At 38.6% G+C, this 72,089-nt stretch overlaps 2 protein-coding genes across 9 annotated transcripts; one reads left to right on the top strand and one right to left on the bottom strand.

The window, feature by feature from the left end:
- Window positions 1-30,613: 30,613 nt before the first annotated feature.
- On the top strand, window positions 30,614-55,955 carry CIBAR1 (CBY1 interacting BAR domain containing 1). Of its 7 annotated transcripts, none has more exons than XM_069601195.1 (9): window positions 30,614-31,269; window positions 31,727-31,961; window positions 34,528-34,596; window positions 37,721-37,863; window positions 38,242-38,326; window positions 41,533-41,637; window positions 50,204-50,317; window positions 53,896-54,015; window positions 55,705-55,955. In XM_069601195.1, exons 1-9 carry the CDS (start codon window positions 31,244-31,246, stop codon window positions 55,792-55,794), a joined length of 987 nt encoding a protein of 328 aa, XP_069457296.1. In that variant the 5' UTR covers window positions 30,614-31,243; the 3' UTR covers window positions 55,795-55,955. The 7 variants fall into 7 exon arrangements, with proteins under 7 accessions (XP_069457296.1, XP_069457298.1, XP_069457299.1 ...); XM_069601198.1 differs by lacking the exon at window positions 38,242-38,326 and adding an exon at window positions 39,941-39,946 and having other exon boundaries at window positions 30,966-31,269; window positions 37,721-37,822; XM_069601196.1 differs by lacking the exon at window positions 38,242-38,326 and adding an exon at window positions 39,914-39,946 and having other exon boundaries at window positions 30,966-31,269; window positions 37,721-37,822.
- Window positions 55,956-59,034: 3,079 nt separating this feature from the next.
- On the bottom strand, window positions 59,035-68,307 carry RBM12B (RNA binding motif protein 12B). 2 transcript variants are annotated; one of them, XM_069601193.1, is made up of 3 exons: window positions 68,090-68,307; window positions 64,658-64,702; window positions 59,035-64,105 (listed from the first exon to the last, which is right to left on the bottom strand). In XM_069601193.1, exon 3 carries the CDS (start codon window positions 64,075-64,077, stop codon window positions 61,123-61,125), a length of 2,955 nt encoding a protein of 984 aa, XP_069457294.1. In that variant the 5' UTR covers window positions 64,078-64,105; window positions 64,658-64,702; window positions 68,090-68,307; the 3' UTR covers window positions 59,035-61,122. The 2 variants fall into 2 exon arrangements, with proteins under 2 accessions (XP_069457294.1, XP_069457293.1); XM_069601192.1 differs by having other exon boundaries at window positions 67,844-68,259.
- Window positions 68,308-72,089: the final 3,782 nt, after the last annotated feature.

Genomic DNA, 72,089 nt, shown 5'->3' with positions numbered 1-72,089 from the left:
AGAAGTTTCTATATTTTTTAATATAAAAACTGAATTTGAGGGGTCAGAAATTATATTAATAGGGTAAGGATGTAGGTGAATAACTTGAATAAGAGCATATAATTCATTTTGTTGGGCAGAATGGAATTTAGTATTAAAGACTTTATTTTCTTTGAGAGACCAAAATGAGGCTTTAGAGTTTTTTGGTCCCATCTATATAGAAAACATCAGTGTGAGGTATAGGCTGTGTTGTAACAATGCGAGAGATAATAAATTTAGTATTTTTGAAGAAATTTCAAAGTTTATTATAAGGATAATAAAATGAAATCTCTCCAAAATAGTCTAAGAAGGCTATCTGAAAATTGGTAGAAGTTTCTAATGCATTTTCAAATTAAGCTTTATTAATAGGTAGTATAATTTTGTGAGGATCGGAGCCAATTAAAGTCTTAGTTCTATTTCTCCCATTGATAATTATTAGAGCAATCAAATCAAGATAGGGTGTAAGTGACTTGGTCCCTCTAAAATGGGTATAGATCCATTCTATTGAGTGTTCTTGTTGGGCAAGAAGTCCTATGGGGGAATGGAGAGAAGGGAGTACAAACAACTTCAGAGGTAATTCAAGTCTAATATGAGTAAGAAACTGTTTTTGTAATTTATTTTGTACTAAACAGAGCTCCTCTTGTACCTCTTGTGAAAGTGAACGAGGGATATTTAAATCAGGATCTCCTTTCAAAGTATTAAATAAATTAGTCAGTTGATCATTTGCAATGCCTAAAGAGGGTCTAATCCAGTTTATAGCACCTAAAAGTTTTTGAAAATCATTCAAGGTTGATAATTTATCAACACAAATTTGTGTTAGTTGGGGAGTAATATGTTGTCTATTAACAATAGATCCTAAGTAATGGTAAGGTGTAGAGGTTTGAATTTTTTCAGGGGCAATAATTAATCCAGAGTCTTCTAAACATCGTTGAGCTATGTCAAACATATGTTGAGTTTCTAAAACAGATGGAGCTGAAAACAATATATCATCCATATAATGAATAACAAGAAAGTCAGGAAATTGTTTTCACACAGGTTCAAGGGCTTTGGCTACATAATATTAACACATGGTGGGAGAATTCATTATTCCTTGAGGCAATACAGTTCATTGATATCATTTATGAGGCCCAATATGATTAGGAAAAGGAAGAGAGAAGGCAAATCTTTCTCAGTCTAGAGGGTGTAAAGGTATAGTAAAAAAGCAATCCTGTAAATCTATAATAATATGCCAGTTTTGAGGAACAGTGGTAGGTGATGGAATGCCTGGTTGCAGCGTACCCATAGGTTTCATAGATGCATTAACTTTTTGAAGGTCTGTTAAGAGATGCCATTTGTCAGATTTTTTTAATTACAAAAATGGGAAAATTCCAAGGGGAATAAGATTCCTCAATGTGTTTTAATTTCAATTGTGTATTGACAAGTTCCTTAGTAGCCTCTAGTTTCTCTTTTGCAAGGGGCCATTGCTCTCTCCAAATAGGCTTGTCACTTTTCCGAGTTATTTTAATAACTGCACCATTTGTTAAGTGAGCAGTGGCCCCTAGGAAAAACGTGGAATACATATTTCAGCTTGCCATTGCATAAGTAAATCTCTTCCTATTAAATTAAGGCGTGCATCTATCACATAAGGTCATAATGTTGCAGGCTGGCTTTATGGTCCCTCACATGGATATATTTGGACACTTTGATAAACCTCTTGTACTTTGGTTTGAGAAACTCCTGCAATTTGGCAAGAACTTCTCTGTATAGGCCAAGATTTGGGCCATAAATGTTTGCAGATAATAGTGATATCAGATCCAGTATCAAGAAGATCAAAAAATTTTTTGCCATTAATTTTGATATTTATATTTGGTCATACATATTCAGATACTACTGATGTCCGTAAGGATTGTTTTTGATCTGTATTGTCAAATCCACCTGTCTGTATGTTATCAGAGGAGTTAATAGAAATTTAAGGTAAAAGAAGTATTTGAGCAGTTTTGTCCCCCTTTTTGAATTGCCATAGTATCTGAGATGACATCATAATTTGAATTTTTTCCCTTATAATCTGAATCAATTACTTCAGGGTGAACAGTAACTCCTTTAGAAGTCCAACTAGATCAGCCAAGTAAAAGACTAAAGGTTTGTGGGGGTAGGGGTCCAAAAAGTCTGGTAGGTATTCTAGAAGGGAATACTTGAGGAAAAAGGTGAAAATCATTTAAGGCTGGTATATTGACAGCAGCACTGCCGGATGTTGAGGGTTTGAAGGAAAAGATGCAGTTTGCCCCTGGTTTTTGTTGATGGGGACCTGGGGAGTCCCCAGCTTGGAGTTTCCCAAAATAGGCTTCCCTTCAATATCATATTTAGATTGACATTCTCTGGCCCAATGTATCCCCTTACGGCAACGAGGGCAAATTCCTGGAGGCTTTTTAATAGTTTTAATTTTTTCTGTGTATTTTTTAGGACAATCTCTTTTTTAAATGGGTCTTATCCCCATATGCAAAACATCCTTCATTTCCCTTTTTAAAGGCATCAACCATTGTCTCAGCTAACATTTTCATTTTTTGAAGTTCTGATCCTAAATTGCTACAAGCCTTCAAATAATCAATAATAGTCTCAGTCTCATGAATTGGAGTGATAGCTCTTTAACATTTTTAGTTTGCATTTTTATAAGCAAGCAGTTTTTCTAGCTGCATTTTGGCTTCTTCTCCTATAACATTACAGGAAATAGCAACTTCCAATCTAGCTTAAAAAATCAGCATGGGCTTCATTATGTCCTTGAAATATTTTTGTGTAGTTGTCTTCAGGTTTTATTGACTTCTAACTTTCCAGGGGGAAATACAGTGTTGGGGTTTATCCACATCCATAGGTTGGGCTCAAAATATGGACCATCTTTGTCAGAGTTGGGTGGCTCAATTATTCGGAGTTTATATTTGGCAAGGTTTTGTTCAGCTAAAGGCAGGTGTGACGTGGTAAAGACTAGAAAGAACCCATTTTCCATGTCCCAGTCTAGTAACCCATAAAGCTTTTGTCGTGAAGGAGAATGAGTAGAAAGTTTTTTCTTACAAATGTGAGTGTGTGTTAAAGGCTTATCATTGTCATTTTAAAAAGTATTGCCAGCTCTAGTGTCGAAATGGCCTCAGAAAAGTCATTGGCAGAGTCATTTTGTCCTTGAGTTAAGAGGACTTTCAGTTTTGAGTCCATTGCAAGAGGAGGAGGAACACTTGCGGCAGCCAGAGCAGAGCTGGTGGGATAATTCTGAAATATTTTATGTTGTTTTAATTGGGCCTTTTGTAAAGTTTTATCATCTAATTCATATTCATGTAACAAGTGTTCTGCCTGTTGTCGAATATCAGGGGGGCTAGAATTTCCTTGAAAAGGCAAAATCATGGCTTTAATGAGGGCCCATAAGGACCAGAAATCTATTGGAATATTTTTTCCCCTTCTTGTGGCTTGTTTAACATTCTCTCTAACCCAGTTCCAAATCTTAAAATCAAAATTGCTTTCATCAGAGAACCAGGGATTATGTTCAATTACCATTTGGAGACAAGCCTCTATTTACTGATGTGAAACCGAAAGTCCTTGAACTTTAAATAAATAATGAAGCAAAGCAGAAAAGTGGTGGGGCTTTCCAGTTGTTTGTCCCATAACCCCGCACTTACCGACCTCAGTAGGTCCATAGTCACTCCGTCCACTTGCCAAGGGCGTATTCCAGGTCCCTGTTCGGGTGCCACTTGTTATGGTCTTCTTGACAGACCAGGACCTGGGGACAGGAGTCGATGAAAAGAAGGCGAAGAAAAAAGGATGCGGGGGACCCAAATCTCTAGTGGAACAAGGGTACTTTATTCATGGCAGTGTGTGCTTATATATTGTTATACAAGGAAGCTTTAGGCAGAAAAATAAAGTTGAGTAAAAAACACCAAAACCAGATGCATAACAACAGTAATAAAGGGAATAACAATAGTCATAGGACCATATCAACAGTAACTAGGGGAATAACAATCGTCACAGGGCCAGAAGACAATCCATGTATTGCGAATAGGAACATGACTAAGTAGTTTTACAGAAAAGTAAAAGGTTACTGAAAGGAATCCATGTATGCATTCTGCCTCATGACCTCAGTCCTGAGAACTGCGGGCAGCTCTGCTCGTTCCTGTTTTCCAAGAACTGATAAGGAACAGAGGGCCTTTAAGAAACAGAAAATATATAGGATTCCTTAAAATTAAACGTTCCCTGACAGGCCACCTCATGCAAAGAGTTGACTCATTTGAAAAGACCTTGATGCTGGGAAAGGTTGAAGACGGGAGGAGAAGAGGATGACAGAGGATGAGATGGTTGGATGGCATCACCGACTCAATGGACATGAGTTTGAGTAAACTCCAGGAGATGGTGATGGACAGAGAGGCCTGGCATGCTGCAGTTCATGGGGTCACAAAGAGTTGGACACGACTGAGCAACTGAACTGAACTGAACCTAAATATCCAACAATAGGTTAATAGTTAATGCATAATGAAACATTCATACCATGGAGTTCTATATAACCACTAGATAGAATGAGCTAGGTGTATATTCTGTTATTAAAAAGATTTTCAAGTACACAGTCAACATTTTTTAAACAATTTACAAAATAGCCCATATAGTACAATCCCATTAAAAATTGGCTTATTGTATTTTTATAGTAATAGAAATAAATATATATTTCTTTCTTATTGGCTGAAGTTTTATATAAAATAATTACCATAAACACACACATTCACACACACACACACACACATATATATATATATGTATATATATGTACCATCTAACACTCTAGTCAATAGAAAAGGAATATTTACCAAAAGAGAGAGATCAAGCTAGCAGATCAGGATAATGCTGGACTCACCTTCCCTTAGGAACACATCAAAACCACTACTACATATAGAATTACTCTTGCTGAAATTGACCTGAGAACTAGCAGAACAACTCTTCTACAACCAGGGTTATAAAGAAAGATCCACATGTAGTCTGGTAGGAAGGGAGGAAAAGCAATCTGGTCAGGACCTGCACCCCTAGCAGGGGACACAGAAGAGAGGGTATTTCAGACTCAGGGATCCTCCCTGGGGGAATAAAGAGTTTGAGCACCCCACCCCAGTACTCTTGCCTGGAAAATCCCATGGATGGAGGAGCCTGGTAGGCTGCAGACCATGGGGTTGCTAAGAGTCGGAAATGACTGAGTGACTTCACTTTCACTTTTCACTTTAATGCACTGGAGAAGGAAATGGCAACCCACTCCAGTATTCTTGTCTGGAGACTCACAGGGACAGGGGATCCTGGTGGGCTGCCATCTATGGGGTCACACAGAGTCGGACATGACTGAAGCGACTTAGCAGCAGGAGCAGCTACATGTTAGACATGCCAACCCTGGGGCTGACCCCATGAAGGTGAAGCCCCTTAACTGGTCTAAAAACCACTGACGCTTATCAGAGGGCTGTAAGAAACTGAGACTCCACTCTTAAAGAGCATGCCTACAGACTTGCTTACTCACAATCAGTGCTGAGGCAGCAGATTGAAAATTGCCTGGGGCTCTCCCCATGCCAAGGCCACCCCAGAGCACTCCCCCCACCCATACTGGGCTCCTGCTGCAGTACCTCTTGCTCCAACACTGCTCCCTACCGAGAGGGAGATGGCTATAGCCAACAAAAGTATGCAAACTTGGAGGAAATGGAGCCAGCTTGCACACTGGCCCTGCCTCTAATCAGCATGGAGACAGCCATTGCCAGCACGTGCCTTCTGATCACACGCTACTGAAAGGGAATAAGGCTAACTCCAGAGCAGAGACCACCATCACCATAGCACACATCCCCATCCCTGGTGGCTCAGAGGTGAAAGTGTCTGCCTGGAATGCGGGAGAACTGGGTTCGATCCCTGGGTTGGGAAGATCCCCTGGAGAAGGAAATGGCAACCCACTCCAGTACTCTTGCCTGGAGAATCACATGGAGGGAGGAGCCTGGTAGGCTACAGTCCATGGGGTCACAAAGAGTCGGACATGACTGAATGACTTCACTTTCACTTTCACTTTAAGTCCAGCTCATTGTTGACACTGACCCCTCCAGCTCACACAGAGAAACTAACCAGGGATCTCATACCAAAAAGAAAAGTGAAATCAACACAGAAGTGCACCCCACATTCTCAGGCTCAGACCACATCCCAAACCAAAGACTACCATCACATCTGAGAGAAACGCAGCTCCTTCAAAACTCCTATTCCAGCCCTGTGGGCCCTGCCCCAAGCCCTGATATGGCAATGACAGCCACTAATCATGGGAAAAACTTCAACCTTCACCTGGCTCTCACCACTCCATCTCCAGTCCTACTTCCCACCAAAGTGGTGGCTGCCAGCACATCCTGGGGAAGACATGACCCCTGCTTGCTTAGTTCCAATTCTCTGACCGAAGCTACTGGGCACAGATGGACTGCATAGGGATGTTCCCATACAAGGACATGCCTTCAAGGCCAAGTAAGGTAACTGACTCACCTAATTTCATAGAGATAAAGTTAAACAAAATTAGAAGACAGAGGAATATGTTTAAAATGAAAGAAATGAAAAACACCCTGAAAAAAATCCTGATGAAACAGAAATAATTTACAACAACAACAAAAAGAGCTCAAAGTAATAATAAGCTGAACTGGAGAAAAGAACAGATGAACACAATGAGAATTTGAACAAAGAACTAGGAAAAAAAATTATTTTTAAAGAACTAGTCAGGGCTAAAAAATGCAATAACTGAAATGAAAAATACAACTAAAGGGAATTAACAGCAGATTAGGTGATAGAGAAGAACACATAAACAATCTGAAAGACAAAATAAAGAAATCACCCAGTCAGAGCAGCAAGAAGAAAAACATATTTTCAAAAATGAAGGTAGTTTAAGGGACCTCTGAGAAAATATCAAACATACTAACAGCCACACCATAAGAACCTCAGAAAAAAAGGAGAGAGAAATGGTTTAAAAAGGTATTTGATGAAATTATGGCTTAAAACTTCCTGAACCTGAAGAAGGAAACAGATATCCAGGTCCAGTAAGCACAGAGTCTCAAACAAGATGAACAAAAAGAGAATCATACCAAGACATCATAATTGAAATGGCAAAACTAAAAATTTTTTAAAAAAAGAAGTAAAAGGCAGCAAAAGGAAAAAGAAAAGAGTTATATACAAGGGAACCCTAAAGGCTATCAGCTAAGTTTTTCAGGAGAATCTTTGCAGGACAGAAGGGGGTGGCATTATATAAGTATTTAAAAGCAAAAGTTAACCAGAAACCTAGAATACTCTATCCAGCAAGGTCATCATTCAGAATTAAAGAGGAGATAAAGAACTTCTCAAAGAAGCAAAAACTAAAAGAGTCCATCAATAGTAAACAAGTCTTAAAGAAGTGTTAAGGGTTATTCTTTTTAAGAGGAAAGAAAAGGCTACAACAAGAAATAAGAAATTATAGAAAAGAGAATATCCTGCTGATAAAGACTGTGGATCAACCATTTAAATTAGCTAGTACAAAGGTTCAAAGACAAAAGCTGTCAAATAAACAGCAATAAACAGTTAAGGGATAGACATGAAGATGTAAAATACGACATCAAAAACATAAAACATTGTAGGGGAACTGAAACGTAGAGCTTTTAGAATGTGTTTAAACTTAAATGACCACCAGTATTAAATAGAAATAGTCATAGGTCAACATGTAAACACAAATCATAAAACCTACAATAGACATACAAAACTAGCAAGAAAGGAATGCAAATGTAACATAAAGAAAAGCATTAAATCACAAAACAAGGGACTAAAAGAAGAAAAAAGAAAAGAGGAAAAACTATTAACAATCAGAACACACATAGCAAAATGGCAATAAGTGTATACCTATCAATAATCACTTTAAGTGTCAGTGGACTAAATGCCTAATGAAAGGAAATGCGGTGGCTGACTGGATGAAAATCTAGGATTCATCTATACATCGCGTACAAGATACACACAGATCAAAAGTGAGGGAATAGAAAAAAATATTCCACCCAAATGGAAACAAAGAGAAAGCTGAGTAGCAATACTCATATCAAACAAAACAGATTTTAAAACAAAGTCTATAATAAAAGACAAAGGGCATTATATAATGATAAAGAGAACAACACAAGAAGAGGATATAATGTTCATAAACATATGCAGAAATACGAATAGACATGAAGGGAGAAATGAACAATAACACAATAGTAATAGGGGACTTTAACACCCTACTTATATCAATGGACACATTAGCTGAAAGAAAATCAATTTTTTTTAAAAACCGCTGCCCTTAAAAGACATATTATACCAGTTAGACTTAGTAGATATCTACAGGATTGTTGGGGTCCTTTAATAGACCAGAACCTGGTGGTTAGGAGTCGACGATAAGAAAGTGAAACAGAGAAAGAGGCTGATATTCCCTAGTTTATGCAGAGAACCAATAAAGCCCTTGACACAGGGCTTGCATCGTTCACGAAGGCACAGGGCACCCTCTCGAGGGGGTGAAGGCACAGGGTGCCTTCTCAAGGGAGTCTTAGAAGTCCGGGCAAGAGAGTGAGCACGACGACGGGTTTCTAAGCTCCAGAGAATTAGCCGGGGGCGGGGGTCGGGGCGGGGGTTGGTGGAGAGAGAGAAACAAAAAAGACATGGGAACCTAAGCTCTGATGGAGCAAAGGTATTTTATTAGCAGAAATGCAGGCTTATATATCTTTAGTAAGATGATTACTCAGCTATTACACAGGATGAAATTTTATCAATAGTCACAATATGGATAGTCTAATACATACAAGGTCGCTGATACTGAAAAGAGTCACTGAAGGGAGTTACTGAAAGGAATCCAAGCAGATACCATTTCTCATGATCTCAGTCCTGAAAGCTGCGACAGCACTACTCGTTGTAAGAACTGATAAGGAACAGAGAATTTATGTGAAACAGCACGTAGGAATCCTCCTGTTAAACATTCCCTAACACATGACATTCCATCTAATATGAGCAGAATACATATTCTTTGCAAATGCACATGGAATGTTTCAACAAATTTAAGAGGGAAATTATTTAAGGCATGTTTTTGACCACAATGGTGTGAAGTTAGAAATCAATTACAAGAAGAAAAATGGGAATAAATAACATACTAATGAAAAACCAATGAACTCAATATGAGTCAATAAAAAACCAATAGGTCAATGAAGAAATAAAAAAGAAATCAATAAATACCTTGAGACCAATTAGAATAAAGCCATAACCTTCAAAAAAAATCTATGGGAGGCAGCAAAATTAATTCTGAGAGATGTTTATACCAATACAGGCTATCTCATGAAACAAGAAAAATTTCAAACAAAGCATTTAACCTATCATCTAAAGGAATTAGAAAAAGAAGAACAAGAAAATACCAAAGTCAGCAGACAACAGATCAATGAAGCCAAGAACTGGGTTTTTTTTAAAGATTAAAAAAAAATTGACAAGCCATTACCCAGACTCATTTAAAAAGGGGGGAGGAGAAGGAACAAAATAAACAAAATAAGAAATGAAAAAGGAGGAGTTACAAATGTATCAAAGAAATCATAAGAGAATCCTGCAAACAAACTGGACAAAATATGTCAACAAACTGGACAACCTAGAGGAAATGGATAGATTCCTAGAAACATGCAATCTTCTGAGACTGAATCAGGAAGAAATAGCTAATCTGAAAAGATCAGTTACTAGTATTGGAATTGAATCAGTGATCAAAAACTCCCAACAATTAAAAGCCCAGGACCATTCAGGGGAATTCTACCAAACATAAAAGGAATAGTTATTATATACATCTCTCAAACTATTCTAGAAAAATGAATAGCCGAGAAAATTCCTAAATTTCTTCTGATATTAAAACCAGATACTACAAAAAGAGAAAGAAAGAAAATTACAGGCCAATATCCCTGATGAATGCAAATACAAAAACTCTCAACAAAATAAAAGCAAATCAAAATCAATAACATATAAATAGGTCCATACACCATGATCAAGTTTGATTTCTTCCATGGATATAAGAATGATTCAATATGTGCAAATAAATCATTGTGATACTTCACATTAACAAAAGGAGGGATAAGAAAATGCATGATCATCTCAATAGATACAGAAAAAGCATTTGACAAAACTCAACACCCATTCATGATAAAAAACGCTCAACAAAATAAGACGTAAAGGGAACATACCTCAACACAATAAAGGCTATATATGACTAGACCACAGCTAACACCATATTCAATGGAGAAAAGCAGAAAGAATTTCCTTGAAGTTCAGGAATAAGACAAGGATGACCACTCTCACCACTTTTACTCAACATAGTACTGAAACTCCTAGTCATGGTAATAATCAAGAAAAATAAACAAAATGCATCCAAACTGGAAGGGAAGAAGCAAAACTGTCACTATTTGCAAATGACACAATATTGCATATAGGAAACCCTAAAGTATCCACTAAAAAACTATTAGAACCAATAAACAAATTCAATAAAGTTGCAGAATACAAGGTTAACGTACAGAAATCTGTTGCTTTAAAAAAAAAAAATCTGGCTGTGCCACATACTTTGCAGGATCTTAGATCCCTGACCAGGAATCAAGCCCAGGCACAAACGGTGAAAGTGCTGAAAGCAAGGATTTCATTCAGATTTGATGGAGAAATCAGAAGATTTACAGACAAGCAAAAGCTAAGAGAATTCAACATCTCCAAACCAGCATTATAACAAATGCTAAAGGAACTGCTCTAGACAGGAAACACAATGAGAAAGACCAACAAAAACAAACTCAAAACGATTAAGAAAATTACCAACTAACAAAATGAAAATAGAAATATATGTTAAGTCACTTCAGTTGTGTCCAACTCTTTTGTGACCCCTGAGATTGTAGCCCACCATGCTCCTCTCTCCGTGGGATTCTCCAGGCAAGAATACTGGAGTGGGTTGTCCTGCCCTTCTCCAGGCGATGGTCCTGAACCAGGGAAGGAACCTGCATCATTTATGTCTCCTGCATTGGCAGGCAGGATCTTCACCACTAGCCCTACCTGGGAAGCCCCTCATAGGAACATACATATCGACAATTATCTTCAATGTAAGTGGATTAAATACCCCAACCAAAAGACACAGACTGACTGAATGGATACAAAAATAAGATCCATGTATATGCTCCCTACAAGAGACACACTTCAACCCTACAAACATATACAGACTGAAAGTGAGGGAATGGAAAAAGTTATACCATGCAAATGGAAATTTTTTTAAAAAACAGGAGTAGGAGTACTCATATGAGACAAAATAGATCTTAAAATAAAAACTGTTATACAAGAGATAAGAAAGGACACTACATAATAATAAAGGGATTAATCCAAGAAGAAGATATAGCAATTATAAATATTTATGCACTCAACATAGGAGCACCTCAATACATAAGACAAATGCTACTGACCAAGGACCTTGGTTGGCAAAGTAACGTCTCTGCTTTTGAATATACTATCTAGGTTGCTCATAACTTTTCTTCCAAGGAGTAAGCATCTTTTCATTTCATGGCTGCAGTCATGCAGTGATTTTGGAGCCCAAAAAATAAAGTCTGACACTGTTTCCACTGTTTCCCCATCTATTTCCTATGAAGTGATGGGACCAGATGCCATGATCTTCGTTTTCTAAATGTTGAGCTTTAAGCCAACTTTTTCGCTCTCCTCTTTCACTTTCATCAAGAGGCTTTTTAGCTCCTCTTCACTTTCTGCCATAAGGGTGGTATCATCTGCATATCTGAGGTTATTGATATTTCTCCCGGCAATCTTGATTCCAGCTTGTGTTTCTTCCAGTCCAGCGTTTCTCATGATGTGCTCTGCATAGAAGTTAAATAAGCAGGGTGACAATATACAACCTTGATGTACTCCTTTTCCTATTTGGAACCAGTCTGTTGTTCCATGTCCAGTTCTAACTGTTGCTTCCTGACCTGATACAGATTTCTCAAGAGACAGGTCAAGTGGTCTGGTATTCCCATGTCTTTCAGAATTTTCCACAGTTGATTGTGATCCACACAGTCAAAGGCTTTGGCATAGTCAATAAAGCAGAAGTAGATGTTTTTCTGGAACTCTCTTGCTTTTTCCATGATCCAGTGGATGTTGGCAATTTGATCTCTGGTTCCTCTGCCTTTTCTAAAACCAGCTTGAACATCAGGGAGTTCACAGTTCACATATTGCTGAAGCCTGGCTTGGAGAATTTTGAGCATTACTTTACTAGCATGTGAGATGAGTGCAATTGTGCGGTAGTTTGAGCATTCTTTGGCATTGCCTTTCTTTGGAATTGAAATGAAAACTGACCTTTTCCAGTCCTGTGGCCACTGCTGAGTTTTCCACAATTGCTGGCATATTGAGTGCAGCACTTTCACAGCATCATCTTTCAGGATTTGAAACAGCTCAACTGGAATTTCATCACCTCCACTAGCTTTGTTCATAGTGATGCTTTCTAAGGCCCACTTGACTTCACATTCCAAAATGTCTGGCTCTAGATTAGTGATCACATTATCATGATTATCTGGGTCGTGAAGATCTTTTTTGTACAGTTCTTCTGTGTATTCTTGCCACCTCTTCTTAATATCTTCTGCTTGTTAGGTCCATACAATTTCTGTCCTTTATCAAGCCCATCTTTGCATGAAATGTTCCCTTGTTATCTCTAATTTTCTTGAAGAGATCTCTAGTCTTTCCCATTCTGTTGTTTTCCTCTGTTTCTTTGCATTGATCGCTGAAGAAGGCTTTCTTATCTCTCCTTGCTATTCTTTGGAACTCTGCATTCAGATGCTTATATCTTTCCTTTTCTCCTTTGCTTTTCGCCTCTCTTCTTTCCACAGCTATTTGTAAGGCCTCCCCAGACAGCCATTTTGCTTTTTTGCATTTCTTTTTCATGGGGATGGTCTTGATCCCTGTCTCCTGTACAATGTCAAGAACCTCATTCCATAGTTCATCAGGCACTCTATCTATCAGATCTAGGCCCTTAAATCTATTTCTCACTTCCACTGTATAATCATAAGGGATTTGATTTAGGTCATACCTGAATGGTCTAGTGGTTTTCCCTACTTTCTTCAATTTGAGTCTGAATTTGGTAATAAGGAGTTCATGATCTGAGCCACAGTCAGCTCCTGGTCTTGTTTTTGTTGACTGTATAGAGCTTCTCCATTTTTGACTGCAAATAATACAATCAATCTGATTTTGGTGTTGACCATCTGGTGATGTCCATGTGTAGAGTCTTCTCTTGTGTTGTTGGAAGAGGGTGTTTGCTATGACCGGTGCATTTTCTCGGCAAAACTCTATTAGTCTTTGCCCTGCTTCATTCTGCATTCCAAGGCCAAATTTGCCTGTTACTCCAGGTGTTTCTTGACTTCCTACTTTTGCATTCCAGTCCCCTATAATGAAAAGGACATCTTTTCTGGGTGTTAGTTCTAAAGTATATTCAAAAGCAGAGACATTACTTTGCCGACTAAGGTCCGTCTAGTCAAGGCTATGGTTTTTCCTGTGTTCATGTATGGATGTGAGAGTTGGACTGTGAAGAAGGCTGAGCGCCAAAGAATTGATGCTTTTGAACTGTGGTGTTGGAGAAGGCTCTTGAGACTCCCTTGGACTGCAAGGAGATCCAACCAGTCCATTCTGAAGCAGATCAGCCCTGGGATTTCTTTGGAAGGACTGATGCTAAAGTTGAAACTCCAGTACTTTGGCCACCTCATGCAAAGAGTTGACTCATTGGAAAAGACTCTGATGCTGGGAGGGATTGGAGGCAGAAGGAGAAGGGGACGACCAAGGATGAGATGGCTGGATAGCATCACGGACTCAATGGATGTGAGTCTGAGTGAACTCCGGGAGATGGTGATGGACAAGGAGGCCTAGCGTGCTGCGATTCATGGGGTCACAAAGAGTCAGACATGACTGAGCGACTGAACTGAACTGAATGACCAAGGAGAAACAACCTGGAAGTAATGAACAGATTCTCAGATATGAACAAATTCTTCCAAGACCAAACCAGGAAGAACTGGAAAATATAAACATACCAATCAGAAGTAAAGAAATTGAAACTGTGAATAAAAATCTTCCAACAAACGAAAGTCTAGGACCATATACCTCACATACTAATTCTATCAAACATTTAGAGAACTAACACCTATCCTTCTCAAACTCTTTCAAAAAATTTCAGAGGTTAGAACACTCTCAAATTCTTTCTATAAGGTCACCATCACCCTGATACCAAAACCAAAGCCATCATAAAAAAAGAAAATCATAGACAAATATCACTGATGAATATAGATGTAAAAATCCTCAACAAAATACTAGCATTCAGAATCTAACAACACATTAAAAGGATCACACACCATGATCAAGTCATGTTTATCTCAGGAATACAAAGATTCTTCAACACATGCAAATCAATTAATGTGATACACCATATTAACAAATAAAGAATAAAAACTGTATGATCATCTCAATAGATACAGAAAAATCTTTTTGACAAAATTCAATATCCATTTATGATACTCTCCAGAAAATGGGCATCAAGGGAACCTACTTTAACATAATAAACATCATATATGACAAACTTACATCAAACATCATACTCGATGATGGAAAACTGAAACCATTTGCCTTAAGAACAGGAACAAGACAAGGATGTTCACACTCACCATTCTTATTCAACATAGTTTTGAAAGTCCTCAGTACAGCAATCAGCAAGAAAAAAAAGCAAAACAAATACAAGTTGGAAAAGAAGTCAAACTGTCACTGTTTACAGATGACATGTTGCTACACATAGAAAATCCTAAAGATGACACCAGAAAATTACTAGACCTAATCAATGAATTTGGCAAAGTTGGCGGATACAAATTTAATGACAGAAATGTCTTGCATTCCTATACACTAACAATGAAATAAGCAGAAAGAGAAATTAAGAAAATAATTCCATGTATAAATGCAACAAAAAGAATAAAATACCTAGGAATAAACCTACCTAAGGAAGTATAGGACCTGTACTCAGAAAACTATAAAACACTGATGAAATAAACAAAAAGGATATAGGCAAATGGAGAAATATACCATGTTCTTAGATTAGAAAAATGAATATAGTGAAAATGAATATACTACCCAATGCAATCTACAGATTCAATGCAATTTCTATCAAATTACAATGACATTCTTCACAGAAGCAGAACTAAAAATTTTACAATTTGTATGGAAACACAAAAGACTCCAAATAGCCAAAGTAATCTTGAGAAAGGAAAACCGACCTGGAGGAGCAAGCCCTCAACTTCAAACTACAGTAAACTACAGTAAACAAAACTACAGTAAACAAGACAGTATGGTTCTCACACAAAAACAGAAATATAGACCAATGGTACAAGATAGCAAGCCCAGAGATGAATTCATGCACCTATGGTCACCTAATCTGTGACAAAGGAAGCAAGAATATACAGTGTAAAAAAGACAATCTCTTCAATAAGAGGTGCTAGGAAAACTGGACAGTACATGTAAAAGAATGAAATTAGAACACTACCTAACATCACACACAAAAATAAATTCAAAATGGATTAAAGACCTAAATGTAAGATCAGATATTACAAAACTCTTGGAGTAAAACATAGGAAAAACACTGAAATAAACCACAGCAGGATCTTTTTGGATCTTGCTAGAGTAATGAAAATTAAAACAAAACTAAACAAATGGGATGTCATTAAACTTAAAAGCCCCTGCATAACAAAGGAAACTATAAACAAGAAGAAAAGATAACCCTCAAACTGAGAGAAAATATCTGCAAACAAAGCAACAAAGGATTAATCTCCAAAATATACAAACAGCTCATGCAGCTCAATATCAAAAAAACAAACAATCCAATCAAAACCTGGGCAGAAGACTTAAATAAATATGGCCATGAGGCACATGCAAATATCCTCAACTTCACTAATTATTTGAGAAATGCAAACAAAAATTACAATGAAGTATCATCTCACACCAGTCAGAATGGCCATCATAAAAAACATGTGCAGACAGTAAATGCTGGAGAGGGTGTGAAGAAAAGGGTACCCTCTTACACTGTTGATGGGACTGTAAATTGGTTTACCCACTGTGGAGAACAATATGGAGGTTCCTAAAAAAACTAAAGGTAAAACTACCAAACAACCCAGAAATCCCACTACTGGGTATATACCCTGAGAAAACCATAACTCAAAAAGATACATGTACCCCAGTGTCCATTGCAGCACTATTTACAATAGCCAGGACATGTAAATAACCTAGATGTCTACGGACAGATGCATAGATAAAGATGTGGTATATATACACAATGGAATATTGCTAAGTCACTTCAGTCGTGTCCGACTCTGTGAGACCCCATAGACAGCAGCCCATCAGGCTCCCCTGTCCCTGGGATTCTTCAGGCAAGAACACTCCTCTGTCCATGGGATTTTCCAGGCAAGAGTACTGGAGTGGGGTGCCATTGCCTTCTCTGACAATGGAATATTACTCAGCCATAAAAAAGGCATGAAATTGAATCAGTGTAGTGATGTGGATGAACCTAGAGCCTGTCATACAGAGTGGAGTAAGTCAGAAAGAGAAAAACAAATATCATATATTAAAGCACATATATGGAATCTAGAAAACTGGTACTAATGAGCCTATTTGTAGGGCAAGAACAGAAGTACAGATGTAGAGAATGGACTTGTGGACACAGAGGGGGAAGAAGAGGGTGGGACAAATCGAGAGCATTAACATATACACACTACCATGTGTAAAGTAGACAGGTAGCAGGAAGCTGCTGTATAGCACAGGCAGCTCAACTTGCTGCTCTCTGGTGACCTAGAGGGGTGGAGGGAGGCTCAAAAAGGAGAGGATATATGTATACCTATGGCTGATTTGTGCTGTTGTACAGCAGAAACTAACAAAATATTGTAAAGCAATTCCAATTTTTTTTAAATGAGAATACCTGAGTACACTTTTTCAAAAGAAGACATATAGATATGCATATATATGACCATATCAACAGATGCAGAAAGGGCTTTTGGTAAAGTTCAACTCCATCATTTATGATTTTTTAAAAAACGTCCAGAGAGAGGACATAGAGAGAATGTTGTTGTTGATGATGTTGTTATTATTGTTTAGTTGCTAAGTCACATCTGATTCTTTGTGACCCCATGAAGGGTAGCCCACCAGGCTTCTTTGTCCATGGGATTTCCCAGCAAAAATAATGAAGTGGGTTGTCATTTCCTTCTCCAGGGAATCTTCCCAACCCGAGAATCAAACCCATGTCTCCTGCATTGGCAGGCAGAATCTTTGCTGCTGAGCCACCAGAGAGCCCACAGGGAACATACCTCAAATAAAGACCATATATGATAAACCCATATCTAACATCATACTCATGGTGAAAAGCTGAAAATATCTTCTCTAAGATCAGGAGCAAGATAAGAAGGCCAATTCTCACCACTTCTCTTCAACATAGTTTTGGAAGTTCTAGCTACAGAAAACAGAAAAGAAAAAGAAATACAAGGAGCTCAAATTGGAAAGGAAGAAGTAAAAACTGTACCTGTTTACAGATGACATGATATTATACATAGAAAATTCTAAAGACACCACCAGAAAAGTACTAGAGCTCATCAATGAATTCATTAAAGCATCAAGATACAAAATTAATATATAGAAATATGTTGCACTTCTATGAACTAACAACAAATTATCAGAAAGAGAAATTAAGGAACAATCCTATTAAAGAACCATCACATCATAAAGAATAAAAAACCTATGAACAAACCTACTTAAGGGGGTAAAAGACCTGTACATCGAAAACTATAAGACATTGATTGTGAATTCCCTGGTGGTCCAGTGGTTAAGATTTCACACTTCCTGGGCAGGGAGCACAGGTTTGATTCCTGGTCAGAGAACTGACATCTTGCATGCCATGAAGCACAGCCAAAAAACAGACACCAATGAAAGAAACTGAAGATGACACAGAAACATGGAAAGATATTATCATTATCATGGATTGGAAGACTTAATATGGCTAAAATGAGCATAATGCCCTAGGCAATCAACAAATTCAATGCCATCCCTATCAAAATACCAATGGCATTTTTCACAGAAATAGAATAAATAATTTTAAAATTTGTATGGAAAAACAAGACCACTGGTAGTCAAAACAAGACTCCTGGTAGCCGAAACAATTTGAAGAAAGAAGAACAGGGCTGTAGAAATTATGCTCCCTGACTTCAAGCTATTCTACAAAGCTACAGTAATTAAAACAGTACGGTACTGGCACAAAAACAGACATATAGATCAATAGAACATAATAGTCCAGAGATAAAGAATCTACCTGCCGGTGCAGGAGACACAGTTTCGATCCCTGATCTGGGAAGATCCCACATGCCATGGAGTAACTAAGCCTGTGTGCCACAATTATTGAGCCTGTACTCCAGAGCCCAGGAGCTGCAACTATTAAGCCCACATGCTGCAACTACTGAAGCCTGTGCCCCCTAGAGCCCATGCTCAGAACAAGAGAAGCCACCACAATGAGAAGCCTGCACATTGCAACAAAGAGGAACCTCCATTCATTGCAGAAAGCCTACACAGCAACAAAACCCAGCACAGCCAAAATTAAAATAAATGAATAAGATTAAATATAAAAAAAGAATAGAGAGCCCAGACATTATCCAACACTCTCATGGTCAATTAATGTATGAAAAAGGAGGCAAGAATATACAAAGGAGAAAAGACACTCTCTTCAATAAGTGGTGCTGGGGAAACTGGACAGCTACATGTAAAAGAATGAAATTAGAACATTCTCTAATGCCATAAACAAAAATAAACTAAAATTAATTAAAGATCTAAATGTAAGATCAGATACTATAAAACTCCTAGAGGGAAAAAACATAAGCAGAACACTTTGGCATAACTTCAGCATAGTAGTTTTTCTTTTTCTTTTATTTTCTTTTTTCGATTTGTCTCCTAAAGCAAAGGAAACGAGAGCAAAAATAAACAAACGAGACCTAATTGAACTTAAAAGTTTTACACAGCAAAGAAAACACTGACAAAACAAAAAGAAAATCTACTCAATGAGAGAAGATATTTGCAAGTGATATGACCAGTAAGAATTAATATCTAGCATATATAAACAGTTCATACAACTTAACATCAAAAAAACAAAACAACCCATTTTTAAAATGGGCAGAATTGAATAGACATTTTTCCAGAAAGAAAACACAGGTAACCAACAGGCACTGCACTGAAAAGATGCTCAACATTGCTATCATCAGGGAAATGCAAATCAAAACCACAAAAAGATTTTACTTCATACTTGTCAGAACGGCTTATAATCGAAAAGAACACAAATGACAAACACTGGTGAGAATGTGGAGAAAAGGGAAGCCTTGTTCACTGTTAGTGAGAATATAAATTAGTACAGCCACATTGGAAAACAGTATGGAGATTTCTCAAAAAAACTAAGAATAGAGCTGTCATATGACCTGGCAATTCCACTGTTGGGCATATATACATAACAAAAACACTAAATCAAAAGGTACACTTACTCCAATGTTCACTGTTTTTGTTGTTGTTCAGTTGCTAAGTTGTGTCTGCCTCTTTGTGACCCCATGGACTACAGCACGCCAGGCTTCCCTGTCCTTCACTATCTCTCAGAGTTTGCTCAAACAAATGCATATTGAGTCAGGGATGGCATCCAACCATCTCATCCTCTGTCACCCCTTCTCCTCCTGCCCTCAATCTTTCCCAGCATCAGGGTCTTTTCCAACAAGTCATCTCTTCACACCAGGTGGCCAAAGTATTGGAGCTTCAGCTTTAGGATTACATCTTCCAATGAATACTCAGGGCTGATTTTCTTTAGTATTGATTGGTTAGATCTCCTTGCTGTCCAAGGGACTCTCAAGAGTCTTCTCCAGCACCACGGTTCAAAAGCATCAGTTCTGCAGCCCTCAGCCTTCTTTATGGTCCAACTCTCACATCCATACATGACTATTGGAAAAACTATAGCTTTGACTAGACAGATCTTTGTCAGCAAAGTCATGTCTCTGTTTTTTAATGTTCATAGCAGTAGTATTTATAACTGCCAATGTATGAAAGCAATCTAAGTTTCCATCAACAGATGAATGAATAAAGATGTGAGGTATATATATATATATATATATATGCACACACACACACATATACACACACACAATAGAATACCATGCAGCCATTAAAAATTAAAATATTTCCATTTGTAACAACATGGATGAACTTGAAAGTTATTATGCTAAATGAAATAAATCAGACAGAGACAAATATTGTATGATATCACTTATATGTAGAATACAAAAAATATAACAAACTAGTAATTATAACAAAAAGGAACAAACTCACAGATATAGAGAACAAGCTTTTCAATAGCATTGGGGAGAGGGGCAATACAGGATTTGGTGATTAAGAAATACAGAGTATTATACATAAGCTACAAGGATAGATTGTACAATACAAGGAATGTAGCCAATATTTTATAATAACTATAAATGGAGTATAACCTTTATAAATTGTAAGCCACTATATTATACACCTACAACTTATACAATAGAATACATCAACCATAACTCAATAAAGAAAGAAAATATTACACCCAACTTTGAACCTATAGTCAACAATCTAGATAACATGGACTGGTAGGGAGTATTGAGTAGATGTAAATGTATAACCGAGACTATACCACTGTATGGGTTATAGTTTCAAATATATTGCTAGTAACATTAATAACATGATATAAAAATATTATTAGTAAAAATAAAATGTGAGAAAAGGGAAGTGATAGGAATTATGAAGATGCTAATTTGCTTATTTTTTAAAGCAGAGTTAGTCATAGAATCTGAAATATAACTACATGTTTTCAAAATATAAAAATTTCCATTCTTAATGACTTAAATCTTAGCTATTTTAAGAATTAACATCTTATGCAAGAGGCATATTTTCTAAATTTCAAGAATTCTTATATTTTATTTTATTTCTTTTTCTCTGTTATTAAATTTAATAAAGTTAATAGTTTAAAACAATGACTTTAAAAATATCTTCTCTTTCCCCCAATTTCTAAAATACAAGACAGTATAGTGCTAACTTCCCAGATGGCGCTAGTGGTAAAGAACCCACCTGCCAATGCAGGAGACATAAGAGACATGGTTTTAGTCTCTAGGTTGGGAAGATCCCCTGGAGGAGGGCATGGCAACCCACTCCAGTATTCCTGCCTAGAGAATCCCACGGACACAGGAGTCTGGCAGGCTACAGTCCATAGGGTTGCAAAGATCGGATAAGACTGAAGAGACTTAGCACACATAGTACTGGCATAAGGATCAACATATAAGTCAATGGCAGGAAGTTAAGATCCAGAAATTAACCCTTACATTAACAAGCAATTATTTTCAACAAGGGTACCAAGACAATTCAGGGAGGAAAAAAATAATCTCTTCTATGAATGTTCTGGAACAACTGAATAATCACATGAAAATGGAATGAAATTTGACCCTTCCTCACACTGTACACAAAATTTAGCTCAAATCAGACCATCAATAACTGTAAGTGCCCAAACTTTAAAACTCTTAGAAGAAAATATAGGAGTGATTCTTCATGACCTTAGAAAGCTTTGCACCAAAAGCACTAGAAACAAAAGAAAAATTAGACAAACTGAACTTCATCAAAATTAAAATCTTTTGCGCTTCAAAAAATACTATCAAACAAGTGAAAAAGACAATCCATATATTAGGAGAAAATGTTTGCAAATCCATATGTCTGATCAGGGACTTACAATTAGATATTGTAATTTAGTAATAAAAGGGACAAATAACCCATTTTAAAAATAGACAAAAGAGCTAAATAATTCCTTCTCCACAGAAGATATACAAATGACCAATAAGAACATGAAAAGACATTCAACATTACTAGCCATTGCTGCTGCTAAGTCGCTTCAGTCGTGTCCTACTCTATGTGACCCCACAGACGGCAGCCCACCAGGCTCCCCCATCCCTGGGATTCTCCAGGCAAGAACACTGGAGTGGGTTGCCATTTCCTTCTCCAGTACATGAAAGTGAAAAGTGAAAGTGAAGTCGCTCAGTAGTGTCCGACTCTGTGCGACCCCATGGACTGTAGCCCACCAGGCTCCTCCATCCATGGGATTTTCCATGCAGGAGTACTGGAGTGGGATGCCATTGCCTTCTCCATTACTAGCCATTAGGAATATGAAAATCAAAACCATCATGAGATATCACGTCATACTCACTGCTGCTACTGCTGCTAAGTCACTTCAGTCATGTCCAACTCTGTGCGACCCCATAAACGGAAACCCATCAGGCTCCTCCATCCCTGGGATTCTCCAAGCAAGAGCACTGTAGTGGCTGCCATTTCCTTCTCCAATGCATGAAAGTGAAAAGTGAAAGCACTAGAACAAGCTAAAATCAATAAAGTCAGATAATAACAAGTGTTGGTGAGGATGTAGAGAAACTGGAACTCTCACACACTGCTAGTGAGAATGTATCAATAAAATGGTGCAGCCATTTTTCAAAACTGCTTGGAAATTCCCTAAAATGTTAAACACAGTACTATCAAATGATCCAGTAATTCCACTCCTAGGTATATACCCAAGAGAAATGGAAACATGAGCCCACACAAAAACTTGTATACAAGCATTCATAGCAGCATTATTTGTAATAGCCAAAAAGTGAAAATAACCAACGTCTATAACAAATGAAGGGATAATTCAAGTTGGTATATCCATAGGATGGAATATTAATCAGCAGTAAAAAAAAAAAGTTCTAATACATAAGATGATACATATCTTATATATATCTAATATATATCATAAGATGATACTTGAAAACAGTATCCTAAGTGAAAAAGGTCAGTCACAAGACAACATACTGTATGATTTCATTTATGTGGCATGTTCCAAAGAAGTAAATCTATAGAGCCTGAAAGTAGATTGTTGGTTGCCTGGGACTGAGAGGATTGAGGAGAAATAGAGAGTGAAAGCTAATGTGTGTGAAACTTCTTTGGGGGATGATAAAAATGTTCTAAAATTGATTGTGGTAATAGTTGTACAAATCCGCATGCTAAGTTGCTTCAGTCGTGTCCGGCTCTTTATGACCCCATGGCCAGACAGGCTTCTCTGTCCATGGGATTTTCCAGGCAAGAATACTGAAATGGGTTGTCACGCCCTCCTCCAGGGATCGAACCCAAGTCTCCCACATTGCAGGTGGATTCTTTACCATCTGAGCCACCAGGGAAAGCCAAGAACACTAGAGTGGGCAGCCTTTCCCTTCTCCAGGGGATCTTCCTGACCCAGGAATCAAACCAGGGTCTCCTGCATTACAGGCAGATTCTTTACCAACTGAGCTACCAGGGAAGCCCTAAATATGCAGAAGGGGTCAGTTTAATTATTTTATGTATGTTTGATATACTTCATAATGTAAAAGAATCAAATTGTGCCTAAAATAAAATTTTAAAACACATACAAAGATCCTGCTTTTGTAAGATTGCTTGTCTGCATGCCTACTATATTTGTGTGTATGTATGTGTGTGTGTGTGTCTGAGTGTACATATGTGTGTGTGTATATAAACATATATATGCTCTACCTCTATAGACAGATCAATCTAGAAAAATGTTCACCTAAAATTAACATAACATTTTATCATACAGCATTGGCATTTATTTTCTTTACTATGCTTCTAAGGTTTGGATGGCACTTCCAATAACAAATACATACCTTTTTTTTTTCCCTAAAAGTCAGAGTTTTGCTTTACTTTTTTCCATGCCTTATTCATATTTCCTTGGTTTTTACCTAACATCCATTCCCTGTTCTAGGACCCACCCTATCCACTAGACCACATTACATTTAGTTGTCATGTCTCCTTAAGGTCCTCTGGGCTGTGCCAGTTTCTCAGACTTTCCTTATTTTGGGTGACCTTGACAAGTTTTAGGAACACTGGTCACATATGTTGCAAAGTGTCCCTGAACTGGGATTTATCCGATGGGTTTCTCATGATTACACTGGGGTTACAGGTTTTGAGGAGGAAGCCCACAGGGTAAGGTACACCACATAAAGAACACGTACCAATAATGTGACTTACCACTGTCGATATCAACCTTAATCACCGGGCTGAGACGGTGTTCATCGTGTTTCTCCTCTGTAAAGTTACCCCTTTTTCCCTCTTTGGAAGAAAGTCACCATGTGCTCCTTACACTTAAAACGTAGGTAGCTATCCTCCACATCTTTGAGGGCAGAATATCTACAAAAAAATATTTGAAATCCTCAGCATGGGAGATTTGTCTCTTCTCCATTTATTTATTCCTTCCTTCCTCCAAGCATTTATTTATCTCAGCATGAGCTTGGGGATATTTACTTTTTAACATGAATTGTAATCATTTTATTGCTGAAATTATCCCAGCTTTGGCCATTGGAATCTCTTTCAGTCGGCCCCTATGTCCCTTTGACATAGCCCCTTCACCGTGCGGTTTTTGTTTTGTACCAATTTTTTCAGAGCAATATGAATAAAGATTAGTCTACATTAACAGTGCTATAGATATATTAATACTGCATAGTACACTGTCAAGCACACTTAAGTAAAATTACTGATGTAACTTAGCTTCCCTGATAGCTCAGTTGGTAAAGAATCTGCCTGCAATGCAGGAGACCCTGGTTTGGCCATCTGATGTGAAGAACTGACTCACTGGAAAAGACCCTGATTCTGGAAACGATTGAAGGCAGGAAGAGAAGGGGACGACAGAGGATGAGATGGTTGGATGGCATCACCGACTCGATGGACGTGAGTTTCAACAAGCTCTGGGGGCTGGTGATGGACAGGGAGGCCTGGCATGCTGCAGTCCATGGAGCTGCAAAGAGTCAGACAGGACTGAGAGACTGAACTGAACTTAGCTAACAATAATAGCTCAACAACAATATATTTTTTTAATTCCACCTCATTTTTTTAATTTTTTACATTGGAAAACACTGACATATTGCTAAGAGCTAACTTCTGTGGAGCACTTACTATGTCAGCACTTACCATGCATCTACTGTTCCATTTAATCCTCACAATAGCCCTATGGCTAAACCTTGAGAGATATTTAATATAAGGTTAGTATTAACCTTATTTAATACAAGGCTTAGATTCACACTCTAGAAGTCAAGCACAGCTCTTCTCAAAGTGGGGTTCCTGTACCAGCAGCATCAGTAACACCTGAGAATTTGTTATGAATGCATATTCTTGGCTGTCACTCCAGACCTCCTGAATCAGAAACTCTGGGGTAGGGTTTAGAAGGTTGTGTTTTAATATACCGTCTGGACAGAGGATCCTCGTGGGCTCCACAGGGTCAAAAAGAGTCGAACTAGACTGAAGCAACTTAGCACATCCTGCATGCTAAGTGATTGTGAGTCAATTCTTGAGAAAATGATGGAGTCAGAATTTAATTCCAGGTATGAGAACTCAGAGTCCATTAAAGTCTGTGTGCTTTATCATTTAATAATATTTTCCCCTTAATTGCTAAGAAGAAAATCAGTTATAGGTGATTACTATTTAAAAACTGGTGTTAAATGAGGTAGGATTCTGGGGTAGTTTCATTCTGTACTCTGGGCTTCTACTGCATGACCAAATAATTTTAAGTACTCAGTTCACCACTAAAGAGAGTCCCTATACCCCTCAAGTGTGAGTGTGTCTAATCCCTCAGTGTGTCCAACTCTGCGACACCACGGATTGTGGCCTTCCAAGCTCCTCTGTCCATGGGATTCTCCAGGCAAGAATACTAGAGCAGGTTGCCATCTTTACCTCCAGGAGATCCTCCCCACCCACAGACTGAACCCACATCTCCTATGTCTCCTTGCATGGGCAGACAGGTTCTTTACCACTGAGCCACCTGGGAAGCATAAGTACTGAATCTTTAAAGCAAAATAATCACACACACACAAAAAAAACCCTAAAATTTTACTGGAGAGAGATTTTATCTCTCTGCATCATCATTAAAACAATTTGCTTAAGCTTCTTAATATGGGACAGCTGCATTTGAAGTTATATTGCTTAGTCGCTCAGTTGTGTCTGACTTTTTGCAGCCCCACAGACTGGTTCTTCTGTCCACCAGGTTCCTCTGTCCGTGGGATTCTCCAGACAAGATTACTGGAGTGGGTTGCTATTTCCCTCTCCAGGGGATCTTCCTGATTCAGGGATCAAACTCACGTCTCCCGAGTTGCAGGCAGATTCTTTGCTGTCTGAGCTACAGGGAAGCCCATTTATTTAGGCATAAACACTAGCAAATAAATATATCATGGTTGGTCACTCAACATCTTTCTTCATTTCTAAAATGGGGCAAAAGCTTAGTGGAAGAGAATAACAAAGTAATCACATAATTTAAATAAAATTATCTAATTCAAGCATCATCACCTCTAAAGTTCCAAAGAAATGAGAACAGAGAAAAAATTTAATGATCCAGTTATGTGCATAGCTTTCCCTTTCCACATTATTCAGAGAACTTAGGTTAAAGATTGGTAAATATAGCATCTGGTACATGGTGAGTTCTCAGTATGTAGATCTGAATAAATGAGTAAATGGAGTTAATGTAACTCTTTGCCTTCACTGGACCTTTCTTAAGCCATCCCTCATTGGAATTCATTCAACTTTACACAAAATAAGATTGTGCTATTTTCACAATAAATATACAAATATTGCATAGTAGTTTATGAGAAGTCAGGTTATACTGCTTGTAACCTAGAACAATAATACTGAGAGATTTTGGAATGCTATACCCAATGATGGATCCACACTCTGCTTATTCCAAACAAGAAAAGACATTCATTGACTATTTAGTAATTTATGTTTATGTTTGTTTAGCAACTTTGCCAAAAAAGAAAAAAAAAAAAGCATAATGAGAGGAGTGGGTCCTGGTACAGTAGAAAGAAAGGGAAGACAAAGGATTTAATTCCAACTTCCCTACTATCTTATCATGTGACTTTGGCCATGGCACTTGGCCTCCCCAGGTCCCCAGCTCCTCTTCTATGAAATGTGTCCAGATAAAATACAGCCTATAAGAAAGAAAATGCCTCCAAACAGTGAAAGACTTGTGCTCACAATTGTGCTGATGCACATCTTGAAATGTCTGTTGACAGAAGAGTAAGATCAAAGAGTCCAGATCTCAGGGGAAGAGTTCCTAGAACACATATGTTGGGTAGAGACTGAGAAAGTACAGTTCAGTATATATTTGTCCAACAATTACTATACTATGTATGTGGCATCTGCCAAAAGATTTGAGTTACATGATGAATAAGATAGTCCCTGCTGCCATCAATATCTTCGCACAGATACCAAGATAAAGACTATGATGATCAATCTGTGTCACTACGACTAAACTACAGGATGCCCACACATTTGGCCAAACATTATGCTGGGTGAGTTTCTAGGGGTGTTCCTGGACAGGCTTAACATTTGAATTGGTAGACTGAGTAAAATGGATTGCCTTCCCTAACATGAGTGGGTCTCATCCAACCAATCAAAGACCTGACTAGAACAAAAATGCTGAGGAAGAGGGAATGCCTCCTGCCTGACTGTATGGGCTGAGATTTAGGGTTTTTCCCCCAGTATTCAGACCCAGCCAGAAAACTGGCTCTTCTCAGGTCTTGAGCCTGACAGCATTCATACTGGAATTCATGCCATCAGCTCTCCTGGGTCTCCAGCTTATTATGTATCTTGGGACTTGGTCTCCATAATCATATGACCCAATTCTTTATAATAGAGCCATATATATGGTTTTCTTTGGAGAACCCTAATACAAGGACCAACCTCCTTACATGGCCAAATGCCCTACAAGAGCTGGTCATACCTATTCTCCCACCATAAGGCACATCACCCACTTCCTCTGCTCTAGCCTCACTAGTTTTCTCCCACATCCTCACATGCATCATGCTTCCTCTGTCATGGGGGTGTCAATCACCCCTTTATTCATTAACAAGCTCAACTAATTATTGAGTTCCTACCTTGAGCCAAAGGCTGTGGTAGCATAGGGAACATAATATAAACATGATAGCAAAGTGCTTGGTTTCATGGAGAATATATTCTAGCCATGGCAAATAACATACAAATAGGTTAACTTCAGAGAGTAGCACACACCTCAAAGGAAACAAACAAAAAAGGAGGATATGGAAATAAGTAGGTGACCAGAGAAAGTCTCACTGTGTAGGTGCCTTTTAAGTAGAATTTTATATGATGAAAAGGGCTAGTCATATGGAGATATAATAAAGGAGTGTTCTAGGCAAAGAAAACAAAAACAAGACTGACTCTGAAATGAGTTTGATATATGCTAGAGATAGTATAGTGGGGTGGTGAGAGGAGGGAGATGAGTAAGTAAGAGCAAGATACAGCTTTCATAGCCACAGTAAGAATTCAAAATTTTATTTTAAGCATACTGGGAGTGAGTCTTAGTCCACTGAGCTGCTATAGCAAAAATGCCACAAACTGGGTAGCATATAAAAAAACATAAATTTAAGTTCTGGAGGCTATGAAATCCAAGCACTGGCCTAGTCAGTGCCTTCTAAGAGCCTCTCCCTCATGGATGCTGTCTTCTCAGTGTACAGAAGGAGACAGGGAAGCTCTTCAGAGTCTCTTTTGTCAGAGCACTAACCCCATTCATGAGGCCTCTGCCCTCATGACCTAAGCACCTTCCAAAGACCCTACATCCTTATATCATCACCTTAGAGGGTAGGGTCTCAACAAATGAATTTTGGGGAGACACAAACATTCGGACCCATCCAGTATAGGCTTTGAAAGGTTGGCACGATCCGACCCACACTTTTTATTTTGCATTGCCGTGTGTGACAGAGAAATCAGTGGGGATGGTTTGCAATAAAGGTGGACGATGACAGGAACTTGGCTGATGGTGATGTAGAAATGAAGAAGGAGTGGTTCAGGATACGTTTTGGAGGTAGAACAGATGAGAACTGCCAGTAAGGAAAAGAAAGGATGACTGCTAGGTTTTTTACTTGAACAGTCAGCTGGAGGGTGGTACCATTTTCTGAAACATGGAAGTTGAGGTTGAAATGAGAAGTGGGAAAGGGTGTAGGGTGGGTATTTGCCTATATCCTCTCTCTGGACTGTCTTTCTCTCTCTCTTCACCCAGTTACCCCCTTTCCAAACTTTGGATCTCAGCTTAAGTGTCATTTTAGCAATGTAGTCCTTTTCCCCAATAGTTCAAAACAAACTTCATATATTCAGTATATGCTCACTTGGTGTCCTGTACTTTTTCTTAGTTCTTGTGTCACATTGCAAAAGTGGCCCCTAACACACTGTCTCTATCGCCCCTACTAACAGCCTTCCCATCAGAACACTTGGGCATGAGACCATCCTAGATCATCCAACCACCAGCAGACCCACCAGCTGACCAGAAAGGTATGAAAGAGCCCAGCTGAGCACTCAAAAATAGAACCACCCAACCTACTCACAGTATTCTGAGTTAGCCAGAGTACTGCTGTAAGCCACTAGGTTTTGTAGTGAGTTGCTACATAGCAAAGAGTGATACAACAGTTGCAGTCTTACATGTTGCAATGTTATGGTGCAATCTTAGTTGCAATCTTACATACATGTATCTGTTTGTTTGATTAGTCTGTCCCTTGGAGGAGACTGTGGGCTCTGTTATTCTGGTTTTCAGTTACCATGCCATGCTCAGAGCCGGCATAATATCTGAAACACATCAGGTATTCAATGGACAACTTGCTGAATGAATGCAGGGGCAGAAGAGAGGCATACTTCATAACAGGAGAGAAGACAAGTTCTGTAAGAAAGGTAACAAAAGACTGAGGACATCCCTCTGTCCAAAACGAACTTTTATCAGAACACATTGCTGAGGATTACAAGACCAAGATTACCTTTCTTCTGCGTCCAAGAGCTCTAAACTGGGAGACAGTACAAAATCAACGGAATATACCGCCCTGGAAGGGGCTCTAACGCTGCCTACAAGACGGACCTGTCCAAGTTGTCACAGGAGAGTTCTTGAAAGACAGAAAGCCGAGATTTAGTCTCCTGGTGTTTACTTGGAAGAGGAGCACAAGCGAAGGCCAAGGACATGGGGTTTTGTTTGTTCAGTTCAGTTCCGTCATTCAGCTGTGTCCGACTCTTTGTGACCCCATGGACTGCAGCACGGCTTCCCTGTCCATCACCAAGTTTGAGCTTGCTCAAACTCATGTCCATCTAGTCGGTGATGCCATCCAACCATCTCACCCACCCTCTGTCCTCCCCTTCTCTTCCCGCCTTCAATCTTTCCCAGCATCAGGGGTCTTTCCCAGTGAGCCAGTTCTTCGCATCAGGTGGCCAGAGTACTGGATTTTCAGCATCAGCTTCAGCATCAGTCCTTCCAATGAATATTGAGGACGGATTTCCTTTAGGATGGACCGATTGAATCTCCTCGCAGTTTAAGTGACTCTCAAGTCTTCTCCAACACCACAGTTTGTAATCTCGGGGTATATCGCTAAGGTCTGTCTGTCTCTTCACTAAACTCTTAAGGCCCTTTAGGGCAGGCGGGGTGTGAGGGGCGGATTCTTATCTTTGTATTGATTATTATTCCCAGGGTGGAACATTCTCTTTTCCACAAAAGAAGTTCAGTAAACATCTGCTGAAAAAATGAACAGGGCGGAAAGCGCTGCTCCTTGCAAGAGCCTACACTTTTCGGACTTTCGGCCTCCACACGGAGACGTGGACAAGCTGAGCTTAGGTTCTACGACTCACCCGAAACCCGCCCCACCGGCGTTCGGTTCATCTCCCTCCTCGTTACCGGGTGACCGGCTGTGCTCCCGGCCCAGAGTGCGGGGACAGAGGCGCCTCAGGAGAGGCAGAGGCCCGGCGCCACAAACCGTTCGCCCGCAGAGGACGCCGAAGCGGACGCGGGTGGAGTCCGCCCGGCGCGTGCTCGCATTAGGGCCCTTCCGGCGCTTCCGGGCGCGGGTCGCGGGGGACGCCAGGGCGGACGCCGGGGGTCAGAGGACGCGGGTGGGCGCGCCCCGCGCGTGCCCGCATCCGGGCCCTTCCCGCGCTTCCGGACGCCGGCCGCGGGGGCGCGCGCCGCGTTGCCGTGGAAACTCCGAGGCCCTCTTGGCGGCGGCGGCGCACAGGGCGGGCTCTCGCGCCCCGCCGCACGTCCGGGCGCCGAGACCCTGTCGTTGGGTCTCAGCCCGGGGTCTCCAGCCGTGAGCGAGGCAGCATGTTGAGGCGCAGCTTGGAAAACCGGTAACGGCCGCAGGGGCCCGCAGCGGCCCAGGGTCCCCCAACCATACACACACACGCGAGGGCTCGGGTCGGGGCGCGGAGCCTTCCTCCTTGAGCCACCGGACCGAGTTCGGGCCCTCAGATCGGGCTCCGAGCGGCGCCCGCCGCGCTCTGGGCCGACCACACTGGGCCGCGGCGGGCCCCGGCGGCGCCTCCCCAACACGGTCCCCGGGCGCCGGCCCAGCACTGCTGCTGATCCAGCGGGGCCGCTCGGGGCGCCTGCACTGCGGGATGTGCAGGCCAGGCCCGGGATGGGGGCCCGGAGGAGACGCAGGGGTTGCTTCAAGGTTTGCGCCGGCGAAGCTGCAAACTGCGCCCCCCGGGAATGTTGGCGTCATCACGTGTAACGCGAAGATGAAGTCATCTCATCTCATCAGATGAGAATGATTTGCCTTTTTTGTGTCTCCTTTCTCTCTAGGGACGCTCAGACCAGACAACTGCAAGATGCTGTCACCAATGTGGAGAAACATTTCGGAGAGCTGTGCCAGATCTTTGCTGCTTACGTGCGGAAAACCGCCCGACTGAGAGACAAAGCGGACCTCCTGGTGAACGAAATCAACGTGTATGCCTCTACCGAGACCCCGCATTTAAAGCAGGGCCTGAAAAACTTTGCGGACGAGTTTGCCAAACTTCAGGATTATCGACAAGCCGAGGTATGGAATGAGGTCACAGCGTCCTGTTAATGAGTGAGCCCTGAAGTGGTGGACGGAGCCGTGAAGACCTGTAATCTACCCAGCTGCAGTGGCGATCACACACTTGATGATAAACGTGCATTGTCATGTCGGTAGCGCTGTGTGAGTCTTATTAAAGGGAAGCTTCCTGTAATTTTTACCGTTTGCAAACTAACCTCTAGGGTGTCTTGAAGTCCTGAATTTCCCCACCTCATTTGCCAGCTTTTAGCCAAAGGGGTGGCTGTTTACAGGGGATAGTAAACATAGTACCCGAGGCAACAAAAGGAGCAATGGCTTGTGTCTTGTATGCAGGTAGGTATATTTTAAAGTAGTGTATCTGGAGATGGAAGATATTGGGAGTGGTACTGTGTATGGATAAGTAGTAACTGGACAAGAGATCTTTGTTGCTGCTTCCGTGCACTGGAAAGTTGAGCTGTGTTTCATTGAGAGGAGCGAGGGGCGGGAAAAGTGCACTGATTTCTTTTACAATCAACAGTGAAATTTTGTGAAGTTCCCCGAACTGAACTGAACCACCCCACCCAGAAAGGACAGGTGGGAAGCGATGGCGTTGTAATTGTTTAAATGTTAAATCCCATTTACTTTTTAAAATTTTATTTACTTATTTATTTTTGTCTGCGCTGGGTCTTCATTGCTCCCTGGGGTGTCTCTAGTTGGGGCCAGGAAGGCTACTCTTCCTTGCAGCAGCCGGGCTTATTGCCGTAGCTTCTCTTGTCGCGGAGGTGGCGCTCTAGGCCCAAGAGCTTCAGTAGTTGTAGCAGGCGGCCTCAGTGGTTGCTGGCACGTGGGCTTAGTAGTTCCGCTGTGTGTGGGATCTTCCCACTCCAGGGATCGAATCCGTGTCCCCTGCATTGGCGCCTGGACACCTATCTATCCACTGTGCCACCAGGAAAGCCCAGCCCATTACTTTTAATACCTCGTTAGCACTTTCACGTGTATTTATTTGAAGGTTCAAGACTCAGGTCAGAAGTTTTCACTTTAACTTTTAACTTGTCAGAAGTTGCCCAGTTTTTGAGCTGTATTACTTCTTTTGTGCCTTTGGTCCTTTTTAAAAGTCTAAAACAGATTTGAATTATCAAAAAAAAAAAACCTTGAAATAAAAAAGAAGATAATGATCCTTGAAGCTATAACTGCTAATGATACAGAAATTTGAGTATTAATTACTTTGGGGGAAAACGGTGGGTTCTTCTCATATGATGTTTTGTGTGTAATAAACAAACTTTCAGTTATATGTAACTGGGAACTTGACTGTTTCATAGGTAGTTTATACTCACAGATAATCCTAAAATCCTACTTTAGCCAATAAATTTCAGTGCCCCTTGCTAGAAAATCTTTATGCTATTTATTGAATAGCAAAGTGAATTGATTTACATGTGTTCTCCTTTTTATTTCCCTTGCTTACCAAATGGTGGAGGTGCTAAAGAACAATGAACAAAAAGGTAGGCTACAAAAAGGAGAACAGAAAAAGATTTAGCTAATCTTTACACTGAATAACCAGTGTATGGATTATTTGAAATGGAATAAATAATCCTGAATATTCATGGATTTATTTTTAGGATTCCTAATATTTAAATGCTTAGTGAGAGCTTGATCTCTATTTCCTAAAATCTTTTAAAATGAAGTATTCATATACATTGTTTATAGAAACTAAACAAAAATCATTACAAAGTGATATATACTCACTGATTATAAAAACATGTATCAGCAAAATAAAGCTTTTTTCCTGCTACAAAAGTAATACATGTTCATTTTAAACAATTAAATATATGTCATCTTGTATTACCTATCCTGAAAAAGAAAATTTTAAGGTCCAGGAATTGTTTTTCTTATATTTATATAAATAGCTATATACCTCCCTTTAAAAAAAAAAATTCATTTCTTTAGTGCCTTCCACTAGTGCTATTAGTAAAAGGAGAAATTACTCAAAATCTGATAAATATTGCAATGTTTAAGAAAACGGTTTAATTCCACATAAAAGAGAGATTGACCACATAGTTTGACAGCTCAGGAACACTGAGACCATTTATCTTGTTCTTTAAGCTTTGACAATTTACAAATGTCTTCCCAGAAAAAAAATTACCAATAACACAGTGGTCTCTAGACTTTTTTTCTTTTGATGATTCAGTTGTTTTAAATGTTTCCAGTATGCTATATTTTTCAGCTTCGATTTCTTTATCTGGAAGGTTGGGCTGTGCGTTTCAGATATAATGTATGTAAAATGTCCATTCAGGTGTTAAACACACTGAAAGTATAGCTGCAATAAAATTTGAGATGTCTTAAAACTTACCAAAGCTCTGATTGCTACTGTACACCTTCACAGTTTTTAATGTATTTGAGTTTAGATTCTGAGTCTTACCAATTTCCAGAGATTATATTTTTACTTATAAATGTTACTGAAATTTTAAAAATTTCAAATGTTAATCAGTATAGTGATTATGGTCTGGTTAGACAGCATAGGTTTTATTTCACAATTTAAATTTTGATATGTCTATGTTTCTTTCCAGTTATATTTTATAATAATTCTCAATAGGTTGAAAGACTTGAAGCCAAAGTAGTTGAACCTTTGAAAGCTTATGGAACCATTGTAAAAATGAAGCGAGTAAGTAAATTCATTTTTTTCTATTATTATTAGGTATTCTGGCAAAACATACAAGGTTTCCAATAACTGTCCTTTTAGCAGGGGCTTCCCTTGTAGCTTAGTTGGTAAAGAATCTGCCTGCAGTGCAGGAGAACCGGGTTTGATCCCTGGGTTGGGAAGATGCCCTGGAGAAGGAAATGGCAACCCACTCCAGTATCCTTGCCTGGAAAATCTCATGGACAGAGATTTTCTGCACTGGAGGGCTGCAGTCCATGGGATCACAAAGAGTCGGGCACGACTGAGCGACTAACAATTAGTTCAGTTCAGTCGCTCAGTCATGTCCAACTCTTTGCCACTCCATGAATTGCAGCATGGCCTCACTGTCCATCACCAACTGCCGGAGTTCACTTAAAGTCATGTCCATCGAGTCGGTGATGCCATCCAGCCATCTCATCCTCTGTCGTCCCCTTCTCCTCCTACCCCCAATCCCTCCCAGCATCAGAGTCTTTTTCCAATGAGTCAACTCTTAACATGATGTGGCCAAAGTACTGGAGTTTCAGCTTTAGCATCATTCCTTCCAAAGAACACCGAGGACTGATCTCCTTTAGAATGGACTGGTTGGATCTCCTTGCAGTCCAAGGGACTCTCAAGAGTCTTTTCCAACACCACAGTTCAAAAGCATCAATTCTTCGGCGCTAAGCTTTCTTCACAGTCCAACTCTCGCATCCATACATGACCACAGGAAAAACCATAGCCTTGACTAGACAGGCTTTTGTTCGCAAAGTAATGTCTCTGCTTTTGAATATACTATCTAAGTTGGTCATAACTTTTGTCCCAAAGAGTAAGCGTCTTTTAATTTCATGGCTGCAATCACCATCTGCAGTGATTTTGGAGCCCAAAAAAATAAAGTCTGACACTGTTTCCACTGTTTGCCCATCTATTTCCTATGAAGTGGTGGGACCAGATGTCATGATCTTCGTTTTCTGAATGTTGAGCTTTAAGCTAACTGTTTCACTCTCCTCTTTCAGTTTCATCAAGAGGCTTTTTAGTTCCTCTTCACTCTCTGCCATAAGGGTGGTGTCATCTGCATATCTGAGGTTATTGATATTTCTCCCAGCAGTCTTGATTCCAGCTTGTGCTTCTTCCAATCCAGCATTTCTCATGATGTTCTCTGCATAGAAGTTAATTAAGCAGGGTGACAATATACAGCCTTGACGTACTCCTTTTCCTATTTGGAACCAGTCTGTTGTTCCATGTCCAGTTCTAACTGTTGCTTCCTGACTTGCATATAGGTTTCTCAAGAGGCAGGTCAGGTGGTCTGGTATTCCCATCTCTTTCAGAATTTTCCACAGTTTATTATGATCCACACAGTCAAAGGCTTTGGAATAGTCAATAAAACAGAAATAGATGTTTTTCTGGAACTCTCTTGCTTTTTCCATGATCCAACAGATGTTGGCAATTTGATCTCTGGTTCCTTTGCCTTTTCTAAAACCAGCTAAAACATCTGGAAGTTTATGATTCACGTTGCTGAAGCCTAGCTTGGAGAGTTTTGAGCATTACTTTACTAGCGTGTGAGATAAGTGCAATTGTGCGGTAGTTTGAGCATTCTTTGGCCTTGCCTGTCTTTGGGATTGGAATGAAAACTGACTTTTTCCAGTCCTGTGGCCACTGCTGAGTTTTCCAAATTTGCTGGCATATTGAGTGCAGCACTTTCACAGCATCATCTTTCAGGATTTGAAAGAGCTCAGCTGGAATTCCATCACCTCCACTAGCTTCGTTTGTAGTGATGCTTTCTAAGGCCCGCTTGACTTCATATTCCAGGATGTCTGGCTCTAGGTCAGTGATCACACCATCATGATTATCTTGGTTGTGAAGATCTTTTTTGTACAGTTCTTCTGTGTATTCTTGCCACCTCTTTTTAATATCTTCTGCTTCTGTTGGGTCCATACCGTTTCTGTCCTTTATTGACCCCATCTTTGCATGAAATGTTCCCTTGGTATCTCTAATTTTCTTGAAGAGATCTCTAGTCTTTCCCATTCTGTTGTTTTCCTCTATTTCTTTGCATTGATTGCTGAGGAAGGCTTTCTTATCTCTTCTTGCTATTTTTTGGAACTCTGTATTCAGATGCTTATATCTTTCCTTTTCTCCTTTGCTTTTTGCTTCTCTTCTTTTCACAGCTATTTGTAAGGCCTCCCCAGACAGCCATTTTGCTTTTTTGCATTTCTTTTCCATGGGGATGGTCTTGATCCCTGTCTCCTGTACAATGTCACGAACCTCAGTCCATAGTTTACTTACTTAGTAAAAGGTACAGAGTAGTGTTCAGTGATTCTTATTACACTGAAGCATTATTTCTTAGAACTTTGAGAATAATGAAGTATTTTTATATACTACTATAGCATCATAGCATTATTTTGTTTATTGTGGAAACTTTAAAATATTTAATATTTATAGTCATGAAGAATATATGGACAGAAATTGTTTTACTAAATATTCTCATATATTTGTTTTAAAGCAAGCAATAACTTGCAAACTAAAAGTCAGTGTGACAAAGCTGTTTTTTAAATTCTTTTCTTGAAGTACAACATAATGATTTGATGTTTGTATATATTGTGAAATGATTAAATAAGCCTAGTTCACATCTGTCACAATACATAGTTAAAAAAAACTTTCCTTGTGATAAGAACTTTTAAGACCTAGTTTCCTAACAACTTTCAAAATGCAGTACAGTAGTATTAATTCTAGTCACCATGGTAGATATTACATTCCAAAAGTTCTGTATTTAAAATCAATTTTATTGAGGTATAATTTATATGCAGTAAAATTCTCCTGTTTTAAATGTTTTCATAAATGTGTATACACATGTACCTACCACCATAATCAAAATTTTGTGTGTGTGTATATACATATATGTGTGTGTGTGTGTATATATATAATTTTGCACTGCAATTCTGTCATTATTTAATAGGATATTAAATACACACATGCACATAGTCTTACATACAAAGACACACACTGGTAATATAGTAATAATCCCAGTGGTAATGATGCCTGGATCAAATAGGGAATGTTTTTGCATTCTTAAAGAAGTGTGTATTTTATTCTTAAATCAGAGAGATTTATTAACAAAAAAAATGCCTTTTTGCAGGATGATCTCAAAGCAACATTAACAGCAAGGAATCGAGAAGCTAAACAGTTAACTCAGTTAGAAAGAACACGTCAGAGAAACCCATCTGATCGACATGTTATTGTATCCTTTGAATTTTGGTCTTTAAAAAAATATTCTGTAAGGTATGCTGTAAAAAGTAAATATATATGAAAATTACGCATTTATACTTTAAATGTGCAAAGAATATGAATATAAAGTTTGAAAAGAAACACAGACATTTAAAATGCTTACTGTGGAAATTAGTTAATTTTAAAGAGAATATACAACTTAAATCAGTCCTCTTGTGTTGTTTTCCACAATAGATACTCAAAATTTAAAACACTCATACGTATAGATGTTTTATAAAGAGTACATACAAAATTCTAAGATATTTTACATTAAAAATGATTGATTAAATGTTAATTATAAAAGTAACTTAAAGATCTGTCATTAATCCTAATATATCAATGCCTTCTCAGCCCTGCATTTGAGAAAAGGAACAAACTGTTTTTTTTCCCCAGTGAAATTCCTTTCATCTTAAAAAAACAACTACTTTGTGAAACTGCAATTATAACTTCCAGCCAAAGACCCTTAGGATATTCCAAGGTATTGAGATTCACAGCTGGACACAAGTCTTAATAGCCTTGTCTACTGTTACAAGGCTCTTCTGTTAAGAATGATTATTTCTGAAACTTAGAATGTGCCTATTCAAAACTACACAAAAGAAAGAAAAATAGCACCTGACTAATTGTAAGCAACTGGGATAGGTACAATTGTAGAGAAAGTACTAACTAACTGTGGGGCTTTCCTGGTGGCTCAGCTGGTAAAGAATCCGCCTGCAATGTGGGAGACCTGGGTTTGATCCAGGGAACCTGGATTTGACCCCTGGGTGGGGAAGGTCCCCTGGAGAAGGAAAGGCTACCCACTCCAGTATTCTGGCCTGGAGAATTCCGTGGACTGTATAGTCCATGGGGTCGCAAAGAGTCAGACACGACTAAGCGACTTTCACTTCACTTTCAGCTTACCCTGCTGCCTCCTTTCCCCATGCTTTCTTATGTCTCATGATTTTGACAACCTGATACTAGAAAATAAAGGACAGTCTACATATAAATGCATCCACTATAAATATAAAAATACTCAGTCATAGCATCAGAGAATATTTACCAGGATGACCCTTAAAATTCTTCTCACTATTAAAAAAAAACACGTTAAAGTTCGGTATGTAAAATAAAGAGGTATAAGAGGCTGGGGTGAAGAAGAATTCTAGTGCACTACCTGGACCCCTCCCAAGGCCCCTGGTAGCTTCTGAAAAGTTTCCTGCAGCACAGTTTGAAAAACACCCATCTGGCTCACTCTTTTATAGGCCATTTTGCACTCAGACCAATTTCATTAAATACACTGATACCCTTATTCATAAAGCATTGTAATATTTTAATCAAAAGTATCTCCTACCAAATTAGTATGTTATATGATTTTGAAGAATTTTCAACAAAAGGAGGGAATACAGATCTGTATCCACTTTCCTAAAAATAGCTGTGTAACTTTGGGCAAGTTTCTATGCTGGAGTGAAAGGATTTGAAACTTAAAGGAATGAAAAATAGTTGCTGGAAGGTGGTAAGAGATTAACATACAGATGTTCCAGCTGTGGCTTCTGCTTCCTACTCTTTCCTAGTTTAACCAACTCAACCTACCCTTCCAAATTTTAAAATGAAACTGTCAAAAAATGGGGAAGGAAAACACCTGTCAAAATTAAGTAGTCATGGTAAAGAATTTCATGAGTCACATGTATTGAACTGTATTAGAAAAATACTCTGAGTATTTTCATTAGTAAAAGGTTAATACACATCATAACATCTAGAGAGTTTTTCAAAATAATAAATCCTATGATAGTTATTTTAAAAAATCCGAAGCCCAGTAATAAAGTGAACTGTTTCTGATTACTGGTTATGAGTAAAAGTTTGCATGTAAAATTATGCAGGAAAACTTTACACCCTCTATAGCAAATGTACACACACAGATATATATGAATACGTTTTAAAGCTTAGTTTCTTGAAATTGTATATCTGAATTAACCTAGTTTTAAGAGTATATAATCAATATGTTACAATTAATGTATAGTCTGATTGCAAAAGGATATAATTCTGTCAGAGCATATGATTTTAATTTATTGGAATAAATTGTTCTACTTGAAAGGTATTTTTCCTTTATGAAAAATTTCAGTCGCAGGTGGGTAATAAAGTGATGTGTCAAGAGATGGATCCCTGTAGTAAACCCTTTTATTTTCATTTATACATTTTCTTAAAAAAGAAAGCAAGTGTAAATGGTATAATATTATGTGTCACAAAACTTTACTTACAACTGCAGATTTTTTCTATGCAATAATTATTAAAATGATATGTGATACTTCTAAGTGAACATAATACTAGCATAGGAAACAAAACATTATTAGAACTTAATCAGAAAATTGGGCCATGTTTTTAAAACATGTTTTATTCAACAAAAAAATGTTAAATATTTTTGGACAACTGTTGTCATTAAGGAAGAGATATTTTAAAGAGAAATACATGCCACTAGCTATATATGTGGCTGTTGAGCTCATGAAATGGCAACTAGAATAACCAGCTTTTTAATTTTAATTAATTTAAATGTAAATAGCTGGTTGCTAGTGGCTACCACTACTGACTATACAGTGTGAATCTAAACAGTATGAGTACTTTGAAGCGAAACATTAGACTTTCCATCTAATTTATTAGTTATTGGTATATCTGTATATATATATTTTGTAATAAGCATTAAGTAGTAATAGTGCAATATTACTAGCTTATAAGAATATTCATACTGAAATAAACATTTGTAGTGTATATTCTGTGTTGTTGTTCAGTCACTCAGTCATGTCCAACTCTCTGTGACCCCATGGACTGCAGCACACCAGGCTTCCCTGTCCTTCACTATCTACTGAAGTTTGCTTAGACTCATGTCCATGGGTCAGTGATGCTATCCGACCGTCTCATCCTCTGTCAAGCCCTCTCCTCTTGCCCTTAATCTTTGCCAGCATTAGAGTCTTTGCCAGCATTAGGCTGTTCACATCAGGTAGCGAAAGGATTGCAGTTTCAGCACCAGTCCTTCCAATGAAGATTCAGGGTTGATTTCCTTTAGGATTGACTGGTTTGATCTCCTTGCAGTCCAAGGGACTCTCAAGATTCTTCTGTAGCGCCACAGTTTGAAAGCATCAATTCTTTGGTGCTCAACCTTCTTTACATGTATATTCTACTCTACCTGATTAGGATATTATAGCAGTAGAAACATTTCATGCATTTGGAGAACTAGAAGATTGAAAATACTTAAGTCACAGGTCTTTTGGCAGGACAAAGGGTTAAAGGGGAGAGAGAGTGAGAGGAAAAGGAGAGGGTAATAAATGGCAGAGATTGGAAATATGGGAAAGCAGTAGAAAATATAGAAAATAGTTTTACAGTAAATCAAACAAGGATGATAGGAAAAGAAATGGTTTGTATAAAGAAACGGAAGGAATTTTGTTTTGAGATCATGAATCATATAATCTGATAAATTTAAAGTTTTTTATTCTGCTGTGTCTATAATATAGATCGCTTTATTTTATGTGGTAATATGTATTTTTGAGTGATTTACACTGTTATGGCAAAAAGCCAGTCTTGCATTTACAAATGCATTTACAGTACTGCATTTACAAAAAGCCAACACTGTATTTACAAAGGTAGCATTTACAGAAAGACTCAATAAAATGGATTCTGACGATTTTTGTTTTTTGTATCTTTGGTTGGGGAATACCTCTGTAGGCAGAAACTGAATTACAGAGAGCTACAATGGATGCTACCCGAACAACTCGTCACCTGGAGGAAACTATTGACAATTTCGAAAAGCAGAAAATAAAGGATATAAAGGTAACAACTAAATAACTATTAAGGTTCAAAATATGTATTCTAAATTAATTTTTTATTTAAATTTATGAAAAATTTAAATTACTGATTTTCTTCAGCACACAAGTCTTTGTGAGAAAGATATAAACAAAATATATCAAATGTTATTTTCTTATGGAAACAACAGTATATAAAGGGACTACATTCCCAACCAGAGCCCAGATATTCAGATGTTATCAAAAATACTATTAACCACAGAAAAATAAAGTCTATTATGTTTTTATGTATCAGGTACTACACTAGTCCAGGCACTTTACATAAATTACCTTTTAATCTTTACAGCAACCCCATAGTGTAGCATCTATGTATACTACGTACCAATATCTATCTCATTCCTTTTAATGGTGGAATAATATTCCATTGTATGGATATTACCATGAAAGTGAGGTGATTAAGCAGAGATATAAGGCAGTATCACAGCCCACAGTTCAAAGTCTGAACTATAAGCCAATTATACATTTTAAAAACCTGTGCTTTCCATGACTATACAGCATTGTTGCAGGAAGGGGGACCCCTTTCAGGGCCTGAAACTGGGCTCTTGTCTAACACTCGGAAAAGAACTGTCTGAGAAGACACATGCTGAAGCAAGAGATTTTATTGGAAGGGGCTCCCTGGTGGAGAGCAGCAGGGTAAGGGAACCCAGGAGAACAGCTCTGTCATATGGCTTGCAGTCTCACGTTTTATGGTGATGGGATTAGTTTCCAGGTTGTCTTTTTTATTCGGACTCAGAGTCCTCCCTGGTGGAGCATGCCTTGTTCAGCCGAGATGGATGCCAGAGAGAAGGATTCTGGGAGGTGGTCGAACATGGGGTGTCTCCTTTTGTCTTTTCCTGAACTCTTGCAGTTGGTGGTGGCTTATTAGTTCTGTGTTCCTTACCAGGACCTCCTGTCATAAAACAACTCCTGCCGATGGTTACTATGGTGCCTGGACAGGGTGGGCAGTTTCAGTCAGTGTGCTTCCCCTAACACTGTTCCTACTTGTTTTGGCTTGTAGCTTTCTAATTCCTACATTATCGAATAAATAAGAGTAGCTAACCACATAAACTTGCATCCACCGTAATTTAGTGTCACAGGAAGAATAGCCTTATTTTATTGTAACACATCAGTAGACATTCAGGTTCCTGGACTTGAGATGGTATTTTTTTTAATTGGAGGATAATTACTTTACAATGTTGTATTGGTTTCTACCATACAACAATGCAAGTCAGTCATAATTATATGTATATGCCCTCCCTCCAGAGCCTCCCTCCTAAATCCCCAAACCTAAAGACGGTCTTCAGTGACTTTTTCATCAATATTTTGGAAAGATTTGGAGGATTACTTATGACCATGTTGTGTCCTTTAAAACAAGTCATCTAAGGATGCCTTTTCACTCACTGCAATTCTCCTGGAACAGCTTTTAAAGAGAAGTATTTTTTGTTATTTTCATAACTTACTAACAAGTTATCCTTCTTTCAAAAGTTATGCCCTTATCAATAAAATCAGCATTATCTGCCACTTAGTTGTACCATTCCTCTCTGCAATCAATGAAACATTTATTTGTCCTTTTATATTTTTTAATTTCCTATCATAGTTTCATAGGATTCCAGAACTTTGATTTTTTCCAATCGTCAGGCACAAAGGTCTCTGCTTTGGTCCTGAAGGTCGAAGAAAAAAAAAAGTAAGCCTGTCAGTTCAGCACTCAGAGTGTAATGTAGATCGCTGCTCAGGAAGAGCTCCGTAGGAGGCTGTCCTGAGATAACCCTTTTGCCAATATGGGGGAGCACTGGCAGGGCGTAACGTAACTGCCGGCATCATCTCTTAAATTGAGGGGGAAGGGAAAGGTTGAAATAATTAGCTTTAATCTAAAAAAGGAGATTGGAGACTTGTGAGATATGCCTGATTCATTGCCACCTAACGGCTTCTTTACTGACCTGGGAGCCCGATTCCTCACCCTACCACTGTTCTTCATGCCTGCACACTTCTCTTTTACATGTGGCAATCTTTGATCTTTGGGCTCACTTCCATGTTCTTCTTGCATGCTGGCTAACTCTACAGGCGGTTTATAATCCCATGAGCACCACCAGTTACAAAACTGGAGCAGAGACAGTGAGTGTAGAATTCCTGACTGCACGCTGGGATCTCCTGAAGCAGCAGGACAGGGAGTGAGGCACTGCCAGTGGAGGGTGCACGGGGGAGACCCTGCTTCCGCGCTCTCTGCCTGCGGTCTCACGCCCCTACAAGACGGAGGTCTTGTGGCAGTCACACAAAAAAAGAAAAAACAGGAGGAAACGGAAAAAAAGGAGAGAGAATTCATATACCATACAATTCACCATACAGCTCAGCATTTTCTAATATGTTCAGGTATCTACGACCATGACCACTCAGTTTGAGAACATTCTTGTCATCTCAGAGTGAGGCCTAGTACACTTTAGCTTTTACCTCCCTGCTCCAACAGCCCCCACCCACGGCCTAAGCAGCTATCACCAATCTCATGTCTCTTTGGACTTGGCTGTTCTGAATGTACTTTCATATGAATGGAATCATAAAATACATGGTTTTCATAACTGGTTTCTTTCACTTAGCGTGCTTTCAAGTTTTATCTCTGGTATAACATGTATCAATACCTATCTCATTCCTTTGTATGGTGGAATAATATTCCATTGTATGGATATTACCATATTCCACCTTTTCGCTATCATTATTAATGACAGAAACATTCATGTAGAAGTTTTTGTTGAGATATATTTTCATTTCTCTTAGACATTTTTCATTTTCGTTCAACCATATACCCTGTTGAATTGCTGGCTCATAAGGTGACTCTATCTTTAATTGTGTGAGAAACTGCCAGACTGCCAAAATGGCTATGCCAGTATATTTTCCCACCAGTATTAGATGAGGCTTCTGGTTTCCCTGCATCCTCCCCAATACTTGTTGCTCACCAAACTTTCCTTATAGCCATCCTAGTGAGTGTAGAATGGTATCTTACTGTGGTTTTGATTTGCATTTTCCTGCTGATGTTTATGGCCATTTGTATATCTTCCTTGAGGAAAAAAATGTCTATTCAGATTATTTTAATTGGATTTCTTTTTATTTCATTTTTAAGAGTTCTTTTTATATTGTGTGCAAATCTTTTATCGAATGTTTTGCAGTTATTTCCTTCCATTCTGTGAGTTCTTTTCACTATCTTGATGGTATCCCTTGAAGCACAAAGCTTTTTAATTTTGATGAAGTCCAGTTTATCTTTGGGCTTCCCTGATAGCTCCGCTGGCCAAGAATCTACCTGTAATGCAGGAGATCGTGGTTTGATTCCTGGGTCTGGAAGTTCCCCTGGAGAAGGGAAAGGCTACCCACTCCAGTATTCTTGGGCTTCCTTGGTGGCTGAGCTGGTAAAGAATCCACCTTCAATGTGGGAGACCTGTGTTTGATCCCTGGGCTGGGAAGATCCCCTGGAGAAGAGAAAGGCTACCCACTCTGTGTAGAATTCTATGGACTGTGTCATCATCTAAGAATCCATTGCCAAATCCGAGATTATAAAGATTTATCCTGGTTTTCTTCTAACACTGTTACAGTTTTCACTATTAAGCCTTTGATCCGTTAGAGTTAATTTTTATGTATTACGTGAACTGAAAGGTAAACCCCATTCTTTTCCATCTGTCAGCGCAGTTGTTCCAGCACGATATGTTGAAGAGACTGTTTAAGTCCTCACATTCTTGTTGAAAGTTAGTTGATGTGTTTTGTTTCTGAACTTCCATTCTCTTTTATTGAGGTATGGTGGTGGTTTAGTCACTAACATATCTGACTCTTGCGAGCCCATGGACTGTAGCCTACCAAGCTCCTCAGTCCATGAGATTTCCCAGACAAGAATAGTGGAGTAGTTTGCCATTTCCTTCTTCTTATTCCAGTACCATACTGTTTTAACAGTGCTTTGTAGTAAGTTTTAAAATCAGGATGTATAAATTCTCTATTTTGTTCCTTTTTAAGATTCTTTTGATTATTCTGCATCTGTCGTAGTTTGGTATGAATTTGGGAATCAGCTTATCAGCTTCTCCAGGTCAGCTGGGATTCTGACAGCGTGCGCATGTGCGTGCATGGTCACTCAGCCATGTCCTCCTCTTTGCGACCCCATGGACTGCTGCCCGACAGACTCCCCTGTCCATGGGATTCTCTAGGCAAGAATACTGGGGTGCATAGCCACTCCCTTCTCCAAAGAACTGAACCCAGATCTCCTGCACTGCAAGCAGATACCGTCTGAGCCCCTGAAATTCTGACAGGGATTGCATCAAATCTGAGGATCAGTTTGGGTAGTACTGCCTTCTGAAGATGAACTCTTCTAATCCATGAAACATGGGCTGTTTTTCCATTTAGTTAAAGCATCCTTAATTTATTTTAATAATGTATGTTTTGTGCTTTCTTAAGCTGTTTCCTCAGTATTTCATAATTATTGATGCTACTATAAATGGAATTGTTTACTTCATTTCATTTCAGTTGTGCATTGCAAACACACAGAAATACAATAGATTTTTGTGTACTAACCTTATATCTTACAACCCTGCAGAAGTCTTTTATTAGCTCTGTTAGTTTTTTGCACATTCCTTTGGATTTTCTATATATAAGATCATGTCATCTGTGAAAATGTACACTTTTAATACAAACTCTATCAAAATCCCAGAATTATGAGTTCCAAGAATCAAGTCCAATCTGTTAGGATTATGAATCTCCATTCTCTCTTTCCTCCTTATCTGTCAAATTGTTCCTTTTCAAAGTTAAGCCTCATTTGAGATGTTTTATGATAAAGAAGGATGCACAAATCCTACACCCAAAAGCCTTAAAAATCAGATAAAAAGGGTTACTTTACCACACCCTTATTTCTGATAAAAACAGTTTTCAGGTACTGCTATGTTAGCTTATCTGACAAACACTTCTATTTATGAGACAAATTCTTGGAAAAAATCACTGTTGCCACTCATATTCTGGGAGAAACAGACACAGAACGTTCTTTTTTTTTTTAAGAATGTTCTTATTGTTACCTGTTTTCAGGCAACTGTTACAGATGGAAGCAGAACTTCTGGGTGCTTAAATCTCCCTGAGGGTAGAAACGATTGACAATAGTGAACACTGCTCATAATGTATTAATTATGAGGTGGGGTTTATCAACACGTCCATCTGAATTTTAGCAGCATTAATTAGTAAGGTAGCACAATTCTTAGTAAGTAAAAGACTTCATACAAACCTTACAAAGTATTTGTCTTTCTGAGAGAAGTTGCTATCAACTTAGTTAATTGTACAGAATGTGAAAGAAAACTCACAGTTCTATTTGTTTCCCATGTAATAGGAAAAGTCATCAGTTATATGTTGTCAAGGGAATTTTCTGACCTATGAAAAGGATCTTGATCAGGAGTCATTCCAGTGACAGATAGGGATAGCAGTTCAGTATTGGTAAAGTAGCTGATGTGAACAAGAATCCGCTTCAAGATTTAGTTTTTATCAGCTTTATTTTTCTTATAAATATAAAATGACCATAAGTTTTCATAAAATTGTGGAAGAAAACATAATTCCCTACTGAGAAATAATCAGCATCTTGGTTTATATCCTTCTAGAATTTTTTTCTATGAGACATACACAAGAAATATATTAAGGAGAATGACAACAACAAATATTTCTTAAGACATTAACTGTGCCACACATTCTAAGCATTTTATGTGGATAAACTCATTTCCTCCTCACAGTGTCTTATGAAAAAGGCAATATTGTTACCCCTATACAATTATATTTAAGTGGGACCACACTATATGTAGCATCTTTTTAAAATTTAATATATAATGGATATATTTGTGCTAAGAAAGATCCATATTGTCCTTTTTGATATCCCCGTATAGTATTTTGCTATACTATATGGAGAATAGTATAGCTATGTGGATATATTCATGTTTAACCATCACCTGTTGATGGACATCTAGATTATTTTTGCTATTATAGATCTCATTGCATCATTAAACATCGGCCTTTTTGCTGGTTCAGTTGTTTTGGCGGGGGATAAATTACTGGAAGTAGCATTCTTGTTCAAAGAGCATACACACTTTCAATTTGGATAGCTATTTATAACTTCTGTCCGCAAATCTTTTGACTAGTTTACATTTCTGCAGAACATTACACAAGCACCCAGTGTAACAATGTTGAGTAGTAGTATTTTTAATAGTACCCAATCTGATAGTGAAAAATCAGTATCATCTTAATTTGCAGTTAGTACTGTTGAGGAAGTGTTTTTTCATACATTTAATGACACTAAATTACTCTCACTTGATCTTAGCTTATATTTTTAGTGTGTTGGCATTTTTGGTTAATTTTAAAAAAACTCTTCAGACGGAGATTAACCCATTATATTAAAGAGAAGATTTTTGAAATATATTTTCCCATTTTGTTGCTTATGGTTATGTTTTTGCCACCTTACGGTCTTATTTTTGCTGCCAGATCTATTAGTCTTCTTTTTCTGCCTTAGTGTCATGTTTAGAAAGAAGTATTCATCCCCAAGATTATATAACTATTTGCTGTATTTTCTTCTAGTCTTTGTATGATTTTTTAGTATTTTAAATATTTAAATAGCTTATGCAGTTGTATTTTACATATGGTCTGAGGCAGCTATGTCTAAATTTATTATTTTCAAATGAATAGAAAGTTCCCCTGAAATCATTCAGTGAATAGCCTTTACTCTGGAGAGCTGTCATTGTACCTTTATTTGTAAAAATTATTAACAAGACTTTTAATGACTTTTTTGTTAAATATTCTGCTTTCCAGTTAAACCAGGATGGAGGTTTTAATGTCACATAAGGAACAGTTTCTCATTTATCTGGCTTACTTCTTTAGCAATAAAATTAGCTAACTTGTGCTGAGCACTTACTCTAAGCCAGTAGCCATACTATACTTTTTCTTGGACTACATTTAATCCTTAAGGCAAAACCTATGATTTTGAAATTAAGGAAAAAGAACAGATAAAGTGCTGAATATTACACAGCTGATTTGTTTCAGTCTTGATTTGAACTTGTGCTAAGTCCCTTCAGTCGTGTTCGACTCTGCTGCCCCATGGACCTAGATCGCCAGGTTCCTGTCCATGGGATTCTTCGGACAAGAATACTGGAGTGGATTGTCGTGCCCTCCTCCATGATCTTCCCTATCCAGGAATTGAACCTGCATCTCTTATGTCTCCTGCATTGGCAGGCGAGTTCTTTACCACTAACGCCATCTGAGAACCCCTGATTTGAAATCAGGTTTATCTTAATCCAGAGCCCCTATTTTTAACTACTGTGCTACCTGCTTTACAGAATACTTGCCAATGTGTAGAGAATTCCATTAACTCCCCCACCCCCCACCAATAAAACTGAAGTACCCACCCAAATGGCATTCTTGTCAAACAAAATAAAATTGAAAAGGGGGGAAACGAAACTCCTTGAATGCCCATCTCTTACCATACTGACCCATTCCAGATTAGCAGATTACATGTGATCATTGAAAGGTGTATTTATTTGAGGAAAATTATTTCTAAATATGATACTACAAGATAAGCTGTATGGCTATCTTCCAGGGTGCAGGACCACTCCTATCTGAATGGTTAAGACAGGAGAGCAGAAATGAAGGAAAATGAGTATTTGACTATTGCTTTTGAGCCTAACCCATTTCATCTATACTGCCCCTTTAAGGACAATGCTTGAGTATTTTCTATCCTATTCTTACTCTCTCCACTTCTCTACGTTAATGCTCCGATTTTATTTTGATAAGAGACAAGATGATAGAAGGATGAGATCCTATTTTATTGAAAACATATCTGGCTTACATACTTTCCCTGCCTACCAGTTCTCTCACCCCTGCTTAGATCAACGTGCACATCCTCATTCATTCTCTTTTCTCATAGCCTTCCTGACCAAAAGTTGTCGCCATCTTGCTGGTAAGAGTTTACCTGCAGTGTATTTGCAAAGGAAATAATTGAGTGCAGTGAGAACAGCATAGTACAATGAGCAGGAGATATGACCTTGAAGAATCAGACCCAAGTCTTAAAACATTGTAGCTATGAGCAATACTGAGCATGTCATATATTTGTAAACTGGAAAGCTCTATGCAAATGTATCCTGCTGTTTCCTGGAGTAGGAATTGTGGCTGGAGAATACAAGCAACATATAAATATGTTAGGATGGAATTCTTGCCTAAAACCATTCTTTTAAACACCAGTTGGAGTTGCTAAAAAAACAGGTTCAGAACTAAACTTCTTTAGCTAATAGTGACATTTTAGTGATGTACTGACAAACATCTTTTTTAAACGTAAATATCTAATAGAAGAACATACTTAAAAGTGGAAGTAAATAATAAGATACTAAATATTTTGTGTAATTTTAAAGTTTTGCTGCAAAAGATATTTGCAGCTATTTTTATTCCAATTATGTGTACTTCATTTTCCCTGTTGAAAAACCTCTGTATTCAATAAAATGTCAAGACTATACTAGAGAATAACTCTACTAAATTCATGAAGCAATTTGTTTAAATTCAAATCCTTGTTTTTTCAGACTATATTTTCAGAATTTATCACTATTGAAATGTTATTTCACGGCAAAGCTTTAGAGGTCTACACTGCTGCCTACCAAAATATACAAAAGATTGATGAAGAAGAAGATTTAGAGGTAGGACTATGTCTGTCTAAGCTCAGTTCTTCTATTGATATGGAAATATTTAAAAGAAACCATCATAGTGTGGGTAAAGATGTCTTAAATTACACTTTGTGGTTTAGATGTCATTGTATGCGGTTCCAAATAGCTGAACCTTTATGACTTTCTAGTTAACTTTTCAAATTAACCATAGTTAAGTTCGAAGAATATCTAGTAAAACATAGAAACAAAGCCATAATGTGAAATAAGGTATCATTTTGACTAATGGTGTAAGTCACTTATATGTGTTAAAAATACTATTTATTGATTTAAGCCAAAATTTGAGTGTTTATGCCACGCACAACACCGAAAGCTTCACATGCATTTTCTCACTCACTCCTGTAACTCAATTGCTGTGATCATTCATTTACAACTAAAGAAGCAGATGTAGAGGCTTTAAGTAACTTAACTTGCCCTTGACCACTTAGCTAGTAGAAGAGCAAAATCTGGCTTCCAACTAGCTTTGTGAGACTTAATCTGTAACCTATGAAATGTGTAGATTTGTATATAGGTGGGGGGCGGGGGGGGGCGGGGGTGTTTCACTCAGTCGTGTCTGACTCTTTGTGACCCCATGGACTGTAGCCTGCCAGGCTCCTATGTATGGGATTCTCCAGGCTTCCTTTGTATTGATAGTTAAATGCAAATATTAACTCTTAAATATTCAAGATGTACTTTGTCCATATAGCTCTACAGTAGAAGTGAGAACAGCCATGTATTCTCAAGATATAGCCAAAATTTTTTAATTATATTAGTTAATTCCATAATTTTCAAGGATCCATTTATTTTTTAAGTAAAATATCTATCGAGATCCCCCAAGGCTTCACTTCCCACTACTCCACTGGTTTCAAGAAATGTGAATTCAGTAAAACCAGACTATACAGCTTGGCCAAAATGAAGTACATGTTTTAGTATGTTTTCCAGTGCCAAAATCTGATCTCACTTTTACCTCAGTAAAGCATACACAATCATATTTCTGTTACTATTTGTTAATAGAATGGTTTCTATTCCCTACTAAAGCTAAGATTTCTTAATTTTCACTTTTTACATCCTATTTTTTAAAAAAATAATCATCAAACTTTTAACTGTAATTTATAAAACAGCAAATGTTTCTACAGTGATTACTTTAACCAGCTACTGACCTGTGCATTTTCACTGTATTATTTTAATCCTACCATGAATTTTAATAAAAGTACTTACTGTCCTCATTTCTACGGATGAAAAAACTGAGGCACATTGAGGTTAAGGAACTTTCCAGAGGATCCCATAGCTAGTAAAATAGCTGGAAGCCAAACAGTAGTCTGACTGCAGACACTGTTTTTATCCTATCTACGCTGCCAGAAGCATGATTCTTGGTGAGTGACGTGAACTATTTCCTGCAAGAAACACTGCATTGAGTGGCAGGTTTAAAATTGATCCCCTACTTTCCCTATAAGGTTAAAGTTCCCATTACAAGTATTTTCATTCTCCATTTTCTAACACCCTTGACTTAATGCACTTTCCTCAAGCCCCCTGGACCCAAAGATTTTCTTTCTCATTCCATAGGTCCTAGGTGTCTTCTGTCACAGCGTTTCCTTTACCACTTCTCTTAACACTGTTCTTCACCAGCTACCTAGGTAGCTTGTAGGAGAGATCCATAAACACTCAAAATCTCAGTGCTGTCTAGAGTATCTCAGAGTATCGACTTCCCTACTTTTTCTGATGGGGCACTATTGAGCAAGTTAATTTCTTCACACTTCATTGCTTCTCTCTATGGAGACACTTATGTACATTCGTCAACTGTTTACTGAGCATCTGTTATATGCGACACTGTTCTGAGCGCTGAGGATTCAGCACTATAGAGTTGGTCCAAGTTGTCAAAAAGCAGAAACGTAAAAAAGGAGTTCAGGCATTAAAAAAAGATATGTTTCATAATATGAAGGAAAAAATAATAGATAACATACTGTTGTGTGAATGAGTGTATGTGATGGAGGATCCTAAATAGTCTGGAGAATCAAAGAATGATTTCTTAATCAGAAGTTTGAGGAATGTGTCGAATCCCTGTCTACAATTTCAGGCAGAGTACAAAGGTCCTGAGGTACAATGCATTATGATGCCGGAACTTGTGGAAAGGAGAGGAAAGCAGTCTGGGGAAGAGCTGTGTGGGACAAGCCAAAGTAAAATTACATCAGCTACCAAGGAGAGGAAGGACCCTTTAAATACAAAGTCTCTTGGAAACGAGTAGAGAAAAGATGCGGAAAGGGACAGAGAATTTCCTATTCTTAGGTAGTAGTCCTTACTACACGAGAATTGCAGATTTATTCAGATAGCAGCTAGTATTTTACATCCAGTTATATCAGAAACCATCTTAACTGATTTGTTCTTCACATTAAAAGTACTATCATATTCCCCTTCAAAAGATCACCTCTGTACATTCAGTTTAGAGCATATTCAGATCTTGAGACTCACTCCTAGAAAAGATCTTGGACCATGTATTGGAAAATGCAGTATTGCCAATAAATATTCCTATAAATATGTTCTTTTGCAATAGATTAATATTTAACTGGTTTAGACTTTTATCCCAAGGGTGGTATATTATCTTCCATTTCCCACTTTAATCTTTGCTAGAAAATCCAAAGAATGTTGTTTTAACAAACATGTATTTCTTCCAAATACCAGTGACTTCAGTCATCCACTTTTGATATCATACCAGGATGGCAGGGTCCATGTCTAGCACCAAAATATAATTGGGTCTTCAGTAAAACTATTAATAACCTAATTATCAATATACCTGAATTGCCCTAAAACACAAGTCTTACCTCTTTCGTTAAGTTTCATCCCTTGATTGCTTTTATATGCTGTACTTCTTTAATGTTTAAAAAAGGCAGAAAAAAGAGCAAGCTTTTGTTTGTTGAAGTTTTGGCTAAGGGGAAAATGCACTGTGGGGAATCATAATCACACTTGCTTTAAAAAAGCAAAACGATAGCATGAAGAGTTGAGGGGAAAATGAATATGAAGAAATTCACATTTGATAGACTTGCCTGTTTTACGTTACAAAGTGGTATAAAAGATAAGGAAGCTTAAGAGTGCAGTAATAGTTGGAACTACTACTTTCAGGAAAAAGAACTGACAAGCAATGACATTCCAGATGCTACTGAGATTGGAATTTCATAGAATGGCTCCATTTACTCTTCTGTGATATACTGGGACAGCACTGTAGTGAATTTAAACTGTTGAGTTGAGGATAGGCAGAACAGAAAGAATCAAAGGTGTGACTTATTGTCTCACTGGCTTGCATGCTCTTTGAAGGTAGGAACTTTTCACGTTTCACAAGTAAAATCTCTTAAGTGACTGTTTCAGGACCCATCATCATTTTACATGGTTCAGTAGAATTTTTTAGCTTACATCTTTTCAACGTAAAATATTTTTTAAATTTACAATAAATTAAATAAATAATGTCCCCGGGGCAAGGGTGGGGGAGCAGAGTTGCTTAAACAAATTCTGAACTAAAGGGAACATGACTTTATAGATTTCCAGTTTAGTATCTAATTTATAACATTTTTTTATCATTGCAACAGGTTTTCCGACATTCTCTGTATCCGCAAGATTACTCATCCCGTTTAGATATCGTAAGAGCAAATTCGAAGTCACCTCTTCAAAGATCATTGTCTGCTAAGTGTGTATCTGGAACAGGACAGGTGAGCTAGAAACCGTAATTTTAAGGAATATAAGCTACTGCCTTTTGAATTGTTCAGTATTAAAAATGTTTCCCTTAAATCATTGGATTTTGAATAACCTGCTCTTCCCCTCTTCTATATAAAATGATGTAAAACTGCACTAGGTTCTGCTCTATTATTGATATTTCTTTTATTATCTGAAAGACATGACTCTCTGAAGCAGAACATTTGGGAGCAGAGGTAGAAGGGACAGAGTGCTAATTTACATTTGTTCAGTGATAGAATGTGAAGATCACAGATTCTGAAATCAAACTGCCTAGGATTTGAATCCCACTAGCATGGCTTAGCAGCAGCAGCAGCATGGCTTACTGGAAATTATACCTAAAAAGGACCTTTGCTGAATGTTATCATAGATCCAGAAGCATGTATCCTTAGGTAAAGCATCAGTTTTCTCTTTTCTTCTATATCCTGAAAACCGGAGGTACCTAGTGTCTAGAGTAGGAGATATCCTCTTTTTCCTCAGGGGCCACAGAGAAAATACCAGGTTATGTGAACCACGTAGTCTCTGCCCCAACCAAGAGCAGCCACAAACAATACATTAACAAATCAACATGTTGTCATAAAACTTTATTTATAGAAACCAGACAAACTGGGCTTTAGCTTGCCAACTTCTGATTTAGAAAGCTATGATCTTTTCCATATCTAGCCTTCAGAATTTAAAATTGAGCATTCAGTTGTATGTGACCTAGTATGTTGTTTTTATCTTCTAAGCACTTATTTACTGCTTTTAACTTACACATCTCTCCCCCTAACCAAATTATACTTTGATTATTCCAGTACTAAGTGCCTTGCACATTAATTCCATAAATCTATAGTATATAGTACATAGAGAATTTTGACTATTTAGAGCTAATAGTATCACCTAACTTAGCCAAGATCTGTGTAACACTTTAGACTACGTAATGCCAAGGTTTCTCAACCTCAGCACTGGTAACTTTGAGCCAGATGATTTGGGGCAGGGGGCGGGGGGCGGGTGGTGAGAGGTCTTGTTCTGTACATTGTACAGATGCTGAGCAGCATTCCCAGCCTCTACCCACAGGAGCTCAGTAATGCCCTTACGCTCCCCCAGTCGTGACAATTAGGTGTCTCCAGACATTGCAGATGTCACCTGGGAGACATAGTCACCCTCTGAAAAGTGTGAAGCAGGATGACCCAAGTGGCAACAGTCAGAAATGAAAGCCAAGTCATGAATTCAGATTCTCATCTCATTAATTTTAAATCACACTATGTTCAAAGTTTAATATTTTTGCCTAGTTGAAATATCCTTGTGTTCTGCCATCCCTTTGAGGAGTCTCATGTTTTTGTGACCTAAGAATTATTTAACTTTAAATATCTTTAATATTTATAATGTACTTTACTTTTCTCTGGAAGTATATTATCAAAGTACTGATATCCAACTGGAGTTCAAATGGCTAATTTCACACCTCTCCAAAAAAAAATAACATGAATGAAGAAATTTTGTGATTGTTTTCAAACCTTTAAGGACAATTCATAATTTAGAATTTTCATTACTAAAGATTATTATTTATGGACATTTTTCTGATATTTGTTCTGTGTACCCTTATCTATCTATCAGGGCATAAAAAAAATACCAGGCATGTAAAAATATTTTCAAGTTAGTGATTTTTAAAACACGTTAACTTTTAACAGGTATTGACCTGTCGACTAAGAAAGGATCAGCAAACAGAAGATGATGATGAAGAGGATGAAGACTTAGATGTTACAGAAGAAGAAAATTAAATTTCTTAAGTAAATTTTGCATTTCCATTTTCATCTTAAATGACCTGGAATCCAGAATTACTAAAACTGCAAAACATAATACTGGCTTGATACGTTAAACCTCAAAATTAAATCCTATTGGAAATGCAGAAATATTAAAGGAAATTTATGCCAACCAAAAATGGAAGTTTTAAAAAACATGAGTCATTTCAACATTTCTATCTAGCATCATACTCTCTTTTATAGGTTCCATTGTTTTTTAAAAACAATGTATTTCCAAAGTATTTCAAATACACTAACCTAGTTGGTTGTAGTAGGTAAATAACAAAAACAGATTAAACAATTCCACTTACTTCCTTTAGATTAAGACACCATACTTTCAACATCAGAAAAGGGTCCTAGGTAGTCATTCTGATTAAATACAAATTTTATTCCATAAAGCTTTCATCAAAAAGACAAGTGTTCTTTTTCTTTTTCTCACTTTTACTACAACCTTAAGTTTCATTCTTCAGTATATAAATTTACTTATCAACAAGAGTATTATAGTCACTCTCAAAAAATAGTAATAGGGCACTATCAGTGTTTTACAACTATACATAAGCACAAATTTTAGCTTTAAAAAGCTATTTTCAGCTTGATTCTGGTTTTAAAACAAAACCACTGTCAAACTAAAGCACTGTATATTTTTTGGCACCACAACTTTTGAAAAGCTAGAATTTGGTGGAATGTTTCCCTTAAAAAATATAGCAAATCATAAATCAGTAAAAAAATTATATATTTTATCAGCCTACCATATAATCAGTAAGAGTACACAATCACTCTCTTTCCTGAAAATAGAAAACAATTTAATCAGAGCCTTTCAGTATTACCTGATGCTTTTATTTCTTTGGATGGAGAACTGTACTCATTATTTCATAGATCCAAGTCTGGCATATAAAAAATAGGAAATTGATATTATCTGGGATTACCACAAAAAGCAGTTGTTCATAACAGAAAAATACTTTTCTAGAATGCTTTTTTGACTGGTTATTCATGGTCTTTTCTTAACAAAGCATTGCTTCCAGAAAATAGTCCTAAGTGATACTTAATAAAATATTCAAAACATTTTAAAACTGTAAATATCCCATGTGGTGTTAGTGGTAAAGAACCCACCTGCCAATGCAGGAGATGTAAGAGAGGTTGGTTTGATCCCTGGGTTGGGAAGATGTCCTGGAGAAGGGAATGGCAACCCACTTGAGTATTCCTGCCTGGAGAACCCCATGGACAGAGAAGCCTGAAGGGCTACAGTCCACAGCATCACAGAGTCAGACACAACTAAAGTGACTTAGCACACAGCATGCACAAATAATTCACATTCATAAAAAACTGAGGATGTCATTGCATTTTCTCAGTATTTAATCTTGGTATTGTGGCTAGGGGAAAAAAACAAGGTTGTAGTATGTCTCTTGCAGATTATGATCACAACTCACTTGAGCATCAGTTGCCCTATTTGTAAAATTAAAATAGTGCCTGATATTTAAAGCGACCAAATTATGATATAAAATGTATGCTCTGTTTAAAAAAATATTGTAAGGACAAAAGGACTATTACATGTAATACTTTAACTGTATAATTAATTTTTAGGCCAGCAATAGGTTGGCCAACCTGAAAGGGTTGCTGTTTAGTCGCTAAGTTGTGTCCAGTGTTTGTGACTCATGGACTGTAGCCCACCAGGGCTCTCTGTCCATGGGATTTCCCAGGCCAAGAATACTGGAACGGATTGCCATTTCCTTCTCCAAGGAATCTGCGTGGCCCAGGGATCGAACCCGTATCTCCTACATTCACAGGCAGGTTCTTTATCACTAAAGCTACAAGGTAAAGTCTTAAAAGGGTTATAAAGTAACTATTTCTACAATTTGTGAGCTGGGACAAAATCAAGGTTATTACATAGATACTTAGGTAACCATATTTTAAAATATAAAAACCTCTTTTTAGCTTCCTTATAAAAAGACAGGCAACTACTATGACTAGTTAGTTGGCTATAGGCTTCCATTTGTCTCCAAAATAGGTATATTAGGGTTATTGGAACTATATGCTGCTGCTGCCGCCGCTAAGTCGCTGCAGTCATATCCGACTCTGTGCGACCCCATAGACGGCAGCCCACCAGGCTCCGCCGTCCCTGGGATTCTCCAGGCAAGAACACTGGAGTGGGTTGCCATTTCCTTCTCCAATGCATGAAAGTGTAAAGTGAAAGTGAGGTTGCTCAGTCGTGTCTGACTCTTCGAGACCCCATGGACTGGAGCCTACCAGGCTCCTCTGTCCATGGGATTTTCCAGGCAAGAGTACTGGAGTGGGATGCCATCACCTTCTCCGATTGGAACTATATAGTTAATTCGTATATAAAGATCATATAGTACCTATTACAGTTCACTAAATATTAGTTAACATTTAATGCAGAGATGGAGGTGATAGGGTCACTGCTTAGTAGGTGATACATGGACCAAGAGCCAATGCTCATGACAGTATTGTCAGTAAGTGTGTAAGTGTGCACTCCTAAGGAGTCTTACTATCTCTTGATTATGAGATTAAGCTTACTTTCTAGGCATGATCTGTATTTTTCACATGCCTCAAATCAAAAATATTTGGCTTTAAGATAACTAAAATGCCACTGGGTATTAAACTTGATAACCGATATGCCACTATAATACCTAGTAATTCTAGAAGAGGAAACACAACTGGCTGTGAGATAATCATTGAAGCTGGGCAATGGGTTGAGGATTTAGTGCACTGTTCTCTTTTACATGTTTGAAATTGGTGGTGTGTTGGTAAACTGGCTCACTGGGGTGGAAGACACCCTGATAACTCTGCACTTACCAGTTTCCATGGTGTAAATACTCCTACCATGGCCAATTCAAATTACCAACATGTCACTGAAGGTAAAGTTGTGAACAGATGTGCAGAAATGGCTCCCAAGCAGTAGAAGCCAGTTAAAAAATATACTAAACTGAAGATCATGGAGTAGAATTCTTATCAATCAATAATTTTACCATCAAAATACAAAGCCTGTGCTTATTGTTAGCCTTTTAATTACCACCACCATTCCACCCTAGCCTAGACTGAGAAGCAGTTCCATATTAAGTTATACTTCACCTTAAGCTTCATCATAGCTTTCATTTATTTATATGTATTTATTTGAGAAGCATTTTTAGGTTTTCCAATACACTTCTCAGATTGATCAAATAAGCCATACAATCTCTGAGCACTTAAAAAATATTTTCTTCCTTTTGTCATTTTCCTAGCTTGTGAGCTTACTAGTTTCAAGTGCCATATTGATGTGCTTTTTTGAACCAGATTTACCAATTAATTCATTTTATTGCAAGTAGGATGTTCAACATAATTAAAAACACAGAAACTTGTTAAGTTTTTCTTAGACTTCTTTAAATCACTGAAGATGAGTACTGCAGTACTAAATGGCTAAATACTAAAAAGTATTCTACAATACCCTCCCAACTACTGTATATAAATTCAAATTTTATTTGCTCAGTGTGGGGAAGTATCACAAAATTGAGGGAAATCAACTGTTTTATATAAATTATAAAAGACCAATCAAAATCAAATCATGTTAGATAAAATGAACAATTGTAAATTAGAAGCCAGTATATACTGTCTGTCTCATAGAGAATCCCTGGATATGTAGTAACTTCTCATTAGTCTTTTATTCACAATGTTTGGGCATATTAATTTTATTTTTTTTAATGCTATTTTTAAAGCAACGATGGAGATAAGAAAATATCCTTTCCTCTTTTGAAAATATTTTTAGCCTGGTCTTCTTTAGTTGCTAAGTCGTGTCAGATTCTTTTGTGACCCCATGGATGTAGCCTGCCAGGTTCCTCTGTCCATGGGATTTCCCAAGCAAGAATCCTGGAGTAGGTTGCCATTTCCTTCTCGAGGGAATCTTCTGGACCCACACCCTGAACCCATTTCTCCTGCATTGGCAAGTGGGTTCTTTACCATTGAGCCACCAAGAAAGCCCAGCATGGTCTTACTAAAATTAAAAACTACCATTTAACAAAGTTGGTAGGCCAAAGTATTAAGAGCATGAACTGGAGTGAGTAAGTCTGTCAGGGTTGAAATTGGCTTCATGATTTACAACTATGACTTTAGGCAAGTTACTTAAACTCTGAATTTATCTCATTTGTGAAATATATATTTGTAAGCCTCTTAGGGCATATTGACATTATGCATGTAAAGCACTTACACTGCCTAGGACATAGAAAGTGCCCGATGTTAGCATTATTATTATGGTATGAAAAATCAAATCCAGTATTTGTAAAATCTCTAGTGTCAAATATCAAAGAAGTAAAAATTAAGTCTCACAGAATTCTTGTTATATTTAGCCATTGAGTCTTCAGATAAAAAAAGTTTAGAAATTAAGAATAAATAGCCACAAGTTATATAAATCATCAGTAAATTCTTCCTATAAACAAACTGTCCATTTATCAGATTCTTCCCAAGAAGAACCTGAAGGTCCCCTTGTACCTATAATTACTTGTCTTTTAAGTACTGAGTAAATCTTATCAGTCTGGTTGATGAGATGTTGGAATAAACCACAGAACTACACAAAGAACTCATATACTATTATAGAATGTCTGGTCCCTCCTGTCATATTATTTAATATAGCTGTTGAAAACCTTCACAAAAAAAGCTGTAATTCTTTTATATATATATATATATATATATATACAATACAAGTTAATTAGTTCATCTATTCAGTTGCAATTTTTTTATTTTTATAAAAACTTTTAATTTCCTAAGCCTTTTACATAAGTAAACTTCAAGTTCACAGTCTGTCAATTTTGAACTATTTATGATTAAGGAGAGGCTTAACACAGTAATATCTCAGACAAGGAAGAGGGCATTAATTCTGCAGGCAGTTAGCAATAAAAATGCTAACCCTGAACAATCAGTCACTGACCATTTCCTTATACAATTGGAGTAGAGATGTAGACTACAGAATGGAAACAAAAGTAAACATAAAACTTGTCTTCCCCAAACACAGTTTTCTACTTTATACAAGTCTTGACATTTACCCATGACATCAACAAAAATTACTGCACTCAGGGAATTAGTTCTCCCCCCACCCCAACCCACCCCCATCAAAAAAAAGCATATATATTTTTAAGTTAGAAAAAGTGAATGGCAATTTGCAAGCAAAAGAAAACCAGATTCACATTCTACTATTTACATTTCTTCTGTTCACAGGTCAAAATTAAAATGTTTCTTTTCATTAGATAATTAAAAATAAACACTTAAAATGCATTTTACTGCATCAATACTGTGGGGAGATAATTACGAATTTAGAAATGCTCTCTAGAGCAAAATTAACTTAACCTTGCGGGGGCCAACTGGTCTATCATTCAGATCTTTAATAGCAGCCATAGCTTCATTGTAGTTTATCATGGCAACAATGGCTTCCCCTGTAGGTAATCCTTGCTCATTATACTGTATTGAAACTGAATCAGGTATGATTCTGTAACCATGGAAAAAGTCTAAAATCTCATTAACATTAGCTTTAAATGGAAGATTCATTATCTTAATAGGCGTTACTCTACCTGAATTACAATTTAATTTTGGATCAGGCATAAATCTCCCCTCAGGAAAACTTCCCATATTACGCTTTCCAAAATCAAATTTGCCACCTTCTGGGCGACCAAAATTCACAAAAGGACGATGACTTCTAAAATCAGGGGGGCTCCTAAACTCCTCACCAGGAAGTCTAAAACTGTCAGGAACTCTGGAGTCCTCCTCTGGAGCTTCCCTGAGGTCTTCCTCCGGGAGCCGCCTGAAGTCCTCATCAGAAGGGCTTCTAAAATCTTCCTCCTGAGAACTCCTGAAGTCCTCTTCAGAAGGGTGCCTAAAGTCTTCATCCGGAGGGCCCCTGAAATCTTCATCCTGTGGGTGCCTAAAATCTTCCTCTCGGGGGCGCCTGAAATGTTCCTGGGGTGGCCGCCTGAAAAGCTCCTGAGGCGGTCGTCTAAAATGCTCCTGGGATGGCCGCCTGAAATGCTCCTGCGGTGGCCGCCGGAAATGCTCCTGAGGTGGTCGCCGGAAGTGCTCCGGGGGCGGCCGACGGAAGTGATCTGGGGGGGGCCGTCGGAAGTGCTCTGGGGGCGGCCGCCGGAAGTGTTCCGGGGGTGGCCGCCTGAAGTCCTCGGGAGAACCTCGGAAATCCTCCTCAGGAGACCGCCTGAAGTCCTCCTGGTGGGGTCGCCGGAAGTCCTCCTCAGGAGGGCGCCTGAAATCCTCCTCCGGGGGCCGCCTAAAGTCTTCCTCAGGTTGTCGCCTCCATTCCCCTGGGGGAAGCCGCCTGAAGTCTTCCTCAGGAGGCCGCCTCCAATCCTCCTCAGGTGGCCTCCTTAAGTCTCCCTCTGGGGGGCGCCTCCAGTCCTCCTCCTGAGGTCTCCTGAAGTCTTCTTTGGGAGGTCGCCTGAAATCCTCCTCAGGTGGCCGCCTCCAGTCCTCCTCCCTTGGGTACCGGAAATCCTCCTCCCGAGAGTGCCTGAAGTCATCCTCAGGAGGTCGCCTGAAGTGTTCCTCCCGAAGGCGCCTGAAGTTTTCCGGGGACCGCCTGAAGTCCTCTGGGGAATGCCTAAAGTCTTCTGGAGGGCGTCTATCAGGTGGTCGGAAATCCCCCTGAGGATGCTTGAAATTGTCCAGTTGCCTCAAGTCCTCTTGCTGATGCCTAAAGTTTTCCGAAGGGCCACCTGAGTATACTGGTGGATCATTTGAGTCAAACGAATGGGAATGATCATCTCTATCACAAGACTGTGAATGGTCATGCATTCTTTCACTAGGCATTGAAGAAAAATTTACACCAAACTCCTGCATTTGTGCCTCAGATATGAGCCTTAACAACACCTCTGTCCCCAAGAATCTCCGTCGGTTTAAACGTTCAGCTTTCACGGCCTGTTCTTCTGATTTGAATTTCACCAACGCTTCTCCTAGACCAACTCCTTTGTCATCATAAAGCAAGCAAATGTCATCCTCAGCAAGGGAAAAGTCAGCAAAGAACTTCTGCACTTCAACTTTTGTAACATCAAATGGAAAATTTCTTATATATATGCACAATTTCTGGCCAGAGTAGCCTTCTTGAGAGTGTTTTTGTGAGACCTGTCCAAGTCTCTCTTTCTCTGTTGATGCTGGTCTTTTCTTTTCATAACATTCAATGAACTTCAGCATCTGTTCCCTAGAAACTGGATCAATATAAACTGGACGATATTGTAAAACAGTCTTATGTAAACCCAGAGCAGTGTTATAGTCTTTCAGAGTCTTGAACATCACAAAGGCATATCTTGTTCTTCTTTCATCTTTATATAAAAACCTAATTTGTTCATTTGTCAGATCAGTATCTCTAAAAAAATTTCTTAAATCTCTTTTGTTAATACTTACAGACAGATTTTTTAAGTGAACATAAAATCCAAGAGGAGAACGAGAACATGCTCTTCTGGGAGATTTTGAATGAGATCGTTTCCGAAAATGTCTATCATTAATTCCTCTTGGTGATGTATGTTCTTCTGTCCTCATAGAAATGTCACCTTCCTTAATTAAAGTACCTCCAAAATCAATCCACTGTTTTTCTGAGCCTTGCATTACTTCAATAAATCTTGAACCCATAAAACTTCTATGACATTTAAGACCTCCTGAAGCATCAATACATGAGGCAAATTTTACTATGGCATCACCGTTATTTCGGCCATCATGATGCTTTAAAAAAATTACTCCATCCACACATAAACCAGAGAAAAAGACACGTACATCATCTTCATTTACTAAGTAAGGCAAGCCTCGTAGAAACAAGTAAGGATTCTCAGCTGTCAATGGCCGTGTCTTTCTTGGCCTTAAATCACCATGTCCTGTACCGTTAGTATGAAACCCAGCATCTTGATTAATCGGAGAACCATATCCAGAATTACTTCCTTCTTCTTTAATAGCCTCAACAAAATTAGATAAGCTGCCAACCCCTGATGCCCCAGATCCTGGTCTCTCTCTTCCCATGCGGTCAGTTCTTTTCATTTCTATAGTCTTCTGCATTTCTGCTTTACTACTAAGAAAGAGCTCTACAGATGAATCTTTGATAAACCCTCCTGAACGACTTACAGCACGTCTTGCATCTTCATCTGTTGCAAAAATAATAAAAGCCTCCCCAATTTCCCCTCCAATTATATGCACTCCTCCATCAGGAATAGTCAATCCCGTGAAGAAGTGACGGATATCCACAGGCCCCGCAATAAAAGGAAGCCCCAGTAAACGGATGACTACAGCCATGCTGAGTGCAAACCACAGCAATAATGACCTGCAGACAGAAAGGTACACATAATAGCAAGTCTTATTTTTGAAGTACCTAATCCAAAACTAAGCTTATTAATTACTGGTCCCTACCTTCTTCAGCATTTATACATGAAAACAAGATATGAGTTCACAATGATATTGACTGTATCTAATTCTTTAAACAAATGGAATAAATTTTCTCCCAACTAAACATACAAATAAACCAGCTACTTTGAAGAAACATTTCCTATCACCTATCCTATACAGCGTTGAGTAGAAAGTCTGCCAGTGCTACTTCACAACATGACCAAACTATTTTCAGACATATCTGCTAGTGAAACATGAGTGAGAGCTTTGTGGATTAAAGAATTTTACCAACCACAACAAATTTTACATAGTTATAAAAGCCATCTATGGACAGTATATAATTTCTGCTCATGATAACAAACTGCCTACCACTAGTGCATCACTGGCCAGACATAAAGTACAGAAGCCATGCACACCCAGGTGTACTATTCTACTTTTTTTTTTTTTTGGTCAAGCCTCTGTGAAAAGCCTTAAGCTCTGGATATCTTACCTTTTTATTTCTTGAAGACCTGTTAATTCTGTAAAAGCAACTTAACTGTGGAAAGAAAATGAAATATAATTAATCCTTGGACCCTGTAATTGACCTTAAAAAACGCCAGATTAGGATATTCACTTCACAATTAACTGTTAAAAGTGAAGCAATATAAGAAGGCATAACTAAGGGTATTACAAAATGGTTGTCTTTGTTCCAAGGGGAAAATTAATCATCTTTTAGCAAAAAGGTAGAAATTCCAAGGAGACATCTGCAAATTATTTAGAAACAAAAAACCCGAAAACTTAACAACTGGTCCTTAATTGAAAGTGGCCCCAGAAGAAGGTGACAGAAATGTTACATATTCAGATTGGACTATTGGTTACCTGGGAGTATAAATTTATCAAGGCTAAATGAATCTATCCTTAAGTAAGGTCTGTGCATTTGACTGTATGTGAATTTTACAACCTATTTTTAAAAATCTTTTCTACAAGTAAAAATGACAATTTAACACCAAAAATTCCCAAAACCCTATCTTCCACTTGAAAAAACCAATATCTAATTCATCGTTTCTAACTCTCCTGTAAATCTTTCAAATCATAAGAGCAAATCAAATTAATAAATGATACAATAAATGAAGAAAAGCAATAAATCCAAACCAATGGCTACCATCTGGACACAATTTTATGTTCTACATTAACACCTCACACTTTCAAACATGGAACCCAATTTCCTGACTCCACTAAGACAAATAGTTCTCAATTACTTATACTCAACTATTGCTACTCTGTATCTTAAACTCAAATTTTATTATGCTAATAAGTTTACCCCATTTTGAATAACTGTCCTGCCTTCTGGGGAAACCCAAATGACTATGCTAAAAGGTAGAAACATAGTAAGAATACATTAATTTGGAATATTTGGGGATATCAGTATTAACTATTGAAAAATCTCAAGATTCCTTACATCAAATACTTTGAGAGATATCCAAACTATTACCAAATATGTTTTTTAAGACCTGTTAATGATTATAAATTGTCTTTAATGAAAAAATGTTTTAATTCAGTACTTACACTTAAATACCACTCATCCACAAAGTGCTGTCTGAAAACATGGTCTTTGAGGTCTGCAAGGTCTATTTTCCTTTGAAAAAGGTCCACAGACTACTTTTCAAACTACAACTAACAAGGATATCAAGAAATTAACTGGCATTTTTTTACACATTTGAATTATCAATGCCAAATTGATATTAAAAGTATTAGTGAGGTTTGCTGCTGTCACTTCAGTCGTGTCCAACTCTCTGTGACCCCATAGATGGCAGGCCAGCAGGCTCCCCCATCCCTGGGATTCTCCAGGCAAGAACACTGGAGTGGGTTGCCATTTCCTTCTCCAATGCATGACAGTGAAAAGTGGAAGTGAAGTCGCCCAGTTGTGTCCGACTAGTAGGACCCCATGGACTGCAGCCTATCAGGCTCCTCTGACCATGGGATTTTCCAGGAAAGAGTACTGGAGTGGGGTGCCATCACCTTCTCCAATTAGTGAGGTTTACTATAAAATATTAATGCATGAAAATGGTGGTGCAGACATAGGACACATAAAAAATCTTTGTACTTTCCACTCAATATTACTGTGAACATAAAAAAAATAGTTCTAAAACTTAGTCTATTGGACAATATCTGCAATGGTACCCCCCAAACACCCCAAAAATGAGTATAAGCTTAATTTCTTCAACAAACCCACACCAACATTTTAATAAAAACTACAAATGGCTTCTGGAATAGTTGTTCACATTAGTATTCCAAGACTCTTTCCTATGCAAAATGACTTAGCTCCTGTTACTTTTGGCAAGTAGTGTAAAACATTTTATCCCTGCTAAACTTTTAAAAACATAGCCAAGAACATTTCACAAAATAATTACTGTCAAGTTTTTAAAAGTCTTATAATTTACCAATTTGAAAACATTTTAACTAAGTAGTTTCATGAGTACAAATTCATGAATTCCAATTCAAAAATATAAAAAATTTTTTTCTTCTAATTTGCCACAGCGAAACATAACTATTGCTTAAACTTTTTTGCCCTTGAAATAGAAGGGTAATGTACTATTTATCCCTCTACAGAAATACACTTAGGAGATCACCTGTAAGAAACCAGATATCAAAATGAGCAACTTTCCTGTGGTTTCCACGTGATTTTCCTAAGCAAATACCCCAGAAATTCTATTCTTAGAACTACACAAAAAGCAAAAAACCCTACTCAACACTTAAAATGCGTCTTACGAATGCAACAAAACCATGTTTATAGCTGTGTTGATTAAGAGTGAGTTATTACAACTTCTTTTTTTTTCCCCAAAAAAAGGAACTGAATCCTTAAAAGCTCGTTTAAGTGTAAGTGGCTGAAATTAACAAGCTCATTTTAAATAACTTAGCTGATTTTACCCAACGATTCATCCCACTTAATCATTATCACAAAAACCCCACGAAATGCTTATTTTCTAATCAAGCCTTAGAGGGAAATGGAAGGAAAGCTAACTTAAAATGGTATTATCTCCGATCCATTTATCATAACTAGAGAATAGCAAGTCATTTTCCAGACATGGTGAGAGAGAGATAACTGCTATTTCTTAAAACCTAAAGTTATGATGAAGTACATTTAAAATGCAAGAGTGAACCCTGCAGAAAATAATCTACCCCACTCCATAAGGGTTCTTTATGACGATTTGCCTTTTTATCCTTTTATAACGTAGATGATTAAAATAAAAAGCCAAAGCCATGACGACAGAGCCTGGTCCCCAGTAGAAACTGGAAATGAAGGCGAATCCACACGGCACCGGAATTCCCATTAACATCCATCCTCCTCAAATGGGGATCATCCGAAGGCATTGCTTCTATAGCTCAAAAAGCCTTTGTCCAGACTCCCAGGGGTCAGCGCTTCCTTCTTGTGCTCCAGGCCAAAGTTCCTACGTGGGATCCGATGTTCTTGCCAGACCTTCAGCCAAATCAGCCTTCAAATCAACCTGGACCACCCAACCTCCGTGCCTTTCCGTTACACCGGCTCAAGGGCAAACATTCCGCCCCGACTCGCCCAAGGGTGAGCTGTCCCTACACCTGAACACTTGGGCTCCCCTCAAGCCTAAAACTAGCCAGGCCTCCAAGCGCTTTTCCTGCCACCACTGACTACGATGACATAGCAAAGAAAAACAAGTACCTATGGAATCCTTCCAGATCTCCACTCTCTCAAGCCGACTGAAAAGGGCACGCACAACACCACATGAAGGCTGCCGGGAAGTCGGGTGCGTTTAGCAGGGGAAAAGAGGGTGCCCTGACGGCAGAAGCTACGCTCGCTGCTGGCGCGGCCCCGCCTTTCCCTGTGCTTCGGTCCCGGCCGCCAGGCCCTCCCCACGCCCGACGCCCCTGCGGTAATTGCTTCGCACTAGGGCGATCAAACACACACCGCTGCCGCCGAGTCGGAACCCCAAGGCTGGGGGCGGGGAGCTCTCCTCGTCCGCAGCAGCCTCCCCAGAGCCGGGAGAGCCCTCAGCGAACCCAGAAGAAGATGGCGCCCACTCTCTCCCCTCCGATCCGGACAAACGGACGTACGGTGGCTCTGCCCATGCGCTCTGCAGGCGTCCCCCCAACCCCCACCCCCTCTCCCGTCGCCTCGGTCCGTCTGCGCACGCGCCCTAACGTTCGCAGACTTCCCGTTGTCAAGCGGGAGGGAGGAGACGCCGGGTCGCGCGCTTGCCAGCGGCCCGGGGGGACCAAGCTATTGCGCATGCTCAGAGCCCGCGCCGCGCGCGACTCTCTACGGGGCGGGGGGAGAGCTTCCGTTAACAGGAGTTTGCTGTCAGCAGACGGCTGTGATGGGGAACGTGTGTAACAGCCGAAGTACACTAGACGAACGTTCGTGATTCCCAAGGGCTACGAAAAGAGTCGCAAAAGCAGAGGAAACACTTTTGGATGCTAACGCCCGATGGGACTCCTGGGCGCGGAGGCCTTTTTGTCCCCTTTTTGTTTCTTTGGCTTCCCTGGTGGCTCAGACGGCAAAGCGTCTGCCCGCAAAGTGGGAGTCCCGGGTTCGATCCCTCGGTCGGGAAGATCCCCTGGGGAAAGAAATGGCAGCCCAGCCCAGTATTCTTGCCTGGAGAATCCTATGGACAGAGGAGCCTGGCAGACTACATACGGTCCATGGGGTCGCAAAGAGTCAGACAGTTCCTAATCAAAGGAGGAACAGCAACGAAATCACCACAGGCCGGATTTAAGCTCACCAAGATTAGGAGACTGGAATATTTTTGCTCGATCCGGTGCCTCCTGCGTCCTTCATTGGCAGGCACATTCTTTGCCGCTGACCACCAGGGAAGCCCCGCGTCACTCCTGATCATGCACAAAGCTGTTTTCTTGGGATCTGCTTTCCTCAAACGGTTCACCACTTTCTGTACAACAACTTTATTTTTTCCAATCAAACAGTCAGCTTTAAGTCAGACCGATTTCCTTTTCCCTCGATAAAATTCAACTCCATTCCACATGCCATCTTTACTGATAACTTACACCCTGCTTTCCTATTGTTTGCTGAAAATTTTTTATTTCTGTTAGCTTTAATCACATACTTAAATTATGATCCTCGTCTCTTAAAACCTTCATTTCCTGTGAAAACTAAGAAGTAAGCAATTAATGTCCTCTGCATTAGTATTTTGTAGACTAGTAACAAATACCAGTGATAATTTCTAAAAAAAAAAAAAATGCTTTCAGATTGAGAACATCGCAGGGCGACACCAAACACATTCATTAATAGTTTTAAATAAGTTTCTCTGTAAAAGGAAGTCATTGTTCAGTAATTCATGTTTCAGTATCTTATTTGGGAATGACCAGCTATTCAATAAACTTTCCTCAATTTAATACAACTCCAGAATTTTAAGTTAGCAAAATTGCAAAGACTATTTTAGAGATTTCTAAAGCATATTCATTCTTAACCGTTTATCTAAACGTTCTGATCTCATTTACATTTTCTATCCCTAAAAGTTTCTTTATATTGAATTGGGCCATCACCAGCTGATGGGTGTGTCGCTTATTTTGCTGGTCTGTTACAAAGAGCATATACTGAGGCTCTAGAACTACTCAACCATCTTGGATCTATTTGCTTCTAATCAGCGTATGTAATGTCCTTGGGTGATGTCTTTCTTTCAGACGTTGTGCCCTGCCCCCTCCCCTCCTGTTTTATTTCCCACTCTCAGATATTTCACTCCCACATTCTTATGGGAAGCAGAGGGGTTACAGTCTATCTTGTGTAAGTGTTTTAAGGCTGAGGAGGGGCACTGACCCTGCCTGGCAGGGAATAAAGATCTCTGGATACCAGATCTATGAGCCTCAGGGGGAGGACAGCTCCTTATTTTAATTCACAAGGAATGGAAACCTCTCCTAGCCATCTTTGTGCCCTGGAAATGTTGTGACTGCTTCCTTAGCCCTCTTGTGAATCTCCTTAATAATGAATCCCTTTTTGTAACAGCATCAGAGTACAAAAGTGTATATAAATAACAAAAGATATGGTAAACATCTGATAGATAAAGAAACTTGGTTACAGTAACCAGAATTATGAATGATTACATGTAAACTACAAAATAATTCTAGTTAAATATTTCTCCAAAAGAGACCTTTGGGGCACTCGAAAGTATCCCAAAGTTAGCTGGAACTCAAAAGAAATTTAATTACAATTTGATGTTTGGGAAGCTTGTCAAAAAGTTTTAAAACACTTGGTCAAGCTAAATCATTCATTGTAAGACAATACTCATCGCTTAGCCAAAGTAACCAGAGATCTCAAAAGCAAATATTAATACAAATCCCATGAAGGCAAAGATATTTACATAGTCTGTAGTTAAAAGCAGTGTTTCAACAATACTGGAGGAAAAAGCCAAAACTGTTTTACAGAAGAAGCCAATTCTGACTATGTTGGAACTGTTTCTTTGACTTGCTTTTCCTTGCTTTTGTTATCATGATCATACCTAAGGGCCTGCTTCAGAGGACTCTGTCCCTCGCCTGAGGGTAAACTGAAGTGCCTTTGTTCAGTTCTCAGCGAGAAGATCTGACCCCGCCCACCTGTGAATGAAAAGAGATTAACACTTCCACTTCAGAAGGATGGCCATTCCCTAGGAGATGTTCTGCCAGACTGAAGACCCTTTCACTTTACTTCCCCACTGCCTCTCCCTCTCTATTCTGCCTTTTGACTTTAGTTCCTCCTGGCTTCTTTCTCTTTCACTCTTTGAAAAGAACCTCTCGTCCAGACCCCAATAAGATGGTTATTTTGAGGCATTAACCTGCCATCTTCTTGGTCAGCTGGCTCCTTTGTCTTAACCCCTCATCTCTCAAAATTATTGGCCTATCGTGTGGTAAGCAGAGTAAGCTTGAATTCAGTAACAGAACGACAGAACCAGGGATTCAGGGTTGATGGAGTTCTCAAAGGAGAAAAGTTGGAAAAGCAGGCAGCTTCATCATGAGTAGAGGGACCATAGTATCTCACACTTTATCTTTTCCCAGGTGGAAGTGGGGCCAGGCAGGGGTAGTGAGATGTCCCATACATCGGGTGACTTGAGAGGAAAATTGGGGCGCATCCTTGTTAGCAGGAAAGATCACTGAAGCCAAGACTGAATGAATGACATGGTGGCTTCCAACCCAGCTGGGACCCTGGCCTTACTGGAAGGAAGTCCTACAAGGGCTTATGAGCAGATAAAGAAGACCAGAAAGAGGAAACAGCATTATATTCAGAGTCTCACCCAGTGGAGAGGACATTTTTTAATACTGAGGGCCAAAACCCAGAGAAAAATAATCAATTGAAAATTTTCCTCATAATTTGGCAAGTTTTAAGATAATTATATAATGTATTTATTTGATTTTTAGATTAAGAGGAAAAATGCAAGTGATTTGTAATAAATATTAGTAAAATATGTACTGCAGTTTGATTCTAATGCTAAAAAAGATACAGAGACAGAGCAAATGTATAGAAAGACAGAAAATCAAAAGACAGAGATAAAAAAAAACAGGGACAAGGAGAAACAGAGAAACGAGCTTGAACTTGGTAACAAAACCAGTCTTGTTCCAGCCCATTTTTAACAAAATCCATTTAACCAACTAAACTCAATTCAGTCTTAGAGACTCCTGATCAAGCATAATTTGGTATCTTTTATTCCTTATACCTTCCACTGAAAATGTTACGGAATCCAATCTTGATCTGCTCACCACACAACAGGCCAATGAATCCGAAAGATGAGGTGTTGAGGCAACAAAGAGACTTTAATTGGGGAGTCAGCAGACCAATAAGATGGCCGGCTAGCACCTCAAAATAACTATTTTATCAGGGTGTGGATGCCAAGTTCTTTCATCAATCAGAGAGAAAGAAGCAATGAAGAACTAAAGACAAAAGGCAGAACAGAGAGGGAGATGCAATGGGCAACTAAAGTGAAAGG

Source organism: Ovis canadensis, chromosome 9 (assembly GCF_042477335.2).
Source record: "Ovis canadensis isolate MfBH-ARS-UI-01 breed Bighorn chromosome 9, ARS-UI_OviCan_v2, whole genome shotgun sequence".
Classification (NCBI taxonomy): Eukaryota; Metazoa; Chordata; class Mammalia; order Artiodactyla; family Bovidae; genus Ovis; species Ovis canadensis.
Note: the sequence above shows the minus strand (reverse complement) of the source record. Positions and strands in the feature narration are given on the sequence as shown.

What these genes read in the sequence shown, in the direction of transcription:
- CIBAR1 (XM_069601195.1), top strand. Translation starts at nt 31,244, where the DNA reads ATGTTGAGGCGCAGCTTGGAAAACCG. An exon ending in AGGCGCAGCTTGGAAAACCG is followed by an intron (nt 31,270 to 31,726) that starts GTAACGGCCGCA and finishes CTTTCTCTCTAG; the next exon opens with GGACGCTCAGACCAGACAAC. An exon ending in ATGAAGAAGAAGATTTAGAG is followed by an intron (nt 50,318 to 53,895) that starts GTAGGACTATGT and finishes TCATTGCAACAG; the next exon opens with GTTTTCCGACATTCTCTGTA.
- RBM12B (XM_069601193.1), bottom strand. Translation starts at nt 64,077, where the DNA reads ATGGCTGTAGTCATCCGTTTACTGGGGCTTCCTTTTATTGCGGGGCCT.